This window comes from Microcaecilia unicolor, unplaced genomic scaffold, assembly GCF_901765095.1.
Source record: "Microcaecilia unicolor unplaced genomic scaffold, aMicUni1.1, whole genome shotgun sequence".
NCBI lineage: Eukaryota > Metazoa > Chordata > Amphibia > Gymnophiona > Siphonopidae > Microcaecilia > Microcaecilia unicolor.
The window spans coordinates 1-64,096 of NW_021963681.1; the positions used below are offsets into that span (position 1 = coordinate 1).

General features: G+C 41.4%; 1 protein-coding gene across 1 annotated transcript; it reads right to left on the reverse strand.

Annotated features, from left to right (window-relative positions):
• Positions 1 to 2,725: 2,725 nt before the first annotated feature.
• LOC115459564 (lysine-specific demethylase PHF2-like) lies at positions 2,726 to 47,864 on the reverse strand (the record flags this gene model as incomplete). Its single annotated transcript, XM_030189376.1, has 10 exons — positions 47,765 to 47,864; positions 32,650 to 32,791; positions 27,057 to 27,243; positions 20,639 to 20,801; positions 17,826 to 17,913; positions 13,698 to 13,804; positions 10,095 to 10,186; positions 6,593 to 6,682; positions 4,969 to 5,328; positions 2,726 to 2,845 (listed from the first exon to the last, which is right to left on the reverse strand). Coding segments are annotated over exons 1-10 (1,449 nt in total), but the record flags the coding sequence as incomplete, so codon positions are not given.
• Between the last annotated feature and the right edge of the window lie 16,232 nt (positions 47,865 to 64,096).

A 64,096-nucleotide genomic window follows, 5' to 3' on the forward strand; every position in this document is an offset into this window, starting at 1 on the left:
GCCCTCGTGTCAAACGTCATGACGTCGAGGGCGGAGCAATGGCGTTCGGTGCATCCAAGAGGTGCGGAATGCGGAGCAATGCCGATGCCGTCAGAACGACGAAGGGGTCCGTAGGTAGGTAGGGAGGGAGGGAGAAGGGGGCGACGAAGGGATCGGTAGGTAGGGAGAGAGGGAGAAGGGGGGGTTGGGGAGGAAAACCTTGCTAGTGCCCATTTCATTTGCTCCTGAAACGGGCCTGTTTTCCTAGTTAATAATAATTATTCAGGAAAACGTGATCAAATACCTCTGAATAAACTAAACAAATATCCTTCTGGTAAATTTTCAGGACTGGGCCTCATAGGAGAAGAGCTACACACACAATTTGAACCACACACACAAACAACCTGATTTTCAAACATGAGAGATGCTGTCTAGGGATATGCATTCATTAACGTGTTTTAGGGCCGAGGTAAAAAGTGGCCTGTGCTAATGTGAGCACATCTTTTTGGCATGTGCTGGGCCACTTTTTACTGCAGCTGGGGAAAAGGCCATTTTTTTAATGGGCTGGGAAATAGGTGTGAGCAAAAATTAAAACTAGCACTTATATCTATTTATGGCCTGAGCCCTTACTGCCAGCCTCTGACCTACTGGTAAAGGATCATGTGCTACCTGCGCGGTAACCACGCAGTGAGCGCCAACACGGACAAGCTGCCAATTACTGCTTCACAAATAAAAATAAAAGGGAATAAAATCGGTAATGAAGAAAAGCGAGAACCACAGAGGGGAGCCGTGCTACAAATATTCATATAATAAAGAGAGGGGGATAGGAGTATGGGAAGTAAATTAAACCCTAAGAAGAAACAAAGGGAGAGAGTGACAGTAACGGATGACACACAAGTGAGATACCATCCAGGGCCACAAACTGGGCACCGTGGCTAAAAGTCAGGGGAGGACAAGAAAATTTATCATTCAGCAGTGGCAAATGCCTTAGAGGGTCTTTTACAAAGGCATGGTAGCATTTTTAGAGGTGCCCATAGGAATATATAGGTGTCTCTAGTGTTTAGTGTAAACTTATTTTTAGCATGTGCTAAAAACGCTAGCGTGCCTTTGTAAAAGGGGAAAGGGAAGGGAAATGGGACTTGATATACCACCTTTCTGAGGTTTTTGCAACTACATTCAAAGTGGGTTTACATATATTCAGGTACTTATTTTGTACCAGGGGCAATGGAGGGTTAAGTGACTTGCCCAGAGTCACAAGGAGCTGCAGTGGGAATCGAACTCAGTTCCCCAGGATCAAAGTCCACTGCACTAACCACTAGGCTACTCCTCCACTCCTTGCCCACTTAGTGAAGTAATACAATTTTACAGCCACCTTGAAATTGTTAATTGATTGCATGTCCAATTGATTTGCGTGCACAACAAAAATATTTTAAAAACAAAATGTCTGAACAAGTAAAAAAAAAAAAAAAAAGAGGTCTAAAAAGGGAGAAAAAATTGAAAGATCTGAAGGCGAATGTAAAATATTTTGCCTGTGTATATCCCTAATGCTGACTTTGATGATAGCATTATCATTCAGCTAAATTTATGCTTAAAACCTTGATCGTTGTAGAATTGGCCCAAAGGTAACTGTTCAAAAGATGAAAGTTATGTGCATAAATTTTTAACAAGCTGCAAAAGGCTGCTTTTTGCACAAGTAAAATGCATGACTGGAATGGAATTACACAAAGATTTAAACTTCTCAAAATCCACAGTGAGCATTCAGAGCCGAGTTACAGGTTCAACTCCTAGAGCCCCTTCAGTAGATGCATATACCAATTTCTCGATAAGAGTCCTGGTGCTCAGTTGTTTTTTTTTAATCTGTATTTTTTTGAATATTCAAACATACTTCTGGAGGCTCCTACTGAACAGAAGTGGTAGGTAAAAGTATGGTCAATGAAAGCCCAGCAGCTCAATTCTACAACACTTTAGCCAAATTTGAACAGATATGGCAACCTTTGATAGACTTTCAGTCAACATGAAGCACCACAATTTGGTCCCTCAAGGTAGACCAGAAATTGAAACAGTATCCCTCATTCATTCATAGATTAATGAAGGATCTTCTCATTTTTTATTAAATCACTTTTGGGACTTACACTCCATATCTATATGTTTGACTTGAACAAACAGGTCAATATTTAAAACAGAAGTTATCTTTTAGTGATCACGACCCCATGATCGCACCAAATAAAATTGTGTGACATCCCCCCCCCCCCCCCCCCCCCCCCCCCGAGAGATGTTGAGTAATGTCTGTGGCTAGTCTACCCAAGTCAAAACCACAAAAGCAGGTTTTGTGACCCCATTTAGGGTCCAAACCCACAGTTTGGAAGCACTGATTTAGGATTTATAAAATTAACTTCTGATGTTACCTGTACATTTCTTACTTTTAACCTTTCTATCCAAACAAATGGATAACTTTCGACTGGACATCTATTCAGATAAAAGGGGTGCAAAGAGCAGTCTAGGTGCAGACCAAAACATTAGCTGGGTAACGCTGATCTGCACTATGTTGATTTCAGCTGCAGATATAGCAGGGCTAAGATATCCCATGATTTTCAGATCCGGTTTTCTTGAACTCAATATAACATTGCTTTAAAATATTTTTTGTCTTATTGCGATCTGTCCTGGGAGCTTTTGGAAGGTCAGGATATAAAACACCAGATCTGACAGAACAATGCTGCCCTCTTGTTCTCAGTCTACTCTACATTACCTTATATTTCCACTTGGCTTCCGTTTTCATCTTATTTTGTTCCCGTACTTCAAACTTCTCCACATCATTCTGCTTGGCAACAATCTCCTTATTAGGAGGGTTTATCACGGTCTTCGAATTCTGTAAGAACAGAATACATCCTAACAGCAAGAATGGACTAGATTAACAATTTCCATGTAATAGGTGTCCCTATTTGTTGGCTTCCAGAAACTGAATCTATTCACAATGGATCGGAGTCAGGTTATTCCCAAGAAAAACTATCTGCCACTGTTTCCTTAGTGAAATCAGAAAAAACAGGGGATAATAATAAACTGTAATTAGAAGGAAATAAAATCACAAAATTGTTATCAAAGAAGATCCCCTACACAGATACTGAAGCAATCAAATATAATAAGAAAAAAGGGTTTTTTAAGTGCTCATCGTTAGTGATAGGAATAACAGGACCAACGGTGTCAGAAGAAACCTCTCATTTTTAGTTATTGCACTGAACCATTACAAATCATTCAAAACAATTTTTTAAACGGAAAAACTTCAAAAAAGAAAAAAACACAGTTGTAGTGGAGACATCCAAAGTGCACTAAATTTTCAATGAAACCATTTCAAATAGAGAAGATGTTTAACAGAACAACACTCATCTGGACTGACGGTTTGAATGCAAAATCATAAATATTCAAAATGTGAAGTATCAGGTCCTTGACTTGGATCCTGCTTTGAAAAACTGCCTCATCCACATCAAAGTGCACAGTTCAAACACTTATCACAGAAAATGTCTTTCTTCTCATGGCTCACAAGTCCAGTTTATAACTGTAGTTCTCAATAGCAACAGAAACACCTCAATAACCAATGGGCTAATGGCGTGATTTAAGGAAAAAACTTTTTCTATTGGTGCAAAGTGAAACAAAAACCCTGCAGACATAAAATAGTAACATCTACCTAACCTTTTAACCATAGTATCACAGAAATAGACAAGGTCAAACAAGGCCTGGACCTCATGGAAAACTGGGCTACAATCTTCAAATTCAAACTGAAGAGAGACAAAACCAAATTCCTGGTACTATCCAGCCTGCACAACCCCACATGACAACAAAAATTTACAATCAACCATCAAACATACCAAATCGAAATACAACTAAAAATATTGGAGAATCATTCTTGAAAAGAATCTATCCCTAGACAATCAAGTATCAGAAGTCACATCAAAATGCTTCAGCACCCTATGGAAACTGAGAAGGATTAGAGACTACTTTCCTAGATAATCATTCCAACAAATACTACAATCGATGTCCTGTCTAAACTAGATTATTGTAATGCAGCATACGCAGGATGCAAAGAAAAAAACAATAAAATCGCTCCAATCCATCCAAAACACAGCAGCAAGACTGATAATTAAAAAACAAAATACGAAAGAGCAACCCCACTGCTTGAACGGCCAATCAAGGCAAGACTATTCTTCAAAATTAGCACCCTTATCTACAAAATACTGTTTGGAATGTCTCCTGAATACATGCTAAATCTGATCGTATTATCTCCAAGAAATGCAAGCCCAGAAACCACAGGCTACCTACTTCTCCACCTACCCAACTGCAGAAATATAATTTACAAAACCATGTACATGGCCAGATTCAGCTATCTGGGCTCCAAATGATGGAACTCAAAGCCCAAGGCCACAAGAAGAATATCAGATTATCTACAGTTCAGAATAGAACTGAAGACCTACGTTTCCAAAAATTCTACAACTAAAGACATAAGCCAAAGATGGCCTACACCACTTTCTAACTGAAAAACTTCACCTAACTTTCTAACTGAAAAACACAACTGTAACTTCACCTAAATGTAAATTGTAAGCCACTTTGAACCGAAACTTGTTGTTGAAAAATAGTGGGATACAAGAATGCATAAATAAACATGGGATTTTTACCACACTGGCTAATTTTAATGCATAGTAGCTGCTATCATGGGTCTGTGCTAACGGCAATCACATGGTAAAACCTGCATTAGCTGCAGCTTGGTAAACAGTTTTTTACTTATTTGTACATTCTAGCCCACCCAATCACCATGGTTCTAGGCAGGGAACTAAAACTATTTACATTAAAACAAATAGCACATACAAAACACTATAAATGCATCATAATAAAATATCACATCATAAGAATATTAATACTACCATCTGCATCATAAACTAAATGCAGTGAAAGAACAGTCATGGATAAAAAAGTATGGCATAGCAAGAGATCTCTACCAACCTTGACCTTTTTTGGCGTTTCCACTTTTGTCAAAGCCTCTTTTGTATGTGCTTCCAAAAGGTCAAGATCTGGAATGGAAGGCGGAACACTTTCCTTCAGTTTCTTTCCTTTTTTCTTTCCCCCTTCCTTGACCTTTGGGATTTTAGGGGGTTTGGGCTCCTTGGGGGGTTTGGGAATTTTGGGAACTTTAGGTGGTTTGGGAGGCTTCAAGGTCTTCAAAGTTTTTATCTTTTTCTTCTGGACTTTTTCCAGTGGAGGGGTTTCTGGTAGGGGCGTTAGCACCTCTTCTTTCTCCACTGCATGGATCTCTTCCATGTTTATGCTGGCACTCAGTTCTGTTTTGTTGATTTTAGATGCATTCTGGATTTCAAAGAAAATGAAAAAATGCATTCAAGCCCAGTTGTCATGAAGGAAGCCATTTTCAAATTGACCATACTGCTGCAAAAGGCCTTGGGGAATTCTTACCCACGATCTCTGCTCAAATTTCCAAAGTGAAAGTACACACATGCTTTTACTTTGAAAATTGCCTAAGGTCTTGGTCCATTCTTGCGACCAAGCCTCAAAAAGGTGCCCGAACTGACCAGATGACCACCGGAGGGAATCGGGGATGACCTCCCCTTACTCCCCCCAGTGGTCACCAACCCCCTCCCACCCTAAAAAAAAACGTAAAAAATGTTTTTTTGCCAGCCTCTAATGTCATACCCAGCTCCATGACAGCAGTATGCGGGTCCCTGGAGCAGTTTTAGTGGGTGCAGTGCAGTTCAGCAAGGCGGACCCAGGCCCATCCCCCCCCCCCCCCCCCCACCTGTTACACTTGTGGTGGTAAATGTAAGCCCTCCAAAAACCAACCGAACCCACTGTACCTACATGTAGGTGCCCCCTTCACCCCTTAGGGCTATGGTAGTAGTGTACAGTTGTGGGAGTGGGTTTTGGAGGGGGGGGGTTGGGGGGCTCAGCACACAAGGTAAGGGAGCTATGCACCTGGGAGCAATTTGTAAAGTCCACTGCAGTGCCCCCTAGGGTGCCCGGTTGGTGTCCTGGCATGTCAAGGGGACCAGTGCACTACGAATTCTGGCTCCTCCCACAACCAAAGGGCTTGGATTTGGTCGTTTTTGAGATGTGTGTCCTCTGTTTCCATTATGGCTGAAAACCGGGGATGACCATCTCAACATTTAGGTCGACCATCTCTAAGGTCGACCTAAATGTTGAGATTTGGGCTCCCCGACCGTATTATCGAAACAAAAGATGGCCGCCCATCTTGTTTCAATAATACGGGTTTCCTCGCCCCTTTGCGGAGCCGTCCTGTGAGGACGCCCTCATGAAAACTGGGGTGCCCCGTTCAATTATGCCCCTCCACGTGTTTCTATGAATGACTGTATTGTCCCTCACTCCTCATTATTAATAGTTGTACCATTACAGAAATAAACAAATGCATTTCTTTCAACATCTGAATAAGGGCTCCTCAGGGTCTCAAAGCCTTAGATCTTCTCCTGTGTGCATCTTTCATTGGCCATAGAAGTATCACAGCCTGCAAAGAATCTAGTTTCCTTGGGATCCAGTCCAGCTTCCAGAACTCCGCATGGCAGAGTTTAATGCTAACAAACAGTTGTATGAAAACACCAACCTCTGTTATCCGAATCTCTTTGGCAAGATCTTTGATCAGTTGTGATGGCCTGAAATGTTCCGGAAGTTCATCTTCATGCTCTATTAAAGCCTGAAAGAAACCAACAACAAAAGCCAAAATAAACCTTTTAACTAGTCTTCCTTATCATCACTTTTTCAATACAGCCAGAATGTTACCTTTTTCCATCCTAGGCTGAATATTTTGTGAATTATGTACATACTAAGGGAGACTTATGGGCTTGATTTTATAATAGAATGTCTGTGCGAGAGGTCCAAAAAAGCAAAATAATGGAGTCTAATTTATAACCAGAGGTGCATCGTGCTCAGACTGAATAAGCTTAAAGGCAGGACACACTTCTGGTGGACCATTGGAGAATAGCTGCCCGTTCTGCCACTGATTTCGACTGGTGTATTATGTGTTAAACTCTTTCTTTCCTTTGGAAAGGAATTGGTACAATCTTAATTTATACAGAACAATACGGATACATTGTTTACAATGCCTTCCCCCGGTGGGTTTGCATAATTGTATTGAATGGCAGGCACTTCCGTAATTGGATAGGTAGTAGATGAGGGGGTTGTGAACTGGAGTAATGTGATTGAATTTTGATTGGATCTTTTAAACTAAAGGTTTGTATAAATGCTGGGAGCCATCTTTGTCTTTTAGTCCCCCTAAGAAAGCATAGGGGTGTATGTAAATGGCTGAGAGGTTTTAACTCTGTATGTATGTGTGTGTATTATATATGGAAGGCATTGAGATTCTGTATTTAGGGGATTTAGCATATATTGTTAAGTTAATGTACTTGTACTTTTCTAATGAGTGCTTTTTATAATGCACAATGACGAGTGCATAATCTACAGATAAAGACCCCACAGACTTCTGATGAGTGATCAGACAGTTGGACAGGGAAGAGAGCAGTAGGTATGGTGTACTTACAGTTTAGCAAGGCCTTTGACATTGTTCCGCAAAGGTGCTTTGATATGGGCTCTGTGATTGGGTTAGAAACTGGTTAAGTGGAAAGCAGCAAAGGGTGACGGCAAATGGCATTCACTCTGAGAATAGGAGCGTTACCAGTGGTGTGCTGAAGGATTGGTTCACGGTCTGGTTCTTTAAACATTTTTGTCAGTGATACTGCAGAAAGGATGTCAGGTAAGGCTTCCCTTTTTGCAGAAGCAAAATCTGTAATAGGGTACATGTAAAGTAAGGAATGGATTGGATAACATGAGGGGAAATCTAGGAAAGACTAAAGAATGTGGCAGCATGCATTTGGGCTGCAAACCCCAAGGAAATAACAGCAAGACATCTATCCTGTGAAACTCAGAGATGTGAAAAATATTACTCAGAGGCCCAGTTCCCACAGACAAAAGTCAAATAGCTACTCCACATCAGCTTAACATCATTTGGGGTTTATGGGGGAAGGAGGTAAGTTTTGCAGCTGAGTTTAATAATCCAGAAGGCTGAATATACCCGGATGCTTGGAAGACACTTTTGAAAAACTTTTATACAGGGGGAACCCAGGTTTTACCAGCATAAAAGGTTGTGTGAAAATCTTTCCAACTAAACCATTCCCATGATGGGTTACGTGCCTCATCAGTTTTAAAGAACAGAAGTGAGTGTTGTCTGGAGCAAACAGCCCTTGCCAGTATGCACATTTCAGAGTACATTTTTAAAAGCTTTTTCACAGCAAAAAATTTATTATTTTTTTTTAATAGCCCAGCAGATTCATCCTCTGTTGGGATTCCCATTTATTTAGAAACAGCCTCTCTTTGGTTATGGTGACTTCAACCTTCATTCACAATTATCCAAAGGCTCTCTAATTTTCATATTCCCCTCACTCTCTCAGCCTGCTCATTGCAGAATGAAGTTTTCCAAATACCTATATGCACTTATAAATTTCCCACCACCTAAAAGTATGCATGTGAAATCAGTGGGAGGGCAATTTTCAAAGCATTATACCTGTGTAAATCAGATATCTGAAAATTGCCTCCTTGCATGTGACCATCTCTTGGAAAAGGTGAGTAAAGTCACTAGAAACAAAAAAAATGAGATTTTAATGAATTCCTGTTAGTGCAAACAATTTGTAATATAGCAGGCAAAACTCCATCCTTTTATGTGGAAAAAAAAAAAAAGTTACCGAAGTTCAAATATGTAACTTCTGCAGACTGCTTAAGAACATGACATGAAAAATCAGCCAATCTCAATATTTTGGATCTGAGTCTTTAGTCACCTTTTCCCAGAGATGGTCGCACACATGGATGAAAGTACAAAAGAGTGCATGCTTCTACCTGAATCGTGGGGGGAGGGGGGGGGGGGTTCTTTGAGAAGGGCACATCATTTTTGATTTTCAGGAGTCTGCACATATTTATTATTCAAAGGACAAAACAATGAAGAAATGAGGTGCTAGTGTGTCAGGTACTTATTTCTTAGGCAATGATAGAAATCTAAATTGGTGAAAATTGCCCCAAAACACCCCAAATGTGGCTGCAAAAAAAAAAAAAAAGTCATTCCTGGAGGGAGAAATAGGGCAGGGGGAGAGAATTATTTTGGGGGCATTTATGAATTTACACATACAGCTCACATATTCAAAAATTATGCATGTTAACTGCACGCTGGCAATGAACATAATTTCAGACCCTGTTTTATGATGGGTAACCTTCCACCCATATATTTACATAACAATTTGATTCAATTGAATCTACTATAAAACTCAGGTGTTTTAACTCAAAGCATCTTATTTGCTTTCATTGTGCGTCCAGTCTGTCTTGACTACACTGTAAGGTCCAAGAAAAAGGGCTGTCCATTATACATGGTATCCTGAAAAACGGGACCCCCACATTTTTCACATAACCCAAAAATGTCCAAATGAAGCAGAAACTTCTGCCTGAAATTCAATGGGTGGCAGTAAGGGCTCTCACCCAAAATGGCCATGTGGTAAAAGGGGGCCTCAGCACGCGTGAAAACACACGCCGACACCAGCGCAGGCCCCCTTTTGCCACAGCTTGGTTAAAAGGGGTCCTAAATGTTTAAACAATTGCAAAGCATTTTGAAACTATGTAAGAGGTCCCATTTTTTTCAGGGCACCATGGACATTTCTGTGAAGTGTTGCTTACATCTGGTATGCGCTATACAAATCATTAAGATAACAATAATAATATTCACACCTAAGGTGCCAGCTGGATCCAGATTTGTCTAACAGAGTTGATCCAGTTCTGGGTTTACCCTATTGCATGAAGGGACTTGTAGTCTTGCTTTTCTGAGGGACTGCATGGGGAAATCAGTACTACAAGTCCCTGTATGCAAAGCGGAAAACCTAGGACTGGATCAACCCTATTGGGTGAATCTGGATCCAATTAGCAATCCTATTTGCACCCCACTTTATGCAAGTATCTTCTGTTTGAAAATCAGGTTGTTTTGTGCCTTCTTAAAAGAACATAACTCTGCAATTAAGGGCACAACTGAAAACAAACTCTGGAGAATTCATCTGCCAGGAAGCGAATGTGCCTACCTGCTTTTTCGTCCAAGACCTGAAAGCACTGTTGAGAATTTTTGCTGCCTGGACTAGGTGAGGGGCAGGCTGCTGATCAGATTTGTGCAAAGCTGAAGAAAGAAGAACAAATAACACATTTAAAAAGAGGGAAAGTGGAAACATCCCTGCTGCTTTCATTATAGAAACAATTCATTACATGAACAGAAAGCATCTGATCACTTTAGAAGACTTTAGTTAATGGATATTGACAAATATGTTAATATATTTACAGTGAAAACTATACCACACCTGTTAAAGCTAATTGGGCTAGTAGGAGGGCTATTTTCAATGACCCCACAATGACCCTACAGAGGGGACATCATTTTATAATTAGATGCCTCTATAAGAAGTCCAAAATGACACCTATTATATAAATGCAACACAGGTGTCTTTGTGTATTTATAAAATAGGCTCCCAAATTTAGCCTACCTCGTCCAAAACTTTTACCATATCCATGGGCAAGTTCAAAAGCTTAACAATGCATTGAGTAAAAAATATTTTTCCTGTTTGTTTTAAATGTACCACTTTCTAACTTCATTGCATGAGCCTTAGTCTCTGTATTTTTGAAACAGTAAATAATTGATTGGTGTTTACCTTCTCCATTCCACTCAGGATTTAAAGATCTCTATATCGCCCCTCAGCCCTCTTAAGCTGAAGAGTCCTAACCTCTTTAGCTTTTCCTCACAGAAGCGTTCTTAATCATTTTGGTTGCCCTTCTCTGTATCTTTTCAAACTGAATGATATATATTTTTAGTTTAATAGTTTATAAAATTTGTTATACCACCTTTCTAAATAATCAAGGTGGTTTACAATAAAATTCAATAAAAAAAAGAAAAGAAAAGAATGCCATTAAAAGATAGGAAAAGCAAAAACATCACAAGAACAAGCACTCAACCTCTCATTCTCAAAGTCTACCCATGTACATCTTAAAACCCTAATCCTTAAAGTTTCCCAAAAGCTTACTGAAAGAAAAATGCTTTCAATTTCCCTACAACTGGATTTGCGAGTGCAACTTAAGTCACGCTAGATAGAGTCTGGGGGATAGGGTCCAATATTCAGCCTGTGGCAATGAGCGCTTTGCTGACTGTCGCTGGTGTTAATCCTGGAAATTCAACGCCAGGCCATATCTGGGCTCTGGCAATGAATGTAAGGTTTTCAGAGCCAGCTAACACTTAGCCAGTTAAATGCGATATTCAGCATAAAGATAGAACTTACTTTTATGAGGTCATATTTATGGGACCTTTTACTAAGGCGCATAGATGCCTACGCACGTCCAACGTGCATTAAATTGGAATTACCGCGTGCCCCGGGAAGTAATCCCATTTTTGACATGTGTCCAAAATACACAGTACAATTTTTTCTACCTCGTGCCGCTTACCCGGCGGTAATCGGCAGTGTACATGCACGTGAGACCTTACCACTAAGTCAATGGGCACTCTGAAAAATGGACCTGCGTGCGTCCAAAACACGCACCTACACCAGCACAGTCCATTTTTCAACACGCCTTAGTAAAAGGGCACCTGTGTGATTAACCTGGTCAGTTACGTGCTGAATATCAGTGGAGTGGAACAGGTGGATGTGAAGCATCTGTTCACACTTTCCAAAAATAGTAGGACTAGGGGGCATGCGATGAAACTACAGTGTAGTAAATTTAAAACAAATCGGAGAAAGTTTTTCTCCACCCAACGCATAATTAAACTCTGGAATTTGTTGCCGGAGAACGTAGTGAAGGCGGTTAGCTTGGCAGAGTTTAAAAAAGGTTTGGACGGTTTCCTAAAGGACAAGTCCATAGACTGCTACTAAATGGACTTGGGAAAAATCCACAATTTCGGGAATAACATGTATAGAATGTTTGTGCGTTGAGAAGCTTGCCAGGTGCCCTTGGCCTGGATTGGCCGCTGTCGGGGACAGGATGCTGGGCTCGATGGACCTTTGGTCTTTTCCCAGTATGGCATTACTTATGTAACCAGCCAAGTGCCGACTCCACCTCTGAAACACCCCCAAAATAGCTCGTTTTCAGTTTGGCACTATCTGCTTATTTTCAGTGGCATTTAACAAGTTAAGTGCCATTGTAAATTAATGGTTATTTATTTATTTAGCACATTTATATCCCACATTTTCCCACTTAGTTGCAGGCTCAATGTGGCTTGCACAGTACCGTAGAGGTAGGCTCCGGTTCAATAATACAAATACACCTAGATTTAGGCGTACTTTATAGAATACGACTAAGCAGTTTTTTCCGCACTGATGTTTCAGGCACCATATATAGAATCTAGTCCTAAATGCACAGTTAACACCCGGAAACAGGCTACCATGCGACTGTGTTAACAGGTTTAGTGGTAGTTTGCCTGTTACCGCACGTTACAGAATTTTTCTGTCAGGGGCCATGGCATGGACAGGGTTAAGATGAAAGAATTAGCTAACGAACATGTTTCACTTACCGCGCATTAACTGGCTAATGCAGAGTTAATATGGAAGCACTTAGCGCCTCCCAAATAGGCGGTGGTAAGTGGTCCCACGTCAACTCTCAAGAGAATAAAAGAGAGGATCCAAAGTACAGCAACCAAGTAAGCACACACACAAAAAAAAGAACAAATGAACCTTCAGGAGCAGGACAATGAAAAGGTCTTTATTAATGAGACCCGACACCGGCCGTGTTTCTGCGACCAATCGCCTGCATCAGGGGGTCACAAAATATTGCAGATTTTCATGTACAGTAATGCAGCCCTGCCGCTGACAAAACACAACAATACAATGCCCGCTCAAAGCGTCGGGAAGTACGCATGTAATAAAGCCAAATATAAGAGTCCAACGCTTTGAGCGGGCATTGTATTGCTGTGTTTTGTCAGTGGCAGGGCTGCATTACTCTACAAGAGAACCTGCAATATTTTGTGACCCCTGATGCAGGCGATTGGTCGCCGAAACACAGCCCGTGTCAGGTCTCATTAAGAAAGAATTTCTTTGTCCTGCTCCTGAAGGTCAATTTGTGCTTTTTTTTGTGTGCTTCCACGTTAACTCACAGCAGGTATCGCATACTAATAGGAACATTAATGCAATAAAAAATACTGGGAACACCCCTTCTTGATGCAGCATTACTTTTGGGCCTGCAGCACGTTAAAAATCCTGTGTTAAGCCCAAAATTAACGTACTTTAGTAAAAGGGCCCCAGAATGTGTGCATATATAACAACTCCATCTCCAGGTCACTCAAACTTATCTTTGAGAAAGCCTACATGCAAATTGCATAACCGTGCAGGCACACATGTCCTTGTGCATCCTTTTTATGCTTGAATTCAGTCGCACTACTTTTTTTTCCAAAATACTTTTCATTCAGCCATTTCTATCTTCAGATGCCATAAAAAAAATAATCTCTCAACAATGTTTAACTGTAGACATTATGTACTGATGAAAAAGCCTTTTTCCATATGTAAAAAAAAGTTTTACATGAAGAAAAAAAATATCATAAAACTACTACCTTAAAGTAATATGCATTTTTACTGTATAATGAATGTGAAGGACGACAAGTAAGCAACGGCACAGATTACCACTTTGGGAAGAGCAAACCTGAATGCCTTCTACCGTACCTTTGAACTTCTCTAAGAGGTACCTTCCCGTATACCAGCAAGCAGTCTCATAGTTTGGAAACTGGGTGAGGCTGACAATTTTCAATCGCCTTTCCACCTCGTACGCTCTGCGATACAAAGCAAACTACAACTCAGAGTAATGAATGGCAGGCAGAACAAAGCAAGGAGAATACTATGAAACCAGGGTTTGGGGAAAATGAAAGTAGCAGTGTTTCCTAATTTTGACATAAATGAGCAGCGAGCACAAGGACAGGCGAAACATACTTAAATAGATATGACCCAGCAAAACCACTTCACCTAAGGGATCCTAAATGGAGAAAAATGCCTACGGAGCCCTTTTACTGAAGTGCAGGGAATTTTTGCATTTATCGCACCTTAATTGCAAACGTTAAGGTGTGGTAAACAAAGGAGGCGTGCCTGCATTTATCACACAGGGCAAATCTTTAAACATTTCTCATTTTAAGCAATGACTGAAAACAGCTGCCCACGTAAAGTGAGTGTGCGACACAAAACCAGAGATGAAACGTGAAGTCACCCAAAGAACAAAGAGGCTGATATTCAAACAAAGTTGAGATTCCTAAATGCGCCTAAGTGACCTGCCTAATTGTGGCACCTAGTCAAACTTAGGGGTCCTTTTACCGAGCTGTGGGAAAAAGGGCCCTGTGGTAGCGTCAGGGGCCATTCTTCCCGCAGCAGGTAAAAAGCCCCTAAAAAAAAATGGCCATGTAGTAAGATTACTCTTACCGTGTGGCCATGTGGTGGAGAAAACTCCTGCGGTAACTGGATAAAACATTTTTGTTGCACCAGAAATGGCATGTGCTCGAAGGGGAACTACCGCCAGCAGTAGTTTCGGGTTGCCACGTGAGGGCCCCTTAGGAATTTACCTTTTCAGCTGAAAACTAACCTAAATTTAGGATTCTAAAACTTAAAATCCAAAATTTAAGGTTATTTATTTATTTACCTAGATTTAGGATTACTAAGTTAGATGCTCAGTGCTGAAAATCAGTATTAACTTTTTTCCTCCTCATTAAATCCAACACCCCATCACCCCACAGATGCTCATCTTTTAGGTCCCTAAATTTAAGGCTTCTAAATTTAGATACTCAGCCCTACTAGATTTTCAAAGGGGCCAATTTAGAAGTTAAACTCTGTAAGGGGTAGTTTACTAAGGTGCATTAAGCAGTTAGCGCAAGTTTTAGCGTGTGCTAACTGGTAGTGCCAGCATGCACTAGTGCCTAGTACACATTAAAAACAAATCGGTGTTTTCAATATCCAGAATTAACAGCTTAGCAGAGAGTGAGCATGGACTAAACAGTACAGTCAGCACTCACAGCACACGCTAACTCCTAAACGTGCATTTAGGAATAAAATTCAGTAAATGGCACCCAAATTTAAGCTCCAAAAAAGATGAGCGCTAAACGCTATTCCGGAGTTGAACAGGTAGAAGTGAAGCGTCTCTTTACGCTTTCCAAAAATACTAGGACTAGGGGGCATGCGATGAAGCTACAATGTAGTAAATTTAAAACGAATCGGAGAAAATGTTTCTTCAATCAACGTGTAATTAAACTCTGGAATTTGTTGCCTGAGAATGTGGTAAAGGCAGTTAGCTTAGCGGAGTTTAAAAAAGGTTTGGACGGCTTCCTAAAGAAAAAGTCCATAGACCATTATTAAATGGACTTGGGGAGAATTCACTATTTCTGGGATTAGCAGTATAGAATGTTTTGTACTTTTTTGGGATCTTGCCAGGCATTTGTGACCTGAATTGGCCACTGTTGGAAACAGGATGCTGGGCTTGATGGACCTTTGGTCTTTCCCAGTATGGAAATACTTATGTACTTATGTAAATGGCACTCTGAGTTGGGCGTCATTTACGGAATAGCGCTTAGTGCCAGGATCCCGTGCCCAATTCAAAACATCAACTGAAACCTGGTGTAAATCCTCACACCTAAAATAAATTCTATGGCAATGCTCGCAAATTCTAGGAATTTCCCTGACCTGCCCATGCCCCCTTTTCAGATCTGTGCATAAAAATTTATGTGTGCATCTTTACACAATACTGACTAGGAAGATGCGAGCTAAATTCAAATTGTTGCCAATTAGTGCCAACTATTGACTGCTGGCACCCAATGATTGGTGACAACCAAACAAAGCGGCGGCACACAAAGTCCCTACGTACACCTGCATGAGAGAGTCTGAAGAGTAGGGCAGATAGACTCTAAGAAAACCAAGGGAGACGTAGGTTCAACAAGGTGATCTTTATTAAAACAACTTAAAAGACAAGTCTTTTAAGTTGTTACAATAAAGACCATCTTGTTGAACCTGCGTCTCCCTTGGTTTTCTGGAACAGCCTATCTACTCTGCTTCTCAGACTCACTCTCTCTCACCCAATGATCGGTGCCGATTGGCTCATTATTCAATTAAAATGCAAGCACAAATTGGGCACACGTCCAAATCTGCACGCACAATTTTGAGTGCCATATATAGAATGTGCGGATTAATGTTGGTTCACCTAATGACATCTCAACAGGTGCATCAATGCTCATCACACCGTGAAGTAACAAGCTTTAGAGACCCTATCTGTTGCTTTTGGCTGTAACCCCATGCTAAGTGCAAAAATCTAGTGCACTTCAGTAAACATGGCCCCAAATTAGCATCTAGACCCTTTGAACGTTGGCCTCATAAGTACTACACAGGAGCTTTTCTTGCTTTAATGGGATGAATTCTGACAATACTTATGATAGGAAAACAGAAATTATAAAAACGCATTTGTTTATAATCAACTGAATTTTCAAGACCCCCACCACCACCACTCCCACTCGGTGAGGAAATCAATAGAAGAATCAAATTATTTGTCTACGGTCACTGTTCAGAACCATGCTAATAATATCACAGCCAATCAAATTCCTGGGCTTCCCTTCTCCATTTTAGAATCCAAAAAAGCAATGCGCAGGATGCTGAAACATACATCCATGGTACGACCATGAAAAGGTCACTAATGGATCGTAAATAAAGCCCTGATGAAGGACGGGTTAGTTCTCAAAAGCTAGTCAGGAATGTACTGTTAATGCAATGCTCTGCTTTATTTTATTCATTGTTTGCTAACCTTTATTTCTCAACAAGACATTAAAAAACCTTAGCAGGTCCTTTTACTAAGGTGCGGTAAAAAGTGGCCTTAGCGCTCCCTTACACAGGTCTTTCCCGCACGTTAAAAGTATTTTTACCACGGCAGTAAAATTGCTGATTTTCTATTTTTTTGTATTAGTAGCCATGCGAGCCTACCATCAACTATTCTGTAGGCAGTAAGGGCTCACATGGTAATACTGCGCTAATCAGTTAACATGCGGCAATGTAGATGCAATAAGGGGCCCTTTTACTAGGTAATACTGCGCTAATCAGTTAACATGCGGTAATGTAGATGCAATAAGGGGCCCTTTTACTAAGATGCGTAGGTGTCTACATGCGTCCAACGCGCGTCAAATTGAAACTACCACCCAGTTACCGCATGCCCCAGGCAGTAATTCCATTTCTGACGTGCGTCCAAAACACGTGATAGAAAATATTTTCTATTTTCTACCGTGTGGCGCTTACCCGGCGGTACTCGGCAGTTTATGCGTGCTGATGCTTACCGCCCGGTTAGCACGTGAGACCTTATTGGCAAGTCAATGGGTGGTGGTAAGGGTCTTAGGCCCAAAATGGACGCGCGCTGGTTTTAATTTTGCCGTATGTCCATTTTCGGCCACAAAAAAGGGCCTTTTTTCCAGGCATGCTGAAAAACGGACATGCGTGCGTCCAAAACAAGCACCTACATCAACGCAGGCCATTTTTCGGCGCACCTTAGTAAAAGGGCCCCTAACTGATTAACACAGAAACGCCCCCAAGATACACCCCCTCAACCAAAAAATAAAAAATCATTTTTAGCAAGTGAGTAGCGAACAGATTCAGAAGTTGCTGCAGGATGCCCGAGTGTGTCCTGCGGTAACCCTTTTAAGCTGTGTAAGCAGGTACTAGAACTTACCGGAGCTTAGTAAAAGGACCCCCCTAGGCAACATTACACATTGTGAAAATTGAAATGTCAAATCATATGGACATAGAGCATATCTAAACAGAACTGTTTGAACAAAAAGGTACCTCATCTGCATTTCAACACTTATGCTATGTAGAAAATGTCCTGCAAAAGCCAGGCAATCGACAGCTGTTAGCATTGCATAAATCCAACCTAAATAAAAAAAGAGTGAGAAAGATCAAATGTGAAAAAGGAAATGGCAGGTTTACAGCACCATGAGTTTGTTCATTTGTTCAAGAAATATTTTCAGGAGAAATAAGTAGTATGAGAAACAGCGTCTTCATTAGCAAATGAAGTAAAAGTTACAGTTTGCTCACACTGGGGAAAACTTTCAAAAGTATGCCTACATGTAACTCTCTGGATACTTTTTCCCTGCAAACTTCACATAAACTTTCAGAGGAAAATTTTCTCTCTTTTATGCCTGCAAAAGCCTTTCAAAATTGCCCTCTTTGGGGCCCATTTACTAAAGTACGGTAGGTTTTGCAGTTACTGCACATTTAACACAAAAGTTAACATGCAATAACTGTTTGTAAAGCCTTTGTGGTAAATGCAGGGTGAGGATTCAGCACCTGCCCTGCATTTACCACACAGGCCACTTACTGCAGTTGGAGATAGCCTGAGAGCAACTGCACCACCTGACCCTTAACATAAAGTGCTGCAGGCCAGCTCTAAATAAATAAATATATAGTTCTGGAACAGCAGCGGCTCTTCTCCCTTCCACATCCCTCCCCTCAATCCTACAATCACACTTAATAACTCCCTAATAGCACCCAAGCCCTACCCCGCACCTCAAAGGCACAAATCAAGACCCCACCCTCCCTCGCATCCCTGGGATAGGAAGCAGGTGTTATCAGGGGATTCTAAAGTGTGGCACAAGGGATCAGGAGAAGGATGCAAAAAAGTGGGGGGGGGGGGGGAAGAGAATGCCACCACAACTCCTGTAGCAGTACGCTGTGCAACCAGACTGCTTACTGCAGCTGCACTTATCTCCTGTTGAGGTGGCGAGAAACTCGGGTGCGTTACTGGCAGTCAAGGCGGCTAATGCACAGTACTGACTCATGCACTAGCTGTGACAGCTGGCCACACTTTCACCCGCCCATGTGATGCCATGGCTCCTCCCACTCTCAGCCCCGCATCCGGTGAGATCCATTCTGCTATAATAAGGTCTTGAAGGTCTGGATGCATCGGGAAAGCCTTAGAAGGACCTCTAAGCCCACTCAAGATCGTCGTAGATGGAACTCCTGAAGCTGAAGCAGAAGGCTCCTCAATGGAAAGCACTGTCAATGCCTCAGAAATAGGAGTACTGAGCTCCTCTTTATGAAACAACCTCAGTACTTTGGGGTCATCTCCCTCCTCTAACTGCTCCTTCGCTGCAGGCTCCTCTGAAAAGACCAAAGGCCACATCAGATAAGGAGGGAGAAGCAGAGACAGACCTCCAGGAGTGGACAGATGAGATTAAATGAGATCTCTTAGGAGGCGGAGGGGCAGCGGGGCAAGAAACTGAAATACCCTGCAGTGACTCTGACTGGTAAATAGGTCTGGTATAAGACCAATATAAATGCCAGAGAAAACAAAGATCCCGATGCAGCTGAATGCTCTGTCGGGCCCAGAGGTTGTAAAATGGCAGCTGTGCTCTATGTGTGATCAGACAGAGGTTGTTCCTCACTGCCAGTCGGCCCCGACAAAATGGCGGCCGTTCCTGCACTCTCCTTTATCAAACTGCGCACTGGCCCTGTCGAGAGACCGAAGTCCACGGCATATTCTAATATCTGAAGATGAACTGCCGCAGACTGTTTCCCTCACGTCCCATGGGATTCCCGACTTGCACGCACTGCAATGCCCCGACACCGGCCAATGGGTTCCACAGTGGGAAAACTGCTTAACTGCCTCTGCAGGAGTCACCACTCACCCCAACTGGCACAAACGCAGCACAACAGAATCCCAAGTGGTGAGTCAGGATCCCTCCCCCCTTGCAAACGTCAAGTGGTTTTGAGGCAAAGTTTAGTGGGACTTATCACTGCCTGCTATTCCCCCCAAGCTCACAGTCTCCACAAGTGTTAGTAAAGAAGAAAAAGATTCAGGACTGATACTCTGTCCAAAGCTCTCCAGTAAACCTCTTTCCTTCTACTTTCTTTTTTTATTTAAGGTTGTTGTGCTGGAAAAAGAAAGCTCCACAGGAAACAAGGAAGAGGTGAAGGGAGGGAAGAAGTAAATTTGCAGAGCACCACATACAAGGATCTGAAGACCTCCAGATATAATTCTGAAGGCTCAAGCCACCTGCTAAGCTCAACTGGGGATCACCTGACCAATTGGGCCAGGAGCAAATCAGTCAGAACCAGAAGCTGAAAAGAGTGTCCATCCACCTGCTGGAGATAGAAAATACTGAGCAGCTGGACTGGATGCCAAGAGAGAAATGTCTCAGCTCAGTTCTCTATCTCCACCTGCTGACTGATAGACACAACTATCCCCATAGGTTTGTGGAACAGTGGGAAGCTACGCAATGGAATTTGCAGTTACCAAGCGTCAGTTGCAAAAATTAAGGCAATAACTGCAGAGCTTCTGCTGTAGCTGCTGGGAGTATGCCTAGCATCTTCTCATACAATAAGCAGAGAGAAACATGTAACACTACTTGCTGAGGTGTTCTTATCTGCGTCATCTGCTGCATTAACAGTTAAAGTACAGCAACTTACAGTTCATTAACTGCAAGGTTACATCCATGTCCTATTTCCTACCCTTTTCCACTCTATGCATGCATTCAGTGCATGATGCATTTAAAATTCCACAGAACTGTATTACGTTCTGACTTATGTTAATATGATATTTGCACATCTCAAGCTATCCTCTCACCCTGTTTCATTCTGCCTCATTTTCATCTCACCTGTAGGGATAAATAGGGTTTGTCCTTGTTTAACAGTGCACTTATAGCACTTATCCACTTGATCTGCAAAAAACATCTCACTGTGATTGGACGCGGATCGCCACCGTTCATACAAAGAGATATTTGCAGAGGCAGGTTTGATCAGATAGAATATTGTTTCTCCCTAAATTAGAAAACATAGCATTAGTGAAACAAAAAACACCAGAACTCCTTAACTAAGCAAAACCCCATTGAACTACAGTATTATACATAATATCTTTTCACAGGCAGCTAAAAGACTTGAGGCACATTTACTAATTTGGGCTACCACATTAGTGTGTGCTGATGCGGTAAATTAATGTTATTAATAAACAGGTAGAACTGCACAAAATAGGACCTCCAATAAATAATGTGTGTTAATGTCTATTAGTGCAGGCTAACTTGGTAGCGTATTTTAGCAAATCTAGCCCTTAAACAGATATGTTATAGTTACGGTCCATTTTTGTGAAGCAGTAAAATTGCTTCATGAATATGTACTGTAGCTATTTTAAATGAGGTTTCATTGCAGTCCTACCTGACCAAGTAACGATTACTCACCGAAAGTGAAGATCTGGCATTTAGTTCAAGGAAAATTCACATGGTGAGCCACACAATTTTCATTAATACATGCTACCCTTAACTAACCTCCCCCTCCTTCCCACCCCATCTACACATTCCCCAGCATTCAATATTACACATAACACATGATCCTCCTCTGCCCTGCCGTCCCCTCCGTGTGCTGCGATTCTGGCCTCCCCTCCATGTCCAGTGATTCTCCTCTGCACTGCCCTCCCCTCCGTATCCCAGGATTCTGGCCTCGCCTCCATGTCCTGCAATTCTGGCCTCCCCTCCATGTCCAGCGATTGTCCTGTACTCTGCCCTCTCCTCCGTGTCCCGTGATTCTCTCCTCTCCTCCTATCCCATCCATGTCCATCGGTTCTCCTCTGCCCTGGCCTCCCCTCCATGTCCAGCGATTGTCATCTGCCCTTGCCTCCCCTCTATGTCCAGCGATTTTCCTCTGCCCTGCCCTCCCATGTCCCACGATTCTCCCCTCACCTCCCATCTCCTCCATGTCTAGCGATTCTCCTTTGCCCTGCCCTCCCATCCGTGCCCCGCGATTCTATCCTCTCATCCCATCCATGTTGATCTCCTCTGCCCTGCCCTCTCCTCCCCTCCATGTCCCTCGATTCTGTCCTCCCCTCCATGTCCAGCATTCCATTGCCTTCACTTGTCTTGCTTGCATTCGTAACATCCTGATGTCAGCTCGCCTCCAGCATTCCCTTCCCTCTCACTGTTCCGCCCTCTGACGTCATTTCATCTTTACGCAAGAGCGGGACAGTGAGAGGGAATGGAACGCTGGAGGCTTGCTGACATCAGGATGTTACAAACCCAGACAGCCATGGAACGCTGATGGTACAAATTATTATATTAGATGTTCCTAGATCTGCCCCACCTTGTCCTTCTGCCACCAAAATTGAAAACAATGAAGAAGCTCCCTGCAGCTATCTGTTCACCAATCAATGCCATGACATGGCCAGCTCCAGCCACCTTGTACTCTCCCCTCTCATACCACTTCTCCATATGCTTAAGAGGAAAGCAGATACCAATAGGCAATAGCCCTAAGTGATGTCAGCCACTAGGTAAAGCCATCTTGGAACCAGAATCTGGGATAGGAATGCAGAGTGCCAACGTCATCAGGGCCTTACGACCAACTACACACCAAGGGCCCTGTTTACTAATGCGCATTAGTGTTTTTTTAACATGCCTACAATTAGCGCGCTAACCGTGTAGGCACCTATAGAGATATTGCAGGCATGTACACAGTTAACACGCGTACATGGTTAAAGCGCCAATAGCGCAGCTTAGTAAACAGGGCCCCAAATGTTATCATCAGGCTAATCATTGGATATTAGAGTCCAGGGAAGCACCATATAAAAATAAAACTGCAATATTCTGCAGACCAGGATAGTGAATGAAAGCCAGGGGAATCTGGGTAGTTTACAAACTATTATATAAGGCTTCCTTTCATTATTACAAGAAATCTCCATGCAGCCAAAAGGGGCTGAGCTCTGTAAAAGCGTGCAGTGCAGCCAGCTAGAACAACACATTTTAATGACATTAAGTGAACAGTAATGATATCTAACACTTCCATTTTTCTTTCTTTGTGTTCGCTAATGCCAGTAAAAGCCATACAAGCCTTTTACTATACGGTCTATTAATCCCAGCTGCAAGAGAAGGAACTGGAGGCCATAAACAATATTTAAAGCAAATGTACTATTTTTTTTTTTTTTATTATTTTATTTATAAGTTTTAACAGATTATTACAAGAACACTTGTAAATGAAAAAATGGAGAAAAGTATACATATTTTTCATAGGAAAATCAATATATAAGAAAACTACTTAATCTCATCCATTTCAAGTCCACAATTTGGGAAAAAAAAAACAAGGTACAATTCCAGGAAAATAATTTTTTCATGAATACAAGATCAAGAAAAAAAAAGAAGAGAACATAACATGCCTTATATTCCTTTTTACGGAGTAGATGTAGACAAAGCCTGGAATTGCTGACTAGGACTAGCCGCTAACTTAGAATCAAGAAAATTATTCAGCTGACATGCATCATAGAAAATATATTTGACTGAACTAACTTTAATCACGCATTTACATGGAAAGTTTAACCAGAATAAACCTCCTAACTGTAAGACCCTTGGACGGAGTTTCAGAAACGCTTGACGTCTCCTTTGTGTAACTCTGGCTATATCCGGAAATATTCTAATTTTTGTATTCATAAAGAGATCATCTCTATGGCGAAAAAATTGTTTAAGAACCCAATCACGGTCGGGTTCTAACACAAAGGAGACAATCAATGTTGCAGGGATCGTTGTCATTTCTTCTTTTTGAAGTTCTTGTGTTAAATTCAGCATGTCGAATGAAGCATCAGGTCTTTGTTCTGGTTGGTCCACTACACCCTTTTGTTTCTCAATTTTATATGGAGGCAAATAATAAATTTTAGAAATCGGAGGGTATGCTTGTTCTGGAATCTTTAGTATTTCTGATAAATATTTTTTAAACATTATTAGTGGAGCCATTTGAATAGTTTTTGGAAAATTAATCAACCTAAGAGTTTTAGCTCTTAGTTGATTTTCCAAATTTTCAGTCTTTTGGTGCAAAATAATGTTCTCTTTTATCAAGTTGGATTGTATTTGTTGTGAAGTTTTTAGAGCTTCATTACATGAAATTAAAGTTTTTTCGGTGTTACTCATTCTGGTTTCTAAAACTTCAATTTTTTCCAAAGGCATCTGGGTTACCTGTAGCACCTGAGATATCTTCTGTGTAAAAGAGTTCTCAAGTCCCACCAAGGCTTCCCAAATCGAATCAAGAGTTATATTCCCAGGTTTAGTAGGCAAAAATGACTTACTGGGTATAGCAAGCTCAGTCAAAACTTTCTTCATTGTCTGCTCCTTGGTCCCAGCCAGCAATTCCCTAGGACTTGCTCCTCCGACTTCCACAACCGGTAGTTCCTGGTCTGCTGCAGTTCCCTCAGCTGAATGCACTTCCAGGTCAGAGACACTGGGTGCTTCCTGCCCCTGCTGTAGACCCCTTGCCGGCATCATCGGAGGACTCCGCTGCTCGGGGCTGAAGGTGATGTCGGCCTCAAGCTGAGGGAGCAAAGAACCTCCCATTGCTCCCTCCTGCAGCGAGGAATCTTGCCCCGGAATTCTCACCGGCAGCGCGAAACGGTCCATCGGTCCCGAAGTCACGGCAGCTGTGGAGGGAGTCACCCGCTGCCTGCCCCTCCGTTTTGGCATCGCAAACAAGGTAAAAAAGAATTTTTTTTCAAAGGATTGAGGGGAAACGGGTAACGAGCCGTCTGGCTAGCGTTCCCTTCCGGACGCCATCTTGTTTTTTTTTCTCTCCGACACTCGCAAATGTACTATTTTTACAATTATTTTATTTACAGTTTTTCAGGGCCACTGTCAATTTGATCCACTAGATGCTTCTTTATGACCACCTATTATATTCACAGAAAACTGGCGTTAAGACCACTAATTCGTTTCACGTAAGCCACTCATTAGCTTCACGTTCATGGTTATAAAATGTATTTCACTTAAAAGGTAATTTTATAACAAAGTGCATATGTATCTTTATAACATTACCACCCTGGAAGCTGCCACAGAATGTTATACTTGCTTCAAGTTAGGCGCAACTGTGGAGCCCTTTTACTCCGCATGCTGAAATCTGGGCTTGACGCATTCTAACGTGGAACTCTCTCATGCATTTAAGCCCAGATTTAGGGGCCCTTTTATCAAGGTGCGGTAGGGTTACCGTATGGGTAGCACGCAGCAAAACAGTACGACCGTCAGGCACACACAGGCGCCCTGTGGTAGTTCTGGGTTAGGCACCTGCCGTTTCGCACATTAGAAAATCATTTCTAGTTTCTAGCGCAAGGGGCGGTAATGGCCACGTGCTAATTTGGAAATTAGTTTGAGGCCATTAATGGAAGAAATTGTAATTTGGCGATTTTATAGCCACACTAAAAAGTGGCTGGAGTGTGTGGGAACCCACGCATTAAAACTACCGCCAGCCACGTCTAGCACAGCTTAGTAAAAGGACCCCTGAATGCAGTACTTTTTTTTCGGAATTTCAGGTTGTGCACTAATGTTCACATTAGAACACAATGCCTGTAAAAAGTTAACATGGGAACCTTTGTCCTCTCCAGACTCCATTCCATTTATCTTGCTGCACCATATGCCTGGAATAGACTTCCTGAGCCGGTACATCAAGCTCCAACTCTGGCCGTCTTCAAATCTAAACTAAAAGCCCACCTTTTTGATGCTGCTTTTAACTCCTAACTCTTATTCATTTGTTCAGAAGCCTTATTTTATCATCCTCACTTTAATATTCCTTTATCTCTTGTTTGTCCTGTTTGTCCTAATTAGATTGTAAGCTCTGTCGAGCAGGGACTGTCTCTTCATTTTCAAGTGTACCACGCTGCGTGAGTCTAGTAGCACTATAGAAATGATAAGTAGTAGTAGTAGTCTTGGGATTCCGGAATCTTGCTACTCTTTAGGATTCTGCACGGAATCTTGCTACTCTTTGTCCTTATCCCTTATTTGTTCTGTCTGTCCTAATTAGATTGTAAGCTCTGTCGAGCAGGGACTGCCTCTTCATGTTCAGGTGTACAGCACTGCGTGCGTCTAGTAGCACTATAGAAATGATAAGTAGTAGTAGTAGTCTTGGGATTCCGGAATCTTGCTACTCTTTAGGATTCTGCACAGAATCTTGCTACTCTTTGTCCTTATCCCTTATTTGTTCTGTTTGTCTGTCCTAATTAGATTGTAAACTCTGTCGAGCAGGGACTGCCTCTTCATGTTCAGGTGTACAGCACTGCGTACATCTAGTAGCGCTATAGAAATGATGAGTAGTAGTAGTAGTATTTAAGAGACAGTAAGTGCTCTCGCATTAACTTTGTGTTAGCCATTCTCTGCCCATGGCACGCCCCTCCAAAAAATAAATTTTAAAATAGCTAATGTGCCAATTAGCACATGCAAGCAGGCAAATAGGTTAAGGGGACCTTTTGCTAAGCTGCGGCAAAAAGGGGCCTGTGCTAGCATCGGCACGTTTTTTTGATGCGCACTGAGGCCCCCCTCTTACCACAGCAGGTAAAATGCTACCTATTTTTGATGAAAAGAAATGGTCGTGCGATAAGTGAACTACTTACCGCACGGCCATTTCGGTGGGGAGCCCTTACTGTCACTCATTAAGATGGCGGTAGGGGCTCCCGCGCTAACCCGGCAGTTACTGGGCAGTCCACAGTGCTGCCCAATTACTACCGGTTAAGTTCCAGTGCTACAAAAATTGAAAAAGTTCCTTTAGAGCCGAAGATGGCGTGCGCTGGGGTGATAACTACAGCGTGCGGCAAAACACGCACAAACCCTTTAATAAAAGGACCCCTAAGTGCACTTTAGGGCTTGACACTCTTTAGTAAAAGGGACCCTGTGTGTGTGCACACACCAGTCAGACTTAGCACATGTATAATTTATAAGATATATGCTTAAATGCTAATCCTGACCCCGCTCCACCCTGGAGAACACCTATATATATAAATAATCACCCCTTTATAAAATTGCCTTCATAATACCACTGACACCACAGGACCAGCTTAAAAAATAAGTCAATCATCAAAAGCACATCACGTTCAGGTTTAACAAAATATTTTTATGAGAGTGGGTTAGGGTTGACAACTCACAGCATATGATTTAGACATTCTGATCTCATCGCATTTTTCCAAAAGTATCTTCAAAACATTGTGAGCTCAATGGTCTTTACTTTCCATTGTATTCTAGGTTTTTTCCTTAGATATGGTTAAGATGAAGATTTGGTAGTATTAATGCTTACTTTCAATATATGGTACCAAGCTGACGCCCCTCCTGAGTCTATGTGGAAGTCTGTGTAGCTGTCCTTCACACATATCAGACAATATTTCGTTACTTTGGGTTTTGCCAACAAAGCATCATCGGGCCAATAATTTTCCACCCAGGATAGTTTTTTAACTATGTCAGGAGCTTCCACAAAATTGGACATTCTGTTAAAAAAAAAAAAACTTTAATAATATTTCAAACATGTCAAATAACTTTTGCATTTTCAATTCCATTTTATATTTTTACATTTTCTGTATAGCAGAGATTTTAGAAAGAAGAACATGAATATTGATTATATTATGCATACAGAGTAGGCTTGTTTCAATTTTGAAACAGCGATCGATGCTCGAAGGAAATCAAATGCAAATGAAATGCATCTTTTTGCTTTGTTCCATTATGATAGAAGAACGTCCAAGTTTTAGGAACGCCCAAATACCACCCCTAACACACCCCCTTGTGATTTGGACGCACTGCAGAGAAAAACATCTCAAATCTGAGTTTCAAAAATTATACAGTACTTATGAACTACAAATGTAGAACAGAACAAAGTTTACAAAATGCCTCTTTATGCTATTTTTGAGACGTTTTTCTCTTTTGAAAATGAGCCCCTATATTGTTTTGGGGAGGATGGAAAGCCTTTTTCAGAGAAGCTATCGTAGCCTGTATAGTTTGAAGGAAGAGAAGCATCGATAAGCAAATATTGGAATTACCTGACTCTTCTTCCCCCTTTCCCTCTCTAAGTTCCCCCCAACTGTTTCCTACCATACATATCCCTCATTATACCACAATATCACTTTGTAATTATTCATACTATGTATTTGTTCAAACCGTAATCGGCTAACACCGGTAACGGTTATATGTAAGCCACATTGAGCCTGCAAAAGGTGGGAAAATGTGGGATACAAATGTAACAAATAATAATAATAATAATTAGAGGTTCAGCTTAAGAGGGAGAAGAAAGTATTGGTGGAGGGTCCTACGCAGAGGGGTAGAATGAGTTGTTGGCTAAAAATGCCCATTCTTTGAACTCACTGCTGCCCTTGAGAACCAAGAGGTGAGTGACAACTTTAAAACACAAAGCCAAGGAGGCTCCTGGCAAGGCTGGCACACAACTGGAGTGTGGGGGGAAGGGGGAATTCACTGCACGGTTGAGAGAAGGATCTGGAGATTGTTAGGTGCTCTGCTATGAAGTCTAACACTATTTTCTGTGAGTTTTATCAAGAATTATATAAATTTGAAGATGTAGACAGTGGGGATCTGAGGCGTTTTCAACAGTTGAAGTTGTGTAAGTTTCAGGTGAATCAGCTTGACCTTTTAAATGCACCCATCATCTACGGGTGCTGAGTCCTAGAGGGCGTAGTCTGCTTCTCAATAGGATATTGTAAAAGACCCCCCCCCCTGAGTTTCAGCAAAGGGGATGCATCAGAATATCTGTTGTGAGTAGTCGTGACCAATATTCAGGCTCACCACTGAAACCGGAGGGACTTACAAATCACTAACCTCGCCACCTACTCTCAAAGAGTGTGTGGGGAAAATAAACTAAAGTTAGATTTTTCCTGTGTTAGTAAGCACAAATTCAAATCTTTGGTTTAACAAATGCAGCATTTATTTGCATGTATTAAAATAACCATTTAAGTACTATCACTCTGCATAAAATGTCTATTCTTTGCAAAATATTTCAACTATACATAACCATGTGAACACTTGTATGATTTTACTTCATTACAGAACTGTGTCCCACCCACAACCAGCTAGACGCCTATCAGATAAGTACATATATCATTAAAACACTTAAAATATTCAAATCTCCCTTTCCTTCCCTTTTTCAAACTATAACATGTAAAATCACCCTGCAAGAAAATGATTCTTTGTGGGGGGAAGGGTCTCTTCCTTTTTCAGTCACTTAGCTGCACGGCAAGCTTCAGATAGAGCAATTGCTTTCTTGCGTGGGGGCCCAGACGATCGCTGTAATATTCTCCTTCCCTTCCGTATTCTTCTTCCTAAACCTCACACTCTTTAAAAAAAAATAACTGGAAGCAAAACCTTATCTTCCTATCAGTTCTCAGCAACCTCAGTGGGAATTTTAATCAGGACTTAAATACTGTGGTCAGCTTTTCTAATTAAAATAAATTTAATTAAATATTCCCTTCTAAACACCTATACTGTACTGAAGCTCCCTAATCTGAGGCGCTGCACTGTTTTGGTTGTCACTCACTCTACACCAGGTTCTATTTTCATTCAGGCAGTGAACATTCTATTCCGCTCTCTCTTGGTACATTGGATACAAAAAAAACCCTCATAAACCATTTTACTCTTTTTTTTTTAATTTTAAATAAATGTTTTTCTCCCTTTTCACATCCAACCTCATTCAATCCCCCCTTCTGCTCACTCAAACCCAATCACCATTTGGCTTTCATTCTCTGTCAACCATCAATTCCCTTTACTTTACCTCAAACAGATTCTCCTGCACTTTCCCTTATTACCACACCTTTACTATACTCATTCACACACCTCAGTTCTGAAAATCCTATTTTTACCCTCAATTTATCCTCAGTTTTTCACCAGCACTCAGAGCTCAATCAGACATCACCTTTCCCCATCAAAGCAGCAAACTCCTCTAAACTGCCACTAACACCCGTTTCCTAGGAAACCCAGCCTTGGCTTGCCATTCCGAGCACTCCCCAGACAATCCCAAGCCTTTTTCAGAATTCCAAACCTTCCTGCTGACCAACGGAATGTTGGTCAGCCCTACTAAATCCCTATTATTAATACCTGCTCCAGCCTGTCCTGCTTCTCTAACCTGCAGGACTCCTTCTGAATGGCCAGAATCAGCCACAACTACCCAGCACTGCCAGTTCATCATCTTCTGGGGCCCAGACACACCCCAGAAAACCCAGGTAAGTATTTATTTATTTTTTTCCATTAACCCTTAGTTACAATATAGCATAAAGTTCCAGAGTAACTGTCTGGATTTCCTTCGGTACACACACAGATTAGTTAATAGTCTTCCTCAGGAGGGTGGGCGGGAGGGTTTTCCCGGGCTAACAGGAATACAAGCTCAAGAGGATAAGGAAGGAAAGGTGGCTTGGGAGAACTTTGTTTACCAGTGAGCTTGCGGTAATAAGTTAGGGGAGAATTTGGGGATGTAGGAGGGGGGATAATGGGAGGGGGGAAATATGTAATGATGATAATAAGTGCAGAAGTAATCCTACTAAAGGATTGTGGGGGGAAGGGGGTGGGGAGAAAAGTATAAAAGTATGACGAAGGATGACTTCACATGGGTTTAGTATGGTTGTATTGAGTTTATCAACTTGGAATATTAGATCTGCATAACCTGTACTTTGTGCCTTATCGTCAATAAAAAAACGTGTTAACATAAATGCACCTATCATATGCAAAGGAGAGTAAAACCTGTGCAGAGAGTTCTACAGGATTCTCAGAGACCGTATCACCCTGGCATTAAAGGAGATGTATGCAGAGGCACTGTGGGAGATGGAGTTCCCTAGAGCAATTATGGCTGAGTTGGGGAAGGACCCTTTGACCAAGCTATTTGTAGCCAACAGCTTTTATAATTGTTGTTATGGTTACTGCCCAATTAACACCTGTTGCTATGGATAATAGCAACCTGTGGTTAACTATCAAAATCTACCCTTTAAAATCTCAACAGTAACTTCTAAGGATGTGATATATTAACACACTAAGTTCAATTTTATTATTCTTTCCAAACCAACAGAATGTTTGTACCAGTCCATTCACAGCATCTCCCCTCTTCTCATCTCTAGTCTAGTGTGAAGCCACTGGCAGAGGCAACACAGATACACACAGACGAACGTAGAGGGTTTGAAAAGAATTCCATGAGGCATGCCCCGCATGCTTTCCCCCTTGTTCAGTCAGCAGAGCGTGGAAAATGTGCAGAGAGTATGAAGACTTTTAAAGGCATTTGAGAGAGAGAAATGCAAAGACACAAACAAGAAGTACGAGCTGTGCTAGAAGAAGATGCATTTGTAGCTGGAGACTGTGCATACAAAGAAAGCATTTCTTTACAACAAGGCTGGTAGATGCACAGAACAGTCATTCAGTGGAAGTGTCAGGGACAAAAGAATTCTCAAAATTCAAAAAGGCATAAGACAGGCACATAGAAACTGTAATGGTATGACATCAAAAGGTAAAGCTGAATATACCGGGTAGAGAAAAAAAACCAGCAGGCTAGATTGATCTGACAGTTTTATTGAATGCCAATTTCTATGTTCCTGCAGCTTCTTTGAAACAGGGGATGCAATGTTTACTTGCAGGATTTTCAACACTGATTTTTCTTGAGCTTCCAGAGCACAGAAATTTCTATAAAGGTAGAAGCAATTCTTAAATAATCTTGATAATTCAATATATCTGCTTGTTTAACTTTCTATTATGTTATTCACGGTCTTTATGTAACACTAATTGTCTATTTTCTAATCTATTATCCACCAAGAACGATATATTGTAAGCCACATTGAGCCTGCAAAAAGGTGGGAAAATGTGGGATACATATTTATTTATTGCATTTGTATCTTACTATACCAACCTTCAGAAAGCACAATAGTTAACCCCCCTGTTTACAAAAGCAGCTCTAGCGGCTTCCGGTGCGCTAATGCGTTGCCGCACGGCTTTGTAAACAAGGAGTTAAATGAGTGAAATGGTTTTCCTCATTGAATGTGCATAAAACAGTTTAATTATCTGTTTATATAAATGTATACGATGATATTTACAATTAACAGGTATACAAACAAAATTGTGCAATACAGAACTCTAATATACAGTACTTACGAACTACAAATGTAGAACAGAACAAAGTTTACTAGTTTCCCTTTATACAGCACTATGGCTAAAAGATGTTTTCAAGTTTATTAGGAGAGGACTCAATACCATCTGAGCTCACTAGAAATAGAAGAAAACTGAACCAGGCATTAAACAAGGATCTCAAACACTAGTTTCCAGGGGCCACAAAGGGGTCTGGTATTCCAGCTATCTACTGAATGTGCATGAAATGACGCTGATGATGAATAGCCACTGAAAATAAAACCTGTTCTGTGACCCTCAAAGAGCGAGAGTTTTAGGCCACTGCGAGACAAAAGAGTGGCAAGCACAATTAATATTAATACAATAAAGCATGGTAAGGTGGACAAGCTAAATAACACATAAGTCATTGGTAACACTGTGAACCATTCATGCTTTCAAGCTCCCATGTGATTAACAGAATGGGAACTGTCTAAAAGTGTTCCCTAGGGGACGATGGATATGGAAACCGAGTTCAAGAAGTTCTACATGAGTTACTTCCTCGACCACATGGACTTGTAGTCTAAGTTGTATCTGCGACAATGGAAGGTAAAGAGGCTTGCCCAAGGTCATAAAGAGTGTCAGTGGGTCAAAGTACTTCTCCACTCAATGATTAGTTGGCAGATTTGTTGAAGTAAATCAATAAAATAAACTTGAGTTGGTTAGAAGTGTTTTGGAAGAGAATAAGCTTACATAAGGTAAACAACAAACAAAATTTTCCAATTAGAGTACAACGGTAATGCTGTCATAAGTCTTACCTTGTATCTGAAAATTCTAGGTTGATGACATTGAGAACTCTTTTTCTATTGGTGCTGTAGTAGTAATCGACAAATTCTTTTAACTTCATCTTACATTCCTTCTGCTTGGTAACGTCAGTGACATCTACTACTCTCTCGGGGCCTGAGAAATTAATAGCGAGTGTTAATTTTTACCTAAGAGGGCGCAAATAGGGCAGTATATGCCACGTATCAATACAGACAGAGCTTTCCTGAGAGATATCTTCCTTCATATCTTTAAGTCTGCTGAGTTATTCTTCACACACGTCTACCAACAAAGAAATACCTTCCACACATCATAGGCTTCCTCATCCAGTTTCTGGCATTCTACTTCTTAGTTTAGTAACAATAATAAATTCTAAGAATTCACATATTTAATGTAAAATAAATTCTACTGTAAGCTGTATATTTTTCAGGAAATTTGGTTGGCTTAGGCTTATTCCTAATCTAACTTCTTGAAAAAAGGGTACATTCTCCATCTGATAAAATAACAAACTGAATTACAGCATAACTGTGCATCTATGCTAAGACAGGTCTAATACAGCAAATTGGTACTCTTTGTTCCATATATCCTTGCACGAGATCTATTTAGGAAAAAAAATATACCACCACTAGAACCTTTCTTTACCTTCTTGCCAGAACACTAAGGGGCCCTTTTACGAAGCTGCGACAAAAAATGGCCTTAGCGCACCCTTACGTGGGTCTTTCCTTGATGCTCCAGCCATTTTTTCCACAGCTGAAAAATGGCCGCTTTTCAATTTCCTCCATTAAAGGCCATGTGCTAATGTTGCCATTAGTGCATGGGCCTTTACCATCACCTGTTTTTTTAGGTGGTAAGGGCTCATGCCTTAAGCATGCGCTAATAAGTTAGCGCACGGAAATGTAGCTGGACTGAATGAATAACGTAGACACGCCTACTCCATCACCAGACATGCCTCCTCCATATTTAAAAAAAACAGCATTTCTTTTTTAGCACGCACATGTTTGAAACTTACCGTGGGGCAACTCAGCACGCCCCCCACGGTAAGCCCTTTTAACCTGAGGTAAGCATGCGCCAAATTCCATAAATCAAGACGCTAATATAGAAAGCTAACAAAGCAGTGATAAAGAAAAAGCAATGGATGGAAGTAGTATATTTATGTGCCCGTAAAAGGGTAGACCACTAAAACCCTATGTAGCTGTAACAGCGGCAAAGAACATGTCATGCATTCAAACAAAAAATCTGTAACTGTTTTGCAGTCCATGATTATTATTTGGCCAAATAAGTTAATTGCCACTTGAAAACAAGTGTGATTACAAATAAAAGCTTTCTGTCACTACCTTCTCATATTAACTAAGGACTATGGCCTTGATATTTTGTAAACTAACAACATTACAATTCACAGCGTTGCAGCAGACAATGGATAATCAATATACAGAAAACTACAATAGCAGTAGAACATAACACCAACAAAGGTACCAGAGATGACTAGAAATGGAAGAGGAAATCCACCATAAAATACAACATGAAAATAAAGGCAGATGATAACAACTTCTTATAGGGAGAGATGTTCATCAGAGGAAATGACTTGGAGCGTGGGACTGGAGAGACAAGAGAAAGTCCAATACATACCAGAATCCTGAACTAGCTGGAATAAAAATTAAAGAAGCAAATATCATTTAAAAAGTTAACCATTTAAACTACTGGAGGACTAGCCTACTGGTTAGAACAGTGATGTAGCCACAGGTAGGTAGGCGCCCACCTAGAACTGAAGCTCCCTTCCTGTGGCTGGCAGGGATCCCCAAGCCCCACCAGTTGAAGACTTCCTCCAATAGCAGCCAGAACATTGTCCCACCTGGGCAGCCAGCAGCCGTATCCACAAGAGCAAAAAGTGAGCATGTGCAGCACAGCCAGGGCAGGCAGAAGTAAGAACTCATAGATACTGCCACTGACTGCCAAGGTGGCAAAATGTTTTGGCAGCTGTTGGAGGAGGTCTTCAGGTATTCATATTTTGCCTTTGGTGATGGGAGGGGGTGCCAGGGTGGTGAGAATTTCATGTCCACCCACCCACCTTGGGTTCAGGCCCACCCAAAATTAGCTGTCTGGCTACGCCACTGGGTTAGAGCAGTAGGCAGAGAAGCAAGGAAACCAATGTTTGAATCCCACTGATGCTCCTTGTAACCTTGGACAAGTCACATGAACCTCCGCTGCCTCAGGCACAAACAGACTGCAACCCTTCCAAGCAGAGAGGCTGCCTGCTGTACCTGAATGTGACTTGTTTTGAACCAATACTGAAAAGGTGTGAGCTTAAATCTTAATCCTGAAATCTAACCCTTTAAACAATTAATGCACAAATAGCAAGGGCTGGGGCCTCCAATATGCCCACACGTTTGCCACCTCTCTTTCTCTCCTGTGCTTACTCTATGCCAGCCCAGCCTGGGGAACTGCAGCACTGGCCAGGAAAGAGGAATGCATATCAAAACACGCTAAGGCAATTTAATGCAAGTTAAATAACACAGGCCCCCATTACTAATTGTATGATTTACTTGAAATATTGCACCCTAACTTGTAAAAAGCATGTTGTAAAGGACACCTTTAATCAGGGCTGTTGCCTCAAATAAATACTTTTAGTGGTGAGAAGTCGGGATTGGGTTTTTTATTATTTATTTATTGCACTTGTATCCCACATTTTCCCATCTATTTGCAGGCTCAATGTGGCTTACAGAGACCTGTTATAGCAACGCCATATCAGGTTAGAGAAAACAATTGGTGTTACAAAGAGGTAAAGAAATCCAGGAGAATTTGGACAAGTCGTTAATGAAAAATACTTTCTGCGCCATTTTGGTTAGGTGTTGTGTTGTAGTTAGTTAAGGGTTCTCGTGGTTATTAAAGAGGTAGGTCTTCAGGGATTTGAGGGAGTCAGTCAATTCTTTGATTGTTCTTAGGTGATTTGGAAGAGAGTTCCACATCTGCGTGCTTATATAAGAAAAGCTGGACATGTGTGTTAGTTTGTATTTTAGTCCTTTGCAGCTGGGGAAGTGTAGGTTAAAGAAAGGTGCGGGAAGATCTCTTAGCATTTCTGGGTGGCAGGTTTACGAGGTCTAGGTGCGGGAAGATCTCTTAGCATTTCTGGGTGGCAGGTCTACGAGGTCTAGCATGTAGGTCGGGGCCTCTCCGTAAATGATTTTATGAACAATCGTGCAGATTTTGAATGTGAGACGTTCTTTCAGTGATAGCCAGTGCAGTTTCTTCCTTAGGGGTTTCGCGCTTTCATATTTTCATTTCATATTTCACAATATCATTTGGAACGAATGTTGTTTGCTAATGAGTGTACACTATTTGCATATAAGTATATGCACATACACCTCTAATTCTATAAACTTTATATTTAGTGTGCAAAGTTGTGCGAAACAGTTTATAAAATATGGTCAGTTGCATATGCAGCTTAATTCAAAAACTGGCTCTTAATTGGATTCAACAGCCAATAATTATTGGCTATAATTGCCCCTAGTTGGTGATAATTGGCCCTTAGCAGCTATTCTATAAATTGTACGCTCAAGTTCCAGATGCACACCTTCAATGGGGCGCAGACATGGGAGGGACATGGGCAGGTTATGGAACACTACCCTGTTTCCCCGAAAATAAGACATCCCCTGAAAATAAGACCTAGTAGAGGTTTTGCTGAATTGCTAAATATAAGGCCTCCCCTGAAAATAAGACCTACCTAGCAAAGTTTTTGTTTGGCCCCGATGGGACATGGACACAGAACCTTAATTTTTTTCGCTGCAACCCAAAGACGAAACATTAAAGAAATGCAAGAAACAAGACTGAGGTGGAAAATCTATCGTCCAGCGGACTCCTACCATCCTCCTTCACGCTTTCGTGAAGATCAACTACCGGTAAGTGAGCCCGGAAAGAAAAGAAACATCCCCCTTGCAGAAATAATAAAAGGAAAGAAAATGAGTAACCGAGCCCTTTCGGTGCTGCTCCATCGCCCAAGGGCTAATTCAGACTAGAAGGATGGAAAGTGTTACGAATGTACAGGAGGAGCGCATAAAGCGCCACCAACGGGGAACGGAGCTACCGTAGAATTTTTTTTTAACGTTTGTAATATGGTAGGGATGATCCTGCGCCCTAAGCCCTCTCACAACCTCCCGAGACCCCCAGCCAGAGCAGCCCGGCCCCACATTCCATTACCTTCCCTAGTTCATACCCCTCCTCCATTCCCAGCCCGGCCAGGGCGGCTCTGCTCCACTCGAGTCCTGCGGTAACTGTGGGCCTACTCCTGCAGGATACTGCCCCCCACTTCAAAACTGTTCCTGACCGCCACAGTCCCCCTACTACTCCCGAATAAGACATCCCCTGAAAATAAGACCTAGCGCATCTTTGAGAGCAAAAATTAATATAAGACACTGTCTTATTTTCGGGGAAACACGGTATCATTCACGTGCTTAACCTTAGGCACATATATGCAGACTATCGCTGGTATTCTATAACAAGAGTTCCACGTTGAACTGCCGTTACTGCTTTCATGATCGGTGCACATCACCCCGGTGCCACTTCTTGAATTTACCTTCTAGTGTACAAATACATGGTTCACACATGTATAACGGTTCAAGCATGCATGCATGCATTATCAGTAAAGAGTGCACACTGTCCGCTGGATTTCATATAGTGCGCCCAGCGCTCTGTGCTGAAAACTAAGTGTATTCCATAAGAACGTGACCTGATGACCTTTTCAGAAATTACTGAAGACTTATCTTTAAAAAAAAAAACTTACAAAAAAGATCCCCCATAAAATACCGACACATAAACTTCACCAGATACAAGTTTAATGGAACTGTTCAACTTTGTTTATTCTAACTTACACCCTAATTATTGAACATTATATCTTATCCTGTTATCATTACGTTATGTTCTATCTATTTACCCACTTCTCATTATACATAATTTTCTTATGCACCTTAACTGCAATAAGGCTGAAATTATTATTCTATTAATATGATTGCCATGATATTCTCATGCACCTTATTTGATATCTACATTCAGATTTCCTCATCCCATTAATATGATTGTTGTTGTATTATATTGTAAGCCACATTGAGCCTGCAAATAGGTGGGAAAACGTGGGATATAAATGCAGCAAATAAATAAATAAACGTAACTTAATTAGCTTAACAAGCTAATCATTGTTAATAACCGCACCTAAAAAACAATAATGAGCACTAATTGGTAACAGTTAGAATTTACAAGCACAACTCGATAAGTGTATTCTGCAACAAACTATGCCTAAATTCTAAGATGCATAGTTCAAAGTGGCGTGGTCATGGGCAGGGAAATGGGCATTTCATGGACGTTCCTAACAGTGGCGTAGCTATGTGGGGCCGGGGGGCCTGGGCCCCCGTAGATTTGGCCCTGGACCCCCCTGGCAACGACCCTCTCAACCCCCCCCCCCCTGCCACCAACCCCCTGTCGCCTGCCTTTGCTGGTGGGGGACCCCAACCCCCCCCCGCTGAGGTCCTCTTCTTTCCGCAAAAGGCTTCCTTCTGTTTCTGACGAAGTCAGACTCACAGAACGAAGCCTTGCAGATCAGCTGATCTGCAAGGCTTTGTTCTGTGAGTCTGACGTCGTGCAGGACGTCAGAAACAGAAGGAAGCCTTTGCGGGAAGAAGAGGACCTCAGCTGGCAGGGGTTCAGGTCCCCCCACCAGCAAAGGTAGGCGACGGCGGGTTGGCGGCGGGGGTTGAGAGGGTCGGCGGCGGAGGGGGCAATGTTCGTAGTGGCGGCGGCAGGATCGGCTAGGCGGGGGGGGGGGGGGGGGCTAAAATGTGCCCCTCACCTCAGGCTCTGGACCCCCCCTCCTGCGAAGTCTGGCTACGCCCCTGGTTCCTAAATTTACGCATGTAGTTACAGAATATGGCCCACTGCACGGAAATCTGATTGGGTTAGAAATTGGTGAGTGGAAGGCGTCAAAGGGTACTAGTATATGGAATTTACTCTGAGAAAAGGGATGTTACCACTGGTCTGCAGCAAGGATCGGGTCTTGGTCCAGTTCTTTTTAAAGATTTTTATAAGTAATATTGCAGAACTGTCTGGTAAAGTTTGCCTCTTTGCACATGCCAAAATCTACAACAAAGTAGAAACCCCGATGGTGTTGATAACATGAGGATGAATCTAGTGAAACTTGAAGAACGGTCCAGAATTTGTCAGCAAAGATTTAATGTTAAAAAAAAAAATACAGGGTCATGCATTTGGGCTGCAAAAACTGAGGGAGGGGTATGGGGGTATAATATAGTACATATTTTGTGCACAGAACAGTAGAACTTAGGGATCATCGTATCTGATGATCTTAAGGTGGCCAAACAGCTAGAAAAGGGGGGTGGCAAAGCTGAGGATGGCTGGATGCATAGGAAGAGGAATGATCAGCAGAAATAGAGATGATAGTGCCTCTATATAAGTCTCTGGTCAGACCCCATTTTGGAGTGCTGTGTGCAGTTCTGGAAACTGCACCTTCCAAAAGATAAACAGGATGGAGTCAGTCCAGAGAGCAACTACTAAAATGGTCAGCAGCCTTCATCATAAAGTGTATTGGGACAGACTTAAAGATTTTAATATATACACTTTGCAAGGTAGGCAGGCAAGCTGAGATATGATAGAGGCATTTAAATATCTCCATGGCATAAATGCACAGGAGGCGAGTCTCTTTCGATTGAAAGGAAGCTTTGGAATGAGAGGGCATAGGATGAAGGTGAAAGGGGACAAATTCAGGAGTAATCTAAGGGAATATTTCTTTATGGAAAAGTTGGTGGATACAGGGAACTGATTCCTAGTAGAGGTAATGGAGAGAAAAAAATGTTGAATTCAAGAAAGCATCGAACAAGCACCTAGGAATGCTAAGGGAGAGGAAGGGCAGACTGGATAGGCCATATGGTCTTCATCTGCCATCATTTTCTCTGTTTCTTGCAAGAACTGGAGACCCTGGCTCCCCAACCACTAATCTACCCATACAGCTGCACGGCAGTGGATGCTCCTAGCTCCAACTACCTCTTTCCCATCTCACCACAGGAAGGATATCATAAATCGCAGCGTTTGGCTGCAGGCCATACCCTCTGTTTCCCGCACAACAGAACCACTCAACAGAGGCAATAGGTAAGGTAAGGTAGGTAAGTAAATATTATGTGGAATCTTGGATTGCATGTTGACAGGTTCTGGATGACACTTGAATTTTGGTACAAGCTCCCGTGTATTCCTCTCATTTTGTTCCTATGCCAAAATGCAACACAAATATTCCAGCACAGCTACACTTCAGCATGGCTTTCCGGGCTCTGTTTACTAAGCCTCGCTACAGGTGTGCTAAAAATTAGCGTGCACTAATGAAAGACACGCCTATTATATTCCTATGGGTGTCTCTAGCATTAGCGCACGATAAAAAGTTTGCGTGCCTACAGCGCGGCTTAGTATACAGGGCTTCTTAGTAAGCCATCATCTTAGATCCACAATGACACAAGTGATCAGTTGATTGTCTGTTCCAAAAGGCTAGAAGGCAGAAAGAAAAAAAAGAAGTCTAGCTGCTACTTATGCCTTGGTTTTTGTTATTTGCCTGCAGCAGTGTGATTATGTTTGTTTTGTACAGATTGCTATTCTCATAGGTTTCCTCCTGGCCTGTGACTCCCCCTCCCCCAGCCAATTCCTTGTTAATTGGTTCTATCATGCACTTCCTTCTCTAGTATTGGTATGTGATTCCAGTAATGCCTAACTTTCTCAACAAAGAGACATTTTTAAAAAATTGATGTAGAAATGTGTCTACTCTAATAGACTTTTCTTCTACATATTCTATTTACTATATAAAACTGTGAGAATGATGTATTCATGCAAATAAAGCCCTGCTCTATGCAGACACTTCACAACATCCCAATCATTCTAATACCTTTTACATAAGTCCACACCTTAGGATCGGAAAATCCAATGTGTCAAAGGTGTTTATAGTTTTTAAAAATTAAATATACTATCAAACAAGATTTCTATACCCTAATATTATAGTTATTTAGACTAATTCGTACTATATAGCAGAAACTTACCCAGGAATAACGTATTCATAGTTTAGAATACATGCATTTCACAGAAACACTATTAAAAATATGACATCTTTGATTTTTCTTTTTTGATCACTGTATTCATTTTTGTAGACTGAAGGAAATACAAAGTGTACAGGCTGTACAACTGAGTTCAAGCTTCTTGTCTGATGGAAGCAAACAGGCTCAGTGGTGAAGTAGAGACGAATGGACTAATGGGAGAAGGAAGGCAGCAGGCCACTTCAGTGGTAACCCCTCAGTTAGTAAGTGAAAATCTAGTCTAGGAAATGTGAAGGGGCATATAAAAACTGGTAGTGCGGGGAGGGGGTGCAGTTAGATGATTATAAGATGTAGGCCTGAAAAATAACTGCAGAACCATATGTGAAGTTTGTATGTGCTTTGGTCAAAAAAATTTTCAAAAATAGCTTGATATATTTGGCATTAATCTTTATATGCTGCATGATGGCATCGAGGGACACATTTTCAAATCCATTACATGAAGAAATTGCTATTTACCCCGGGTAAAATGCTTGGATGAGAATTGCTCTTCTCTGCCTGGCTAGAAGTATTCACCAGCTTCACAGGGCACGTGTCTTTAGCTGGGTAAAAAGAGATGTTCCCGTGAATATTTTTAGGTCAAGGGCGTATAACAATGTGTGTACATTTCAATTTCAAAAACATGCGCATTACTTTATCCCTGCTCTGCCACCTTCAACAACATGATGCGCAAAGTAACTGGTGCGCAATTCAGCATGTGTGGTGTGTATTTGCAATTGCTAAGTTTCAAAAGAGCAACTATATGAGTGGTTTCCTTCTGGAATGTTGCCGCAATCTGCTTGGACTAAAGAATCTGCACAGTCTACAAAAATGTGGGCTAATCAAATGACCCCTCTCTCCCCATTATCTATCTATGCATTAACCTGCATTTTAATAACTGTCCCTGTTTAAAATAGTGCAATGGAAATAAGCATAGAGAGTGTGTACTGAACAGATGGATAGGAGGAGTTAATGCCATGTTCTTAATTGGAGCAGATGGCTGAACACCTGAAATCAGATACATTTTGTGCTCCACTCGTGCAGTTCAACTCTACGCTGGATATATTTCAATTTATGCACTTGTGGTACATAACTGCTGGTTTAGTCCAGCCTCTCGTTAGGAAAAAGAACATGAAGGCTGAAATCTGTTGTTGTCTAGAGCACGGCAAAAGGGTGGCACAATTACATAGCACCAGAAGTCACTGAGCTGAATACAAGCAAAACAAAGATGTCTTTCTGTGTCTTGCAAAGAGTCCCAGTTAAATCTAGCTACAGATCTGAGAAAGTGGTCCATCTTGGCCAAAATGCTGTTGGCAAATTTGTAAAAAAGGACGTTACTACGCGTATAGCGGTACGACGCCATTGTGTGGATTCAAGATTGAATGAACTTTCTGTTTGAATCGTCCCACTCTCCAACCCCTGACCAACCACTACTTTCGTACACAAAAGAAGTTGCTGCTTGTATTTTGGGATCTGATGGATATCACACATACAACTGAGAGGCTAAAAAAATAAAAAGAACATCTTAAAACTAAAAAGGTACAATCTAAGCCTGTCACCCTATAATTGGAGTAACTATTACAAAAAAGGTTTGAACTGGGACCATCATTCATGGTGCTTCCTGCTATACAATTCCTACAACATATCAAATGCTTCATCCCAAAATCGAATGCTCTCTAAAGATGGTCAAATACTATTTCATTATGTTATCACAGGTCCATATTATATAAAAGGGCCTTTCACTAAACACTCTTATTATAATGTGCTAAAGCACCACATAACTGCAATTCACAATCAAGTCAATATTTAACCCAATGGTCACACAGTTTTTAGACACTGGCTGTGGTGTTTAAAAGTTACACATATTTATTTTTCATTTTATTATTTACTATACCATTACTTATGCTAGCAAAACAGCACGGTTATATAAAGAAAAAATATTTAAAACATATAAAAAACACTCATAACAACATCTAGGAAATCCAATAATTGATAGGAAAGCACGGCAAATCAAACATACAATAATTAGTAACAACTAATAATCCTAATAACAAGAAGCTTAACATATATCATAATTCAAGCTCTAAGACTGACATCTCTTTCCTTTAAATTTAATATTTTTTTCCTTTATTCTGCATTGTTATTAAATGTATTTTGAAAAAGGTATGTTTTAGAGCTTTTCAGAAACAAATATATGTATCTTCAAGTCTTAGTAATTTGGAAGACTATTCCAAAGTGAAGGCGATAAAAAAAAGAAAGCTGACTTTCGTGTGGATTCCCATCTAGCCCTTGTTAATGGAGGATAACTAATCTGTTATCTGTAACGATCTAAGGAATGGAGGAGTAGCCTAGTGGGTTAGGGTGGTGGACTTTGGTCCTGGGGAACTAGTTCGATTCCCACTTCAGGCACAGGCAGCTCCTTGTGACTCTGGGCAAGTCACTTAACCCTCCATTGCCTCATGTAAGCGGCATTGAGAGCCTGCCATGAGTGGGAAAGCGCGGGGTACAAATGTAACCAAAAATAAAATAACTAAGGGTACGTATCGGTGCATATGGTATTTAATTTATTTATTGGGATTATTAACCACCTTTATGAACAGATTCACCTAGGGTGGTGTACAGCAGGTACAGTGTAACATAAAATGTACAATTTTGTTAACAGCGTAACAATTGTAAAATAACCAAATATAAACATAAATACAATGCAGGAGGTAAACTTGAAAACAGCAAATTGAAACCTAATAATAGGGACTACCATGAAACTGGATCAAAAATATACACCTTTAATAGCACTGAAATCCAAATAACAGAGATATAATATAATGTCAGCATAATAAACGTCTAATAATCACACATTAGAATATTCAAATAACATAGCTATGATACTAATGCCTTTCTACAATACAGCTTACCATATAGCTGAGAGGCCAAGTGCAGATATATAGATGGGGACAAGATTGGGCTCATTTTCGAAAGAGAAGGACGCCCATCTTTCGACATAAATCGGAAGATGGATGTCCTTTTCACAGGGTCGTCCAAATCGGTATAATCGAAAGCCGATTTTGGACTTTCCCAACTGCTTTCCGTCGCAGGGAAGGTCAAAGTTCAAGGCGGTGTAGTGAAGGCGGGACTTGGGCGTGCCTAACAGTAGGATGTCCTCGACCTATAATCAAAAGAAACAAGGACGTCCCTGACGAACACTTGGACGAATTTACCTGGTCGTGTTTTCTTACGACCAGATGACCACCGGAGAGAATCGGGAATGACCTCCCCTTACTCCCCCAGTGGCACTAACCCCCCTCCCCACCCTCAAAAAACATCTTAAAAATATGGCTTGCCAGCCTCTATGCCAGCTTCAGATGTCATACTCAGGTCCATCACAGCAGTATGCAGGTCCCTGGAGCAGTTTTAGTTGGTGCAGTGCACTTCAGGCAGGCGGACCCAGCTCCACCCCCCCACACCTGTACGTTTGTGGAGGAAACACAGAGCCCTCCAAAACCCATCACAAACCCACTGTAACCCCACTAGGTGTCTCCCTTCACCCGTAAGGGCTATGGTAGTGTGTACAGTTGTGGGTAGTGGGCTTTGTGGGGCTCAGCACACAAGATAAGGAGCTATGCACCTGGGAGCAATTTATGAAGTCCACTGCAGTGCCCCCTAGGGTGCCTGGTTGGTGTCCTGGCATGTCAGGGGGACCAGTGCACTACAAATGCTGTCTCCTCCCACGACCAAATGGCTTGCATTTGTTCGTTTCTGAGATGGACGTCCTTGGTTTCGATTATCACCAAAAATCATAAATCTTCTCCGAGCCTGCATCAAAAAATGCTTTTTAATAGTTTCTTAACAGAACCAAGTTCTTCTGTCTCCTGAGGGTAACTGGTAGTTTACTCCACTCCATTGGACCTGCTATAGAATAAATCCTCCTCCTTGAGCATTCCAAATGAAATCAGGCACCTCTAATGTTAAAGCAATCTGTGCAAAACTCCCTAATTACTGCCAAGTGCTTGTTAGTACCTAATTAACTAATTAGTTATGCACGAATCTGGATCTGAACCCAAATTTGGGCGATGTATACAGTATCTAGAATTAGTGCACATTATGACAAGACACCACAAAATACCACACCCCTACTTAAAACAAGCCTGGAACATAGGGCTGGTTGTTACTGAGTGCAAAAATCAAAGAGCACCTATGATTTAGAAGATGAAAAGAAAGAGAAAAGAGATTTCCAGGACATGAAAATCCACAGCACAATATGCACTTCAGATGCATGCCAAGGAGGAGAACAACTGGAAAGAGCCAACTCTGGCATACACAATCCAACAAAATCTGGCCGTCCCAAGTCCAAGACCACTGCCTATAGTCATCTCCCCTTAAGTCATCTTAAAGTGTTGGGGCAGCAACGGCCATTAATAGGTCCTCTTCATAGAGCCTCAGAATGCCTGTGGTGCCTTGGACACACTAACCATGGCAATGAAGCAAGGAGTAGCGCAGTGGTTAGTTAGAGCATTGGACTGAGAACCAGGATGTCAGGGTTCAAATCCTGCCTCTCCTACTGACATACTTTGTAATCTTGGGCAATTCACTTCACCCTGCATTGCCTAAAGTACAACTTAGACTGTAAGTCCACATGGACAGGGACAGGGAAGTAATTTGTGTAATCTGACTGTAGTTCAGCTAAAGCTTGGATTAGAAATAGCAAGTAATTCATCAAAATCCATCAACGTAATGCACAAGTGGCCTAGTGGTTAGGGTGGTGGACTTTGTCCTGGGGAACTGAGGAACTGAGTTCAATTCCACTCAGGCACAGGCAGCTCCTGTGACTCTAGGCAAGTCACTTAACCCTCCATTGCCCCGTGTAAGCCGCATTGCGCCTGCCATGAGTGGGAAAGCTCGGGGTACAAATGTAACAAAAAAAAAAATACATACGGGACAGACTGAAGGTTCATTAATCACATAACCCTGTTTCTGACAGGAACCCAAAAGAGTAATATAGGTTTCTTGCTGCTTGAAGTGGATTTCCCAAGTCCACCTTAAGAAGGGTTTATGGACTTTTAGGAACTTGAAACAAATCTTTTTAAAGCTCTGCTACGCTAACTGCTTTTATCAATTCTCTGGTAATAAATTCAGTATGCCTGTAAGGCATGTTTAGGTGACTAACACTGTGTGCCCCATACCTCCTACCTATTCCTCTTTTATGGCTACACTCCACCCATACCTCACAGGAGGAGCCATCTTATAGGGTCTTAGACCAGAGGTGAAAAGGCTGGAGAAGAGCATCCAACCTTCAGCAGAAAGAAGCTACCTTATGACCATCAGGCTTTCTATGACGACCTTACAGTTCAACCTCATCTAATGCATCCCCAGTCTCACAGGCTGTTTATTACCTTCTAAAAACCATGCACGACATAGAGTATAGTGCAATATTTCAACACAATCATGGCATGTGACTAGAACTTGAGCGATGGGACTTTATTTGCACTACTTAAAACACTGTGCCATATACTATATATTGGGTGCCGTGTACAACAATACTTGAAAAGTTTGAAACACACTGAAATTTTTTGGAAATTGCTTAAGTGTGTATTGACATCGCCTCTCTGGCAACATTCTCTCTCTCTCCATCTTTTCTTTCTCCTCAACTCTACATCTCCCACGGTAATACACCACTCTAACACAGTCCCATTGCTCCATCATTAACCCTCCCCCTTTCCATGTATCCTCTAGCTGAGCTCTTGAAATAAGGTAAACACTAAAACATTTACACCTAGTCTAGAGGAGGGGAAATTTTCCAACCCTTAGCATGCATAAGCTAAAGCATACTATAGGATAGCAAACCATGTTTTAAATCCCACACCAGTTAAAGCTCATCTGCATCTGACACTCACTCAATTATATGCAATTATGTGGCTAATAGTTTTCAGGACTGATTAACTATGCACAGTAGGATCTTAGTCCATAGCAGGTAGTTCCAGGTCAGTTGTGTAGCCACAGGTGGGCAGGGGTAGGCACAGGCCCACCCACTTTGAATTCGATCCCACCCTGCAACAACTGTGGCTGGCGGGATCCCCAAGCTCTGCCAAAACTCCCAGAGGTCTCCCTTCCCTCCTCCCCCACCCCCCCCCCCCACACACACAGCAATCAGGGGGAGTCTCATAACTGCATTCCCCCAAGCCCCAGCTACCTTTTAAATCCTTCTCTTCTTCACGGCAGCGAGCAGGGACTCACACTACTGCTTGTGCCGGCCCCAAGTCTTCCTTCTGATGCAACTTTCCTGTTCACATGAACAGGAAGTTGCCATCAGCGCGGAGGCTCGGGGCCTGAGCAAGCAGCGGATGTGAGTCCCTGCTCACTGTTAGCAAAGAGAGAAGGATTTAAAGATACTGGAGGCTTGGAGGAGTACAGTTAAGAGACCCCGATCGTCAGGGAGAAGGGAGGCAGAGATGCCAGGTGGGGGGGACAGGGTTTTCATGCCCACCCACTTTGGGTTCAGGCTTGCCCAAAATGGGTGCCTGGCTATGCTCTTGTTCCAGGTGCAAGCTAAATTGCCTTAAGGAACATGCTAAACTTTAGTGATAGACTCCAGAATCATGCTTCCCTCCTTTAAGAATTTAAAGTCTTCTGCCCTGTATTACCAATGATGCCTCTACATTTGCAAGATCGATAACAAGCATTTCTCAGACTTCACTATGACAGCTAATAAACAAGGGTGTCAGAAAACTGACCACAGGCAGAGTTTCATTGCTATGTTGGGAGAAATGGAGGGGTAGACAGGTCATATTGATGATGGAAGAAGGAAGGCCTTTCAGCATCAGCAACCAATTTAACTATGGAACAGACTTGTTCTAGAAGGGATGCCTATTTAAGAAGTCAACACACACATTCCAACCAGCACTCAATACAAAAAAAATCAATGTATATAAATTAGAAGCAGAGAAATTCGTTTGAAATGATAATCGTGTTCAGACATTCATCAAAACGGTAAACTTTATTATAACCACATACATACCGACATAGTTTTCAACATCACTGACATAAACGTAGGTGCTGGTACAGCTAAGCCCAAGCCATCCTTCTTTGGAAACAAGGACCAGGTTCCGTAAATCCATTTTCTTCCAAGTATCCTACTGTTAGCTGGCTTCCATTATCTTTCGAACTATATCCTCAGCACTAGAATTACAAATTCAGTTTTGTTATCCACAAGTATTTTTCATTCCACATGACATCCAAAAACCAAATCACACCTAAGACTTCTTCAACCATTTTTGGATGTCAGTTATTATCTATTGGTGCTTCAAAGGGCAAAGATTTTTAAAACAAAGAAAAAGCACAAAAATGGCGACTGTATCTCACCTTAATACCCCAAGCTCAAAGAACAACAAACCGATTACTGCAGAATACAGAGCAACAATATCAAGAATATGTTGTACAATGTTTTTTTGTTTTTTTACTCAGTGAAGTACCATCTGAAACATGTCATGCTTCATAACTCAATAAAGGCAATGGAGTGACCAGAAAGGAGATTTCTTCTGGACCAGCATTCATAAAATAATCAAACGTAACACTTAGGGGTCTTTTTACTAAGGTGCGCCGAAAATGGCTTGCGCTGTTGTAGATGTGTGTATTGGACGCAGGCAAGTCCATTTTTCAGCGCCACCGGCAAAAAAAAAGGCCTCTTTTGGGCCCGAAAATAGACGTGTGGCAAAACTACAAAATTTGCACGCGTCCATTTTGGGCCTCAGACCTTACTGCCATCCATTGGCCTAGAGTAAGGTCTCACACTAACTGGGCGGTATGGTCTATGCGCATACAATGCCTTTTACCACCCGGTTAGTGCCACATGCCAGAACATTTCCAGTGTGCTTATTGGACGTGCGTAAAAATGAAATTATTTATTTGGGACATTTATACCCCACATTATCCCAAACAGTTTAGTTCAATGTGGCTTACAATAAACCGTACAGGATACATAACAAAGAATAATGCATAAGAAAGTTAATTTATTGTAAGAATCCAATTTTGCAATACAACATCAAACATACTGGGATAGCTATGGATACAGTGGTGGAAATAAGTATTTGATCCCTTTCTGATTTGTAAGTTTGCCCACTGACAAAGACATGAGCAGCCCATATTGAAGGGTAGGTTATTGGTAACAGTGAGAGATAGCACATCACAAATTAAATCCGGAAAATCCACATTGTGGAAAGTATATGAATTTATTTGCATTCTGCAGAGGGAAATAAGTATTTGATCTCCCACCAACCAGTAAGAGATCTGGCCCCTACAGACCGGTAGATGCTCCAAATCAACTCGTTACCTGCATGACAGACAGCTGTCGGCAATGGTCACCTGTATGAAAGACACCTGTCCACAGACTCAGTGAATCCGTCAGACTCTAACCTCTACAAATGGCCAAGAGCAAGGAGCTGTCTAAGGATGTCAGGGACAAGATCATACACCTGCACAAGGCTGGAATGGGCTACAAAACCATCAGTAAGACGCTGGGCGAGAAGGAGACAACTGTTGGTGCCATAGTAAGAAAATGGGAAGAAGTACAAATGACTGTCAATCGACAAAGATCTGGGGCTCCACGCAAAATCTCACCTCGGGGGGTATCCTTGATCAGTGAGGAAGGTTAGAATCAGCCTACAACTACAAGGGGGGAACTTGTCAATGATCTCAAGGCAGCTGGGACCACTGTCACCACGAAAACCATTGGTAACACATTAGACATAACGGAGTTGCAATCCTGCAGTGCCCGCAAGGTCCCCCTGCTCCGGAAGGCACATGTGACGGCCCGTCTGAAGTTTGCCAGTGAACACCTGGATGATGCCGAGAGTGATTGGGAGAAGGTGCTGTGGTCAGATGAGACAAAAATTGAGCTCTTTGGCATGAACTCAACTCGCCGTGTTTGGAGGAAGAGAAATGCTGCCTATGACCCAAAGAACACCGTCCCCACTGTCAAGCATGGAGGTGGAAATGTTATGTTTTGGGGGTGTTTCTCTGCTAAGGGCACAGGACTACTTCACCGCATCAATGGGAGAATGGATGGGGCCATGTACCGTACAATTCTGAGTGACAACCTCCTTCCCTCCGCCAGGGCCTTAAAAATGGGTCGTGGCTGGGTCTTCCAGCACGACAATGACCCAAAACATACAGCCAAGGCAACAAAGGAGTGGCTCAGGAAGAAGCACATTAGGGTCATGGAGTGGCCTAGCCAGTCACCAGACCTTAATCCCATTGAAAACTTATGGAGGGAGATGAAGCTGCGAGTTGCCAAGCGACAGCCCAGAACTCTTAATGATTTAGAGATGATCTGCAAAGAGGAGTGGACCAAAATTCCTCCTGACATGTGTGCAAACCTCATCATCAACTACAGAAGACGTCTGACCGCTGTGCTTGCCAACAAGGGTTTTGCCACCAAGTATTAGGTCTTGTTTGCCAGAGGGATTAAAAACTTATTTCCCTCTGCAGAATGCAAATAAATTCATATACTTTCCACAATGTGATTTTCCGGATTTAATTTTGTGATGTGCTATCTCTCACTGTTACCAATAATACCCTTCAATTATGGGCTGCTCATGTCTTTGTCAGTGGGCAAACTTACAAAATCAGCAAGGGATCAAATACTTATTTCCACCACTGTATTTAACATTTAGAAAATCTATTATGAATAAGAAATTGTACAAGAAGCAAAGAGAAAGTTAATGGTAAATAGAGTAATAACTTTAATAATTTTAAGTTCAAAGTAGGTTGATTTTCTTATGATCTGTGTTTGCTGATATGTTTAATATCTGCTTATTCTGGTATTGGCCAAGGATTCGATATAATTTTGTTATCTGAATTGAACTGGATAGGTGACTACAGAATATGTCTTCATTTGTAATATAATGTAATATTAAGAAGGGCAGAAAAGCAGTTTTTCCTAGCCAAAATTACAGATTGCCTGTAATGAGAAGCAGTGCTTTTAAAATTAAGCAAAGCTTAAAAGACCGAGATCTGTGCCAAAGACACTAAAGATGAACTTTAACCCAAAGTTTAACGAGTGGTAAAATCTCACACAACCATATGGTGTAAGAGGAAAGTCTCAAAGCCACCAGGACTCAATATCTGCATAATGTCCTTTATGTTTAAGGTATAATCATAGACAAAACCCCCATCCACCTAATATTTTCTTTTGCATTATGCTAACACTCCACGTTCACGTCTATTTTTTTGTTGAAATTTTTCAATATACTTTTTGTTATAACATTTCATACAGGCATTATTTTTGTTTAGGCAGGCATGTCCAGTCACTTATCTGTGTAATCTGCAACCCCCGCTGTACACACCATACAGGCAACGTGCAGGGACAGCAGCCGTTCAGACGGACACATCCCTGGCCAGAGCTGATGCCAGGCCAACTGTCTCGCTGCTGTAAGGGTCACAAGCCCATGATAGTTCAAATTGGCGGGCATAGAAAACGCATATGCGCCTACACGGCTTAGTAAAAGGGCCCCTTAGTTCTTCTCTGTAAAGCTCTCTTTAGAAATGCTGAATGTTTCTTTCCAAAACGGATTTGCTTTGCACTGAACAAAGGTGTACAGTGGATTCTGAAATGATGTAAGATGATGAGACTTTATACTATTTGTAACAGTGAGTTAAACTCCTTGCTACCCTTTGTAAATAGTTTAGTGCAAGCTCTGAACTTCTACATATCCCAGGCACTCCATATACATAATTACCTTTATTTTCCCCCACACTGCCATAGAACACATAGCACCATTAGGAAAGAGATATCCATGCTACTTAACACTAAATTTCTGTAGAGTAACCTTCAAACGTTGTTTTCTCTTGTGAACAGAAAGTTAGGAAAATCTGAGAAAAATCAAGGCCCATTGACTCTTGTCCTTTAGGCCTCTCAATCCATTTAAGACTGATTCCACCAACTTATCAATAACCTCAGTCTTCATAACTCTTCCTCAAGATTTATTTATTTTTTATTTTTGTTACATTTGTACCCCACACTTTCCCACTCATGGCAGGCTCAATGCGGCTTACATGGGGCAATGGAGGGTTAAGTGACTTGCCCAGAGTCACAAGGAGCTGCCTGTGCCTGAAGTGGGAATCGAACTCAGTTCCTCAGGACCAAAGTCCATCACCCTAACCACTAGGCCACTGCTCCACCCATAATATGATTAATGTTTGCTACCTTGTTAGGAAAGATTTCAAAGGGGAAAAAGGAATGAAATTGGAACTAACAACAAGATGCAGTCTGGCTTCACCATGGATGAGAAAATCTAATCTCAGAGCCCTGTTCTATAATTTATAAAACAAGCTGAATAAAAGAAGAGGCTAAGTGACAGAGCCAGTAGACAGTATTGGTTTTATGGATGCCATGGGATCATCAAACAACTGTCTAGTGATGAAAGGGTTAGTGTATTTTTGATACGATGTGCTTACCAGAGGTAATCATTCTATTATGCTGTGAAAGAAAACAGGATCATGAGAATAGTAGAAACAGAGAAAAATGTAGGCAGATAAAGACCATATGGCCCATCCCGTCTGCCTATCCTTGCCATCCTCTCCTTACAGATCTTATGTACTTGTCCCAAGCTTGCCTGAATAGAGATATTCAGTGAAGCAGCTGGGAAGTTTGTGTGGGAAATGGCAGTTCAGCCATATTGTTAAACTCTTTACAAAAACGTGCATTTTCACAATGAAAGAATTGATGCTATTCTACTCATCTTTTATCATATCTTATGTTAAATTTCACTTCATACAGACACAAAGAATTTCTAATGTAATCATAAATTTATAATAAAATGTTTCCAAGGTTATCATCTACTCGTATATGAAAAACATGATTGACTGTGAGGCTGCTTAATACTGTCCCTGAATACTGCATACCTGGTAAGAGCACCTTAAGAAGGCAATTTTCAAAGCCATTTACAAGTGTAAATTATGATTTACATGGGTAAAATGTGATTTTCCTGAGTAAACTGGCTTAGTTTCAAACTAACCTTCTGAGATCACCTAAAATATGTCCAGGGTTTACAATAATCATTCTTTTGCCAGTCTTTAGATACAGAGGTACTAAATTATTCAACATTTATGAATTCTTTTGTACAAAAAGGTCAGAAGGTTAGGGATCAAGTTGATATTTTGGGAATGCACGAAAAGAAGCATGAGGAAGAAGAAAGAGTGGTAGTATATTTGAGGAAGAAAGAAGGGAGTTAGAGAGGGTGAATAGAGAAAACAATCCAATTCCAGGTTCCAATAAGTTGGCTTATTCTATCTTCCTTGAATTCAACCACTTCACTTTTTGATCCATGCTGTTTTCATGGATGGTGAAAGCAGGGGGGCAACATCTGTATTAAAGGGATGCATTCTATAGTGTGTGTCTCGACTAAAGAAAAGTGTGGTATTCAATCGATTAAAGAAGACTAATAGGGGATAGTGCTGGGCAGACTTGTACGGTCTGTGCCAGAGCCGGTGGTTGGGAGACAGGGCTGGTGGTTGGGAGGCGAGGATAGTGCTGGGCAGACTTATACGGTCTGTGCCCTGAAGAGCACAGGTACAAATCAAAGTAGGGTATACACAAAAGTAGCAAATATGAGTTATCTTGTTGGGCAGACTGGATGGACCGCGCAGGTCTTTTTCTGCAGTCATCTACTATGTTACTATGTTAGACCCTTACTAAACAAACTAGATTACAGACCACTGTCTAACCTGATTTTTTTGTCAAAGACTATTGAAGAAGTAGTTCTGAACCAGATATACAATTTTAGAAAGAAAATGAAGTTGCTAGGTGAGAGACATGGGGTTCTTCTTGGTAGGTTAAGTGATTTGGGAACTGGAGGAGTTGAAATTGGATTTTCTTCTTTTTTTTTTTTACTGATAGGACACAAGTAATGGCATGTAATGAAGATTTCTCTAGGATAGCTCCGGTTCAATGGAGTGTTCCACACAGGACTTGTTATCTCCTGGTCTTTTTAATTTGTACTTGAGAATCTTGGCAGAGATTACTAAGAAACGTAGTAAGATCAATCGCTTCATTGTCGATGATGATGTCCAGTAGAGTGGATGGTTGAGAATAAACTGAAGTTGAATCCAACAAAAACAGGTGTGTTATGGGTAAAGCAGGAATTCATACAGTATGAGGTCTTTTATTATGTATTAAAGATCATTGCTGGAAGTAAAAACACAAGCAGTGAGTCTAGGAGTAACGACTGACTATTGACTTTCTCTGGCTCTGTAAGTTTCTCACGTAGTTTTTCCCCCCCATAGACTTCAGTTGAAGATGCTTCACACTGAACTGAATGGAGCAAGGTCTGTAGAGGGGTTACTGACTGGAAGGAGACTCACAGGCACATTGCTGAGGAGTTATGGTTTTAAACAACTCTCCAGTCTGCAAAGAAGTGTGAAAGAAGTGAGCTCAGAGGAGACCAGGAGTGGTGAATCCTTTGAAACGTTTTGATTCTTTTTTTTTAATATATATCAATTTCACTTTGTTCTTATGGACTATTTGACTCATTGTTTTTCTCTTCCTTCTTTTGTATATAATTGTACAGTATTGGAGAGGCCAGTAAGGGGGAATTTTATCATAATTAAGAACAGTTCCTGGCCAGGTTTTTGCCTTTCAATTTACTGCACCTGCCTAATGATAATAATATTTAAGCCTGCTATCAGGGGATCCTTTACTAGTCTGTATCCATTGGGACAGAAGGTTTGAGGAAATTTGGTTTAACAACAGACCTTAAATAAATTGTTTGCACTGGCCCCACTGATCGATATAATCTAATCTAATCCAATAGAGGGAATGGGAAAGGGAATGGGACTTATATACTGCCTTTCCATGGTTTTTCCAACTAAATTCAAAGCGGTTTACATATTATATACAGGTACTTATTTGTACCTAGGACAATGGAAGGTTAAGTGACTTGCCCAGAATCACAAAGAGCTGCAGTGGGAATCGAACCCAGTTGCCCAGGATCAGAGTCCGCTGCACTAATCACCAGGCTACTCCTCCACTCCATAGAAGCATTTCTATTCCACTTTACCAGTTGGGTTAAGGCGGATCACAGATTTAAGGAACACAAGAGAAACACTCCGATTATAATATAATTTCAAATCACTTTCTTATTTCTCCAGACATTTAGTCTCTAACCTGTACCTGTTAAGTACTGTGTAATAAAATGACATTTGACTGCTCTCCTGAAAGTATAGAGCGTTTTAGACAATAAGGAGTCCTTTTTACAAAGGCACCCCAGCGTTTTTAGTGCACACTAAAAATAAGCACGTGCTAAATGTTAGAGATGCCCATATATTTCTATGGGAGTCTCTAGCATTTATTTATTTATTATTACATTTGTACCCCGCGCTTTCCCACTCAGAGCAGGTTCAATGCGGCTTACAAAGTAACAGGGATTACAGAGTATTGTTGAAGAAACAAAATATAAGTTAAGTATATCAGAATAATAAAAGAATTAAGGAAGTAGAGATGGGCAAGAGTGAAGGAGTAGAAGAGGTATGAGCAAGGGTAGGTGAACATTGGAGGAGAGGTAGAAGAGGCAGAAGGGGGATGGGACATGGGATAAGCACTGATCATTAGCGTGCACTAAAAATGCTAGTGTGCCTTTGTAAAAGGACCCCTAAAATAGTCTCTAGCTGCCTCCTGTACCCTGCATAGTACAAATCCTAAAACTTATTTCTTGTTCGTTTACCCGATAAGATTTTTCAATTGGTCAGTTATTGCAATGCAATCATCATTTTACATTCACTTTCACAACAACACCTTGAAGTGAATACTGTTCAGAGTATAATTATTCTGATTAATGGCTGCACTCTGCTGCAATAAAATGCGTAAGAAGGTGTATAATGCACATAATAAAATGAACATTTACTGTACCAGCATGCAGATATGTCTTAGGCACCAGCTTAGCAGAGCATAAGCCTGCGTTTTCAGGAACAGAATACTGGAAATGAAACAGAATACTGGAAAAGGAACATACATTTTCACCGTCTTTACAGTAGATGGAACAGAACACTTAATTTCTTGTGAAATATTTTCCACTAAGCAATTTTTTTTTTAATGTGAGAGATTCAAATTGGGTGGGTGCTGCCAGATGGACAGGGTTGACAGTATCTGCTTTCCTGAGTCTTCCGCGCTCCCCCTAGCCAGTAGTGGCAGAAATCATGGTTTGCCAAGACTGTAAGGTGGAGCACACTGGGAGACTCTGCAGCAGTCCTGCCTTCTGCTCAGGTTTTCTTATCAAATAAAAGTTCTTGCTTAAGGAAGGGGAGGGATTGGGCCACGGATGTGCACTATGAGTGCTTCAGCTACTGTTCACCACACTTTTCAGCTAGGGCATGTCTGCTAAAACACTCTGTGTTCCCCACTCAAACTCTGGTATTGTGGAAGAGGGAATAGGGATCATGTCTGGCTTGGACTTATTTTGAATACCACCTAAAATGGACTTGGTCTAAGGCAGCATCCAAAATGAAATTATACACTCCCTTCCATAACCCCAACAGCACTTACAGAGAGCAGGAGAGGGAGCACTTTCACAAATAGGGCACAAGCAGGGAATGTGGTATGGGGGTAGGGAGGGTGTGGCACTAGAACTGGGTCGAGCCTTATCAAAAAATTGTTCCCATCCAGGTATGGACAGATATTAAATCCTTACTCCTCACTAATGTGACTTTGCTGCTTATGCTGGAATTACCGCCAGCCTCCAAAAGCTGTTAGCTAGAGCCAGTCAATAAGACTGAGTGACTCCCCTTCATAATAGTGGAAACTATTATAAAGAAAAATTATAGATAAACATGGTTTATTAGGCCAGAGTCAGCATTAGGCCAAGTCTTCCTTCACCAATTTGCTTCATTTCTTTGAAGCCGTGAATAAACATGTTGACAAAGGTGAGCTGGTTGATGTGGTTTATCTAGATTTTCAGTAGAGGTGTGGTAGCCATGTTAGCCCACTTTTAAAGGTAATCAATTAATCAATAGAAACAAAACAAAATAAAACATGGAAAAGAAAATGATACCTTTTTTTATTGGACATAATACATTTCTTGATTAGCTTTTGAAGGTTGCCCTTCTTCGTCAGATCGGAAATAAGCAAATGTTGGTAGATGACAAAGATTTGGGTTTTCTAGCCCATTATAAACCATAAAATTGTACTGCTTTGTCACCCTCCTATCTCCATGCATATCTCCCTGTCCCTCATCCACCCTCATCCTATTAGACTGTCACTGGAATGCTTTGATGTTTCACTATATATACTGTCAACTACCAACATTTGCTTATTTCCGATCTGACGAAGAAGGGCAACCTTCAAAAGCTAATCAAGAAATGTATAAGTTATGTCCAATAAAAAAAGGTATCTTATTTTCTTTTCCATGTTTTATTTTGTTTTATTTCTCTAGATTTTCAGAAAGCTTTTGACAAAGTTCCTCATGAGAGACTCCTGAGAAAATTAAATAGTCATGGTATAGGAGGTAATGTTCTGTTGTGGATTAGGAATTAGTTATTGGACAGAAAACAGAGGGTAGGGTTAAATGGCCATTTTTCTCAATGGAGGAGGGTGAATAGTGGAGTGCCGCAGGGATCTGTACTGAGACCGGTGCTATTTAACATATTTATAAATGATCTGGAAATTGGAACAACAAGTGAGGTGATTAAATTTTCAGATGACACAAAGCTATTCAAAGTTGTTAAAGTACAAGCAGACTGTGAAAATTTGAAGGGAGACCTTAGAAAATTGGAAGACCGGGCATCCAAATGACAGATGAAATTTAATGTGGACAAATGCAAAGTGATGCACATTGGGAAGAATAATCCGAATCATAGCCACCTGATGCTAGGATTCACCTTAGGAGTCAGCACCCAAGAAAATGATCTAGGTGCACTGTAGTCAATACATTGAAATCTTCTGCCCAGTGTGAGATGGCAGCCAAAAACGTAAACAGGATGCTAGGAATTATTAGGAAAGGGATGGCAGACAAGACCAAGAATACTATAATGCCTCTGTATTGCTCCATGGTGCAATCACACCTTCAGTATTGTGTGCAATTCTGGTTGCCGTATCTCAAAAAAAAAAAAGATACAACGGAATTAGAAAAGGTTCACAGAAGAGTGATCAAAACGATAAAGGGGATGGAACTCCTCTCATATGAGCAAAATGTAAAGAGGTTAGGGCTCTTCAGCTTGGAAAAGAGAAGGCTGAGGAGAGATATGACTGAGGTCTACAAAATCCTGATTGGTGTAGAATGAGTAGAAGTAAATTGATTTTTTACTCTTTCAAATGGTACAAAGACTAGGGGATACTCAATGAAGTTACATGGAAATACTTTTAAACAAATAGGTGGAAATATTTTTTCACTCATTGAAATAGATATGGGGAAACCACTGCTTGCCCTGGGATTGGTGGCATGGAATGCTGTTATTGTTTGGGTTTATGCCAAGTACTTGTGATCTGGACTGGCCACTGTTGGAAACAGGATACTGGACTGGATGGACCATTGGTGTAACCCAATGTGGCTAGGTTCTTATGATCATCAGCGCCATTTGCTACCAGTACCGTTTAGAATTAAGATTCTCACCCTAACACATAAGGCCTTGCACACAGGACTGTCACTTTACCTTGAATCTATTATCTCACCCTACATTCTCTGTAGATCTCTCCATCCTGCCGGCCAACATTGACTTTCTATTCCCTCTGTTTTTGCCTCAATTCACTTCTACATGGCAAAAGGTTTTCTTTTGAATTTCTTCCTTTCTCTGGAATTCCCTCCCACTAGAGCTCTGTAGTGAACTCTCATGTCCCAGATTTAAATCTATGTTGACGTACATTTTTTCTTGTGTGTTTCCAAGAAAAGCAGGTCTCTCCGCGGTGACAGATGCAGCATTTGCAATAGGTAGATGATTCAATTTCCTAACCTTCCCCTAGAACTTACTTTTGCTTTGTTTATCTATTTTGAGGATTGTAGTTCCTCTCTTGTTTCTAACGATTACTATTGTAAACCACTCTGATTGCCCGAAAGAACGGCAGCATATCAAGAAACAGAATAAACGAAAACTTTAGCCTGTCAAGTTAGAAACATAAAAACATGATGGCAGTTAAGGCCCATCCAGTCTGCCCATCCTCAGTAACCACTAACTCTTCCTTTCCTAAGGGATCCAACATGCCTGTCCCATGATTTCTTAAATTTTGACACAGTCCTCATCTCCACAACCTCCACCACCCTTTCCATAAAAGAGTATTTTCTTAGATTCCTCCTAAGCCTATTTCCTCTTAAATTCATCATATGCCCCCTCATTCCAGAGTTTTCCTTCATTTGAAAAAGGCTCATCTCCTGTACATATAACGCCACTGAGGAATTTAAACATCTTTATCATACCCCCTCTCTCCCACCTCTCTTTCAGCGTATACATGTTGAGGTTCCTAAGCCTGTCCCTAAAGCCTGTCCCTAATATTTTATGACTGAGACCGCTTACCAGTTTTGTAGCTGCCCTCTGGACTGACTCCATCCTATTTATATTCTTCTGTAGGTGCGGTCTCCAGAACTGCACACAGTATTCTAAATGGGGCCTCACCAGAGACTTATACAAGGGCACTATCACCTCTTTTTTCCTGCTAGTCACCCCTCTCCTTATGCACCCAAGCATCCTTCTGGCTTTGATCATTGTCCTTTCTACTTGTTTGGCCACTTTAAAGTCATCATAGGAATTGAATGGGCTTTGTCGCATTTGCCGTGCTGGGAATCATTACTGTGGCTTTGTAAAAAGAGCCCTAAATACAATATATTTATAATACTAGTCACCCATCCCTAGTTCTGAAGCAGGATATAAAAAACATAAGAACTATTCACTGAAAATATAAAACTAAAGTAACAACCACATATATTCTCTCACATCTACGCTCACCATATGTTACCAAAAACAAATCTCCCTGCTACATCGATCAGTTGTTTTCCTTTAATCCAATAGAGTTGGCATTACAGTAGCATGCAACTTAATTAGTTAAAAAGCCAATCAGTGCTGATAATTGGAAATTAATTATTGATTCTAATTGCCATTAATTAGAATTATGTACAGAACTAAGCATATTTTATAACATGCTGCGCATAAATTCTAATTCAAATAGTTGAAAAGTGGATGTGAAATGGGTGGGTCATGGGCATTTCTACAATCTATGCGGATTGTTATAGAATGCACCCGGACCATGCCTAATTTAGGTGTCGTGATTTATACGAAGTTTTACTTGGCATAACTGCCCATGACTAAATTTAGTTGTATGGACTGGTGCAGAAATTTAGGCTTATTCTAAAAAGTATGCCTAAATTAAGGCATATGTCACAGAATACGCTTAGATGAATTTTATTTCAGCGTTAACTTTTTATATAGAATCTAGTCCATTGCTTTCAATTCTATTACGAACAAACTGGTGTTCCACTAACTACAGCTACCGAAAGCACTTCACATACATCACACTATTGATTGGACCAGTCCATGATCAAACATTTGGATGGACTGTGCTGGCCAACCTGTCTATCTAATAGCAGCAACTATCGCATATTCTCCTGCTTATTTCTATTCAAAAGATTGGGATAACGGAACTTTTTGGCGAGTCCTGATACAATATATATGACAACACTGTATTAGTTGATGCAACTGTGTCGAAAGGTGGCCTTACCTTGGGAAGGTTCGACTTCGGAGTTCTTTTATGAAGACCTGGCTTCCATTTTGCACAGGCTTGACATCAGTTGTTTGCCCCGTATCATGTTTATGCCAATTTCGTTTCTTTTTCACTAGAAATATATTGAACAAGAGCAGTTGTTAAAACCGCATTGCTATACTATTCATGCTTGCCAACAGCAAATTGTTGATGCATTTCAAAATAAGCCCCAAGTTAGCTTTTTACTTATAATCTATTAACCTGACTTTCCACAGCATTAACCAAATGTTTCCCAATTACATTGTTGTAATGTACGAACAACAAAAAGAAAGAAGAGGCAAACAGATTATCCAAACATTAATGATGCTACATAATTTTGCAAAATATAACACATGATTTGTGAGCTGCTTATTTGTAGAACACTTTCTTGATTCAACTTTCGTCAAAACAGCTTAGTAAAAGGGCCCAGTGGTAATGTGAATGAGGGCATGCCCAGAGCCAGGACAAAATGTAGCCACATAGTGGATTCAGGGGAACAGAAAACAATACTTTATTAAAAGTGCCAGGTATGAGGGATCCTGTTAACATCACAGGCAAGGGAGAAAATAACATAAACTAGTCCTATGCAACGAAGTCCTCCTGTGGTCCTGCTGCAGGCCACAGCATGCACTACGGTCTTTTAATCAACAATACTCATCAGCCTGCCTCTGTCTAGGTCAAGAATACAGTTCGTCAAGGTCCCAAGTTATACTTGGTCAACGTAGCTGTAGCGGTTGCAGTTCACAGAAATGGGGTAGACGCATACTGGTCCTTCGCTGCTTCCCTCTGGGTCTCCTTAACCTAGCTATGCCCTGACCTTTTACACTTCCTGGACCATGCCCTCCTGGCTCCACCCCTCTCATGTCACTTCCCCCATGGGTGGGACTATGTTTTTTAACATGGAACTTCTGACTCTGTGAGGGAGTGTCATTAAAGGAAGAAGTGACCACGTCCTATAGACTCCCTCATAAGCCCTTACTGCTGAATCTTAACTTCACCACTGGAGGAAAAGTAAACTACTTAATGCAGAAGTGATAAGTGACACTGGGCTTGTTTGATTACAAAAGAGGGCCTGGTTCCCTGGTGTGCGCTGAACTTATCCAAAGACCTATACACCATTCATGGGACCTCACAGGTGTTGCTTGTACAGTTTTCTGGCTGGACAGTCCAAGAAGCCATGCCTCAGACCATGGATGCTCTTTAAAGCAGGACATTAATGACTAGGATTATATGCCTTCTCAGTGTGGCTTTCAGGGCTGCCCAGGGTCATGGAAAGTACAAGCAGCACATTAGGTAACAGAAGAGCATATAAAATGCAATTCTGACTGCTTGGGGCGCTATGATTCTACGGCTGATGAATGGACTAATCTCGGACAACTGGTTCAAGCTGTGTGAGACTCCTTGGGAGGGGGGGGAGGGGAAAAGCTAGAGGTATGCTCTGGGTGCTCCGAAGAGCCACAGGGTACTCAGAGGGAGAAGAATGTTTGGGTTATGGGAGAAGGGTTTGGGAGGAGTTGGAGGGTGGTTGGTAGGGGAAGGGGGTTGTCTTATCAAATATTGTTGGTTGTGTCTTCCGAGCATTGTATAATTGAAATTTACAGTTGTTAAAATTGATGTTTTTGCATTTTTATGTATTCAATAAACATTTTTTTTGTTTACAAAAATGTAATTCTGTAAATTGGTGCCGTTATAGAATACTAGCACAAATCCCACAATGATGTAACAAAAAGAAAGCATGCTTGCTTACGGCAGGTCAATGGCAGGTGTAAGTGGGTGTGCCTAAACTCAAAGCGCTCACCTTATAACAAATCTATAAGATGCTTAAGTTGATGCTCGACACATCCACCCATGCTCCTCCCTCAGGTATATCCCCTTCTCAATTGCAAGATATGTCACTTACATGTGAGCTTACAATATAGTGTGTAGGGCAAGTGCATGCATAAGTGGCACATATTTCTGCATTAATACATGAAAAGCACACGTAAACGCAGGCCCCCATAGAATTTTAAGTTACAAAAAATTATTATTTTTGGACTTGACCTGTAAAATATTTGTGATATAAGTTTGCCGTGCAATACTGATGTACAAAAAGAAAAGCATTTCAGAGTCCACTTTATGAATAGAATAATTTCAGTTCAATGGATTTACAAGCACTGAGATCAGCGGCTCTCCTAAAAGAAAGTGGCAGAATGCCCACTCTCTTGATGCCAGAGCAGCACCTTTAAATCCAACCACAGCAGACCTGAGAGGGGAGAGGTAATCCAATTATGTAATGCACTGCCAAAAACTGTCAAAACTACTCAAAACCATCTCAACTTTAGGAAATTACTCAAGACCAGCCTATTCCAGAAGGCCTACCCCGAGGCTCCAACATAAAACCCAAAGTCCTTCAAAACAGCATATAAATGGACTATTTTGGACTCTCTTATCTTTACCCTTTTTCCCTTTATACCCTGTTCTTTCTATCTATCTATTGTATTTGTATAACTACTGGACTGGCGATAGCCTTTTCGGTCTATTGTAAGCCACATTGAGCCTGCAAACATGTGGGTAAATGTGGGGTATAAATGTGATAAATAAATAAACAGCAAATATTCAGGACAATATTTAGCTGGGAGCTGAGGTGGTCAGTGTTTTGTTTTTTAAACACCAGCTGATGCAGCTTAAATAAATCCAGATATTCTTTACCAGTGCAAGAAAGTAGCCAGTGCTAAATATACGGATTCAGCAGTGACTGCCGGTGCTGTCTGGGTAGCAGCCATACTGAGTCTGCTATTCAGGTAGTTAACCTGATAAAGGTGCCCCTTTTACTGATGTGCACTATACCCTAACGCGGTCTTAGTATACCAAAAAAGTCTTACCGTAAGATGTGCTAAAGTGTCCTACGGCAATTTCCTGATTTGTGCACACTAACCATGCACGGTTTATTTTGTTAAATTATTTTTTGGGAGGGGGCAGGGAATGAGCATGGAAAAATTGACCAGCTAGTGCACTCACATTAGCGCGTGCTAACTGATTAACAGGGGTTAAAGAGGGAGCCCCTGGCACCTCCTAAATAGGAGGCAGTAAGTGCTCCTGCGTTAATTTTTTGCAGTTGTTGCATGCTAATGATACTAGTGCTTGACCTGCAAATCAAACAACAGAAAAACCCTATTTTTCTGCTGCGGTAAAAGTGGGCTTAGCACACAGGAAAGCCCTGCATTAGGATGCGCTAAACCCTTTTTTTTTTTTTTTTTACTGCAGCTTAGTATAAGAACACTGCCCTTTTCTCCAGATCCAATTAGCAGACTGAATACCAACCTAACCAGATAACTCCAAGGACCGTCCTTTCTTATCCTGTACGCCACTCACCCTCTTCTCCTCTCCCCATGCCTGCCCCCTCTTTCCTTTCTCGTTCTCACTCCAATCACGATCTATCACTCTCCTCTCTTAACAACAGCCTAAACAGCACCAAAGACTGGCAAGGAACAGGGTTATAAAGCCTTTTGCTCCAAAGATTCATTCCAAACAGAAGAGAAACAGAATGGGATGCAAACAGTTCACAGAGCACAGAAGACAGCATTCAGTAATTGAAAAAGAAAAAACACAACACTTTAATCCTCTTCTCCTCTCTCAAAAGAACAATCTGCTTGGTAACTC